The sequence below is a fragment of the Peromyscus eremicus genome, chromosome 2, assembly GCF_949786415.1.
Source record: "Peromyscus eremicus chromosome 2, PerEre_H2_v1, whole genome shotgun sequence".
NCBI lineage: Eukaryota > Metazoa > Chordata > Mammalia > Rodentia > Cricetidae > Peromyscus > Peromyscus eremicus.
Window position 1 is genome coordinate 129,650,671 of NC_081417.1, and position 70,052 is coordinate 129,720,722.

At 45.4% G+C, this 70,052-nt stretch overlaps 4 protein-coding genes across 5 annotated transcripts in view; 3 read left to right on the forward strand and 1 right to left on the reverse strand.

Annotated features, from left to right (window-relative positions):
* Positions 1-4,006: 4,006 nt before the first annotated feature.
* On the forward strand, positions 4,007-43,368 carry Zswim5 (zinc finger SWIM-type containing 5). Its single transcript, XM_059254812.1, has 13 exons — positions 4,007-4,361; positions 11,508-11,656; positions 15,464-15,614; positions 18,330-18,509; positions 27,153-27,329; positions 29,902-30,048; positions 30,520-30,657; positions 33,376-33,636; positions 34,028-34,163; positions 35,134-35,291; positions 40,494-40,657; positions 41,307-41,388; positions 42,107-43,368. Exons 1-13 carry the CDS (start codon positions 4,232-4,234, stop codon positions 42,967-42,969), a joined length of 2,736 nt encoding a protein of 911 aa, XP_059110795.1. The 5' UTR covers positions 4,007-4,231; the 3' UTR covers positions 42,970-43,368.
* Positions 43,369-45,861: 2,493 nt separating this feature from the next.
* Positions 45,862-49,505, reverse strand: Urod (uroporphyrinogen decarboxylase). The gene is made up of 10 exons (XM_059254814.1): positions 49,336-49,505; positions 48,608-48,720; positions 48,416-48,495; positions 48,276-48,338; positions 47,832-48,029; positions 47,567-47,728; positions 46,639-46,776; positions 46,386-46,486; positions 46,224-46,290; positions 45,862-46,097 (listed from the first exon to the last, which is right to left on the reverse strand). The coding sequence occupies exons 1-10, from the start codon at positions 49,353-49,355 to the stop codon at positions 45,936-45,938; spliced, it is 1,104 nt and encodes a 367-aa protein (XP_059110797.1). The 5' UTR covers positions 49,356-49,505; the 3' UTR covers positions 45,862-45,935.
* A 928-nt stretch (positions 49,506-50,433) lies between these two features.
* Positions 50,434-59,259, forward strand: Hectd3 (HECT domain E3 ubiquitin protein ligase 3). Its single transcript, XM_059254813.1, has 21 exons — positions 50,434-50,866; positions 51,064-51,224; positions 51,472-51,564; positions 51,643-51,778; positions 51,997-52,112; positions 52,201-52,314; positions 52,450-52,532; positions 52,862-53,027; positions 53,408-53,489; positions 54,484-54,666; positions 54,807-54,859; positions 55,028-55,092; positions 55,227-55,330; positions 55,583-55,702; positions 55,805-55,894; positions 57,189-57,395; positions 57,598-57,727; positions 57,823-57,897; positions 58,026-58,107; positions 58,202-58,273; positions 58,398-59,259. Exons 1-21 carry the CDS (start codon positions 50,498-50,500, stop codon positions 58,480-58,482), a joined length of 2,586 nt encoding a protein of 861 aa, XP_059110796.1. The 5' UTR covers positions 50,434-50,497; the 3' UTR covers positions 58,483-59,259.
* Positions 59,260-66,834: 7,575 nt separating this feature from the next.
* Eif2b3 (eukaryotic translation initiation factor 2B subunit gamma) overlaps positions 66,835-70,052 on the forward strand; it is an 83,888-nt gene continuing 80,670 nt past the window's right edge. The window contains exon 1 of one of the 2 annotated variants that reach the window (XM_059254816.1): positions 66,835-66,894. The gene's annotated coding sequence lies outside the window, so the exon portion shown is untranslated. Of the gene's footprint in view, positions 66,947-70,052 lie in introns of both variants that reach the window. The other variant, XM_059254817.1, reaches the window with a different exon arrangement.

Below are 70,052 nucleotides of genomic sequence, written 5' to 3' on the forward strand. Positions count from 1 at the left end.
GCACATGTCATGAAAGCTGAGGACCTGAGTTCAATGCCCAAAGCCCATAAAGGTGGAAGGAGAGAACTGACTCCAAAGAGCTCTGCTCTGATCACACAGGACTATGATGTCTCCTCCAATCACACACACACACACACACACACACACACACACACACACACAATAAAAATTAAAAACAAAAGAAAATGCCCAGCATGTGTTCATGTTCAGAAAGTGTTACTGTTTAAAAATTCTTTATTGATCAATAAATGGTAGTGTGGTGGTATTGTGTTCCCCAAAATATTGTGCACCCTAATAAATTTATCTGGGGTCAGAGAACAGACAGCCACTAGATACAGAGGCTAGAAAATTGTGGCACTCATGCCTTTAATCCTAGCATTCCAGAGACAGAAATCCCTCTGGATCTCTGTGAGTTCAAGGTCACATTGGAAACAGCCAGGCATGGTGGCACATGCGTTTAATCCTAAGAAGTGAGCCTTTAATCCCAGGGAGTGATGGCAGAAAGGCAAGATATATAAGGCGTGAAGACCAGGAACAAGAAGCATTTGGCTGGTTAAGCATTTTGACCTGGTTAAGCATTCAGGATTTTGAGCAGCAATTCAGCTGAGACCCATTCTGGATGAGGACTGAGAAGCCTCCAGTCTGAGAAAACAAGACCAGCTAAGGATCCAGCAAGGTGAGGTAGCTGTGGCTTGTTCTGTTTCTCTGATCTACCAGCATTGACCCCAATAACTGGCCTCAGGTTTGATTTTATTAATAAGAACTGTTAAGATTCCTGCTACATGGTAGGGTGCATTAAAGCTCTGGGTTCAGTCCCTAGTACTGGCAGTTAAAGAGGGGGTTACTAAGCAATTGGCTGTATTTGGAAAGTACACTGATTTGAAAGGATCACTATAAATCTATTATTCCTAATTTTTAAAGCCCAAGATATTTCAGAAATTATGGTCATTTACGTTTTTGTTCTCATGGCCATAATCATGCAAATTACATAACTGTTATGGGCAATCAATGAAATGATTATTTCTTAGGTCTTTATTATTTGATTCTGGATAAAATCTTGTAAGCTAGAATATAAGCTCCACAGGCATAAATGCTAAAGCTTTTTCATTTAATGATTCAACAACTTGAGGTACCAAGAGGTTTAATGCAAAATGATATTTGAGCTAAGCAGTATAGAATATAGAATTTTCCTTATTTGAAAAAAAGAAATTTCACCACATTTATACAATATAATCTATTATTATTATATTATGGTATATATTTATATGTCCAAATGGAAAATTGTCTTTAGTACTTTCTATTTAAATCAAGGTTGAGTTCAGTCTATTTCGTGGACTCTCCAGCTTTTTTATTTTTTGAGGCAGAATTTCTTTGTGTAGCCTTAGCTGTCCTGGAATCAGGCTGGCCCCAAACTCAGAGACGTACTTGCCTCAGCCTCCCAAGTGCTAGGATTAAAGGCATGCGCCACTACCACCCAGCTTCTTCAGCTTTTTTAATGATGAGAACAATGTTGAGGGACATTTTCAGACCATTTCTACCACTTCTTGTACTGTCATTATAATAGGCAGGAGAACCACACCTGTTGTAAGTCACAAGCCATGCATGGGTTTTTAACAAATCATGTTTGGTACATATTTGAGCACAGCAAATTCTAGCAAGGACTTCTTCCAGACACTTGGTTATTCATTCCCTGTGAGGACATTTTGATGGTTTTTAGTTTTTGTTTTTTGAGACAAAGTCTTGCTATGTCTGTGTAGCCCAAGCAAGCCCCAAACTCATGGTCCTCCTATTGTGACTGCAAGTGCTGCAGTCACAGGAATGTGCCGTCACCATGTGCAATTACAAGAATGCCCCACTACCATGTGCAGTCACAAGAATGTACCGTTGCCGTGTGCAGTTACAGGAATGTGCTGTCACCATGGGTTTGTTGGTTTGCTGGTTCTTGCCCAAGTGATACTTGGTTTATGTTGAAGGTAAAGAAAGTGTAACATGCTTTTGAGTTGGTATCCCTGCTCAGAGGCCATAGCATGAAGGTATCTTGAAAAGACCAGTGATTTTCCAAGAAATTGAGATATCAGAGCCATCATGATATGTAATGTAGAAGGGACTATGGTATGATTTTATTCTTTTTTGTTGTTGTTGTTTTTGTTTCTGTTTTTCAAGACAAGGTTTTTCTGTGTAGTTTTGGTGCCTGTCCTGGATCTCGCTCTGTAGAACAGGCTGGTCTCAAACTCAGAGATCTGCCTGGCTCTGCCTTTCGACTGCTGGGATTAAAGGCATGCGTGTGTGCGTGCGTGCGTGCATGCATGCATGTGCCACTGCTGCCCAGCTGATTTTATTCTTACATTTCTAAACAAGATAGAGCTGGCTAGAGAAGGAGTCTAAAATCACAGATTGGAATAGAAATTTGAAGTAAAACATTTCTTTTTTATGGCAAAACTTGCTTGTGATTTGGGGGAAAATATACTACTTATAAAACTAAACAGGAACTCCTTGAAAGTATTTGGTGCTTTATTCAGGGTCCACTCAATACTAAAGTATTTGAGAGGTTTTTTTTTTCAATTGGTTGTGGGGGTTTGTTTTGTTTTGTTTGAGACAGGATCTCTCCATGTAACCTGGCTGTCCTGAAACTCTCTATGTACACCAGGCTGACCTTGAACTCACAGAGATCTACCTATCTCTGCCTCCCTCCAAAAAATTGTTTTTCAAACTTGTATATGGCGTGATAGAGATACAATAGGAGCAGCAGTCTACTTATGTATTCTCTTAAAAACAAGTCTCACATGCCCACCATTCCTGATTACTTTGCATTGAAAAGACAGGCCTGTTATAGGAAAGAATTAGGGATGTTGGCCTTTGTGGCCTCTGGAGCCACTAGTGGGGTAAGTGTTACATGTTGTTTTTAACTGCCTCTTCTCGATCTATTCATCATTCTTCAAGATCCATAACTGGTAAAAGACACTATTTTTAAAGCTTATAGTTCTTGGGCATTGGAGTACTTAGTAAGTAGGGTGGTTTTATGATATACGTAGGGTTGTTTTGATTTAGTTTTGCCAGCATGTGCCATTGAGAATGTGAGTGAAGAGTCGTCACAGGGAGACTAGAAAACTTGGTGAAGTCGTTGGTTTCCCCAGGTTTTGGGGGCAATGTTTGCTGTTGTTTCTGTTACTTCTTTCATTAAGAGACTACTGTGTTCCAACTGAAGAGACAGCTCAGTTGATAAAGGTCTTGGTGCACAAGCATGAGACTGGGAGTAGTGGGACATCTTGTGTCCCACCACCCAGAGAGGTGAAGGCAGCAGGGTCAGGATTCCAGGGGTGTCCTTGACTACATAGCAAGTTGGAGCTGTCCTAGGCTACACAACACCTTGTTTCAAAAAATAAATAAAGCATTCTTACTGCATTAAACAGTTACTGGTGTTATGTGCCTTGTAAATAGGGATGTAGTACCATATGGTATTCTTGCACCAAGTTCTCCTGTATCTTAGGTTTCTTGCTTTTTGGATGTTACCATATGGTCACCATTTTGGAATTGTATGTTTTTAAGGATGAAATGTCCTTAATCATACTTATTCTTCCTCATGGAATTATTTTTTCCATCTCATGTCTAGCACTCACTTTCCTCTAGATTGTACTAGTGTTGTTTGTGGACTTGTCTTTATCATCACTTAGAGTTCAAAATCTACAAGAATTCTTTTAAGGGTTTCTTTATTAACCATTTGAGACTGTAATGAAAACTATGAACTATCCTTTCAGAAAAAAAATGTACAAAAAGGATATTAAAATTTTTTTACATTAGTTCAAAAGATTCACTCCAACATAAAGGAATCTTGTTTTTCTGGACTGTGCATTCCTTCAGTGCAGTACTTGACTTCACTCACTGAGCTTGGGTTATCCAGGCAGATCTCACTCCCTGTAGAGGAGATGCTCACTGAATTGTGAATTGACTAACCCCTTAAGTTTCCTGCTACTCCCTAAACAGGATGTTTTCCTTTGTTTTTTTAGGCTTCCATCTGAGCGGCACAGTAACTGAACCAGCCACTGCTTCTGAACCAGCAGTGACTTACAAAGTTGCAATCAGTTTTGATCGCTGCAAAATCACTTCCGTGACCTGTGGTTGTGGGAATAAAGACATATTCTACTGTGCTCATGTGGTAGCACTGTCACTCTACAGGATTCGTAAACCAGACCAAGTCAAATTGCGTCTTCCTATCTCAGAAACCCTTTTCCAGATGAATAGGGACCAGCTACAGAAGTTTATTCAATATTTAATCACAGCACACCATACCGAAGTTCTTCCTACTGCACAGAAGCTGGCAGACGAGATTCTCTCTTCCAACTCAGAGATCAACCAAGTGAATGGTAATTATGTAACATTTTCTTGATTTAAAAAACATTACCTCCTTAGTGCATGAGCTGGCTGTTTGGAACCTGGGGCTTATTCAGGGACACTTCTCAGCGTGGGAGAAGGGGACTGGACCTGCCTGGACTGAATCTACCAGGTTGAGCTGAATCCCCAAGGGAGTCTGCCCTGGAGGAAATGGGAATGGGGGGTGGACTAGGGGGAAGGCAGGGGTGGAGCGGGAGGGGGGAGGACAGGGGAATCCATGGCTGATATGTAAAATTAAATTAAATTATAAAATTAAAAAATGTTTAAAAATTACCTTTTTCACAACCACTGTTAAAAGCAACACTTTTTGTTGGGCATGGTGGTACACACCTTTAATCCCAGCACTTGGGAGGCCGAGGCAGGGGGGATCTCTGTGAGTTCAAGACCAGCCTGGTCTACGAAGTGAGTTCCAGGACAGCCAGGGACACACAGAGAAATCCTGTCTGGAAAAAAACCAAAACCAACCAACCAACCAAAGCAACCCTTTTTCCTCTACTTTGTTGCCTCATTGTATTTTAAGAGGTTGGAATTTTTCTACAGTTGTAGTAATTTAACCTTAATCAGTTCATTCTGTCTAAACAGCTATGATTAACTTAGTTTCTTTTTTTTTTTCTTTTTTTGGTTTTTGCCTTTTGCTTTTTTGAGACAGGGTTTCTCTGTGGAGTTTTTTGGTGCCTATCCTGGATCTCGCTCTGTAGACCAAGCTGGCCTTGAACTCAGAGATCTGCCTGGCTCTGCTTCCCAAGTGCTGGGATTAAAGGCATGCGCCACCACCGCACTAACTCTTAGTTTCTTAAAGCAATTCATTTCTACTCTATAGATGTTTGGCCTGAGGAGTTGGTAGAATTCTGCTTTTGACTTGGTTAGTAGTTACACAGTTTTAATCACTGTGTAATAATTCATCAATCTTTACTATAGATTGTATAATTTTCATAATTTATGTTGTATTAAATATTTAAGATCTAGGGATGTAGGTCAGTGTTAGAGTGCTGGCCTGGCATGTGCAAGGACCTGAGTCCAGTCCCTAAAGCTGGAATAAAAATAGAATTTAGTTATTTTTTTAAAAATAGAATTTAATTAATTAAAAAATAAAAACTCGGGCTGGAGAGATGGCTCGGTGGTTAAGAGTATGGGCTGCTCTTCCAGAGGTCCTGAGTTCAATTACCTACAACCTCATGATGGCTCACAACCATCTACAGTGAGATCTGATGCCCTCTTCTTGTGTGCAGGCATACATGCAGATAGAGCACCCATATACATAAAAACAAACACACACAAAAATCAATACTGTATGTACACACACTTAAATATGTGCCTGTGTATACAGAACAAAAGACTAAGAGAGTCATTGTAATATTAATAGTGATAGTCTATAACTGATAGAATTACAGGTGTTTATTTTTTATGCCTTGGTATAATTTCTATAGTAAGTATATACTACTTTTATAATTCAAAAAGATGTTTAAGAACAAAAGGACTTGGTACAGTGGCCTTACCTACAATCCCAGTGCTTGGGAAGTGGAAGCAAAAGGATCAAGGAGTCAAGGTCGTCCTCACTTCACAGCAAGTTCAAAGCTAACTTTAGCTACATGAGCCCCGACTCATGGGACAGAGACAGAGACAGACAGAAAGAAGGAAAGAAAGAAAATTGTTCCTCAGACCTAAAAGCTCCCTTAGGACATGTGTCCTTTAAAGCCTCATGAGAAAAAGCCAGTTCCCTAAATGCTTCAGAGTGGACTTGCCTAATGGTAATAGTAGACCATCAGAGGATCTTACATTAGAGATGGCGTGATATTTCTTATTTAACTAATTTTGCCCTTTAACTGTGGCTTGATTAGTAATTATTTATAAAAGATACCCCTTCCATTTTATCTTCTCCTATCACCCCGAGGAAGAACCCAGACTATCTCACTAAAGTGTCATTTACTTTGACATGCTACCAGTACCAGGTAAGTCACCTCATTCTCATTCTTTTTATGAGAAGGCTCAAATATCCAAACCAATAAACTTTTATAAGAACATTTTAATTTAATGTAACTTAATTTTAAATCAATCAGTTTGGACTGAGAGTTAGTGGACAGCTAATGACTCCAGGTATTGCTTACCTAGTTGAAATGGTTCTGCTCACTTACTTTTAAATACTTGCCCTCCTCTATCTGACCTTTGAATGTGAGCATTTCTTATTTAATCTTTTTTTCTCATTTTATGGGCTCTCTGTAGACAATTTCAGCTATCCCCTTGACTTCAGCTGTCATCTGTTTATCATGATTCACAGATTCATTTTTCCAGTCCAGCACTTGTGAGTTTTGTGTATATCCACCTGACTTATATCACAGAGACATCCTAAGATCAGTGGATCTAAATGTGAATTTATAGTCTACATTCTCTTACCTTTTTAATTTTGGTTGATACCAGGGGTTGGACTGAAGGCCTTCCATGTGTTAGGCAAGTGTTCTACCACTGAGCTGCACACTGGCTAGAGTTAACTTCCTCAGACTTGCTCATTCTTCTGCTCACCATCTTAACGATTAGCACTATGCTCTAGACACTACAAACCTGTATTTATCTCTAACATCTTTTCTTTCTACATGTATTCCACTGCAAAGTCTGTTCATCTTAAATATTTCATGATTTTAATTTCTATAGCACCATCACTCTAAATTAAACCATTATGACCTTTCACCTAGATAGCTACATTGTTCCCCTTTATTCTGTCCTCCGTAGGGCCAGCCCAAGTGATTTTTCTATAACTACAGATATTGTCACACCATTTCTTTTTGTTTTGTTTTGTTTGTTTTTGAGATAGGATCTTACTATGTAGCTCTGGCTGTCCTAGAACTCACTATGTAGACCATGCTGCTGGTCTTGAACTCAGAGAGCTCTGCCTGCCTCTGCCTCCCAAATACTGGGTTTAAAGGCATATGCCACTACACCTGCCCACACCATTTCCTTCTTTTTTGGGGCGGGGGTTGGGTTTTGTTTTTTTGAGACAGGGTTTCTCTGTGTAGCCCTAGCTGTCCTGGAACTCACTCTGTTGACCAGGCTGACCTCAAACTCACAGAGATCCTCCTGCCTCTGTCTCCCGAGTGCTGGGATTAAAGACCTGCATCACCACTGCCCGGCTCTATTTCTTATTTAAAATCCTTCATTTGTCTCTTACTGTTATTAGGAAAAAGTCCACATTTCTTTGGTCAACAAAACAGTGCATGAACTGGCTATTGCTTACATTTTTACATGAGATTCCCTTGAGAGAATGTCGTCTTCTCTTCTATTACAGTTGTATTCAGTTACAGTGTAGTTTATGACTTCATGCTTTCTTTGAACAAAAGTACACTCATATTTCCCTTACTCTGTGCCAGGCAGACTCCCATTCACTCCTCCAGGGTCTTTTTTTTTTTTTTAAGCCTCCTGTGGCCTCTCTTTCCACATGAAACTGTGTGTGTGTAAAGAACTGGGGAAGTAGTTCTTGCTAGTATGTACAAGGCTCTGGGTTCAGTCTCCAGCATAACAGGAAAAATATGCATATGATTATTTGTTTATCCCCCTTCTCTCCAACTATTCCAAAGCCTCCAAGAGGACAGGAACTATATCAGTTTTGTTTATCACTAAATATTCAGTATTTGACACTAATTCTGCTACACATTAGGCTCTCGGTATATATTGCTTGCTCTGTTTCAGTTTGTTTTTCAACTAAGACCTCACTATATTGCTCAAGCCAGCCAGAACTCTTCAACAAAGAGATCCTCCTTCCCTAGCCTCAAAAGTTGCTAGGATTAGAGGCACGTGTCACTGCACCTGGCTAAATGTTTAATAAATGAAACTGTTGTGGTTAAAGAGATGGCTCAGTGGTTAAGAGCATTTTCTGCACTTCAAAGGACCCAGGTTCAATTTCCAGGACCCACATGGCAGCTCACAACTATCTATAATTGTAGTCCCATGAAATCTGATGCTTTCTTCTTATATGCAGACATACATATAGACAATACACCCATGTACATAAATAAATAAATCTTTAAAAACAAATGAAACTGTCTTATTAAATATTTTGTGGTTCTGGGCATAATGCTACACACCCAAGTAATTCCAGTACTTAGGAGGCCAAGGAAGGAGGATCCAGAGTTCAAAGCCAACCTTGTCAAAGAATTGAAGCCAGCCTTATGAACATAGGACTACCTCTCTCTGTCTCTGTCTCTCTGTCTCTCTATCTCTGTCTCTCTCTCTCTCTTTCTCTCTCTCTCTCTCTCTCTCTCTCTCTCTCTCACACACACACACACACACACACACACACGTGGGGCCTCTTGGCTCTTTTTCAGATGACTGTATAGTCTTAACACTGATTTTCTATTGTATCTTACCTAAATGTTGCCTCACTCTTTTCTTTTCCTTTCTTTCCTTTTTTTTGTTATAACTACCCAGCAGCAAACTAGAAAACATTTTGGGTGAAATTTGACTTTTAAACACTTTGAAGATTCTACAGTGACCTAATCCTATGCTAGCAGGATATTCTGTAGGACGCATACTAGGTAATTTTTAATGTGTCAGATTTCTTCCACAACTGCTATGACCGTGTGGATCCAGAGTGCTCTCTGCTTTTCTTCATACCTCCTCCCGTCCTGAGAGATGATATCATTCCATACTTGCAGCCAGCTGATTAAGGCCAACTTTCTTCTTAGGACAGGTTCCTAATTCTGCTTTTTCATCCCCTAATCGAATCACCTAGGATGATAATTGATCCAACTGCCTCTGCCTTCAGCTGCTAGAGCACTGTTGTTCTTTCCTCAGTCCTTAGGCCCAGAGTATCCAGAAACCCAGTCCTCGGCTTAACCTAATTTATCTCAGCTCCTTCTTCCTGAGCTACCGATTAGGTTCTAAAACATCCCAAAAGATGTCCAAAATAACTGTCTTAACAGTTACCAGCACTGTGCTCATAAAGGATTCATCTGAATTTGGCTAGGGATTGAAATGTGAGCAAGGAGCCAACAGACTTTCAGGAAAGAGGTCCATGTGAATAACTTCAGCTGTGTTTTAAGCAGTTTTGCTGAGGTAAGCCCAGATATGAAGGAAACATGAATATAAGTTTATAAAATCATGTCACCATGTCTACAGCTCTGCTATGCTTTAGGAAATAGTTTTATGGTGAAATACAATATAACACATATACATTTATTTGTTAAGATGTCTCATATAACCCAGGCTGTCCTTAAATTCACTATGTAATCAAAGATGGATTTGAATTCCTGATCCTCTGCTTCTACCTCCTGAGTGCTGAAGATTAGAGATTATGTACCACCCTGCCCAGCTAAAAAGAGTTTTATGTTCTAATAAAATATTTTTAGTTTTAAAAATAATATGTATATTAATACAGATTTGAACTTCACAGAGGAGCAAAACAAAATAATATCACTTTCCTGGGGGGGGGGATGTTATGATTTTTATTCCTGTATTTTGAAGATACAGAGGAGAAATAAACTAAGTTTCCCCTACCATACAGCACAGAATGCCTCTGTGACCAACTGTGTGGGGATTTTTTTTCTCTGCACATCAACCACCTAGTTCCACAACAGACACCAGCATGTCCTCTAATACAGTTCATTTCTGATACTGACTACCTGGGGGTGGTGAAAGGCCCACATGGTGAAGCTCAGTCTCGGGATTGTCACTTCTGTCCTACTTCAGATGCCAGTCATATGGCCCAGGTTGTTACAGCTTTTAACTAGCTGGCAGACTGACTGACCATAAACCAAAGTTCCGGCACTCCTCTCCCGATGTCCAGGCCATTTGCTGGGGCAGATCACCGAATCAGGGAAACATTTTACTTACATTTGCAGGTTCATTACAACATTGCCAAAGGTACAACCGAAAACTACATAGGGCAAAGCATATCTTACAAGAGGCTTCCGTACTTTCTCCAAGTATGCTGCTCTTGAGAACCCTCCCCCGTGTCCTATTATTTAGAAGCTCTACAAATTCTACGCTGTTGGGTTTTTCTGGAAATGTCATCACATAGATATGATTGTTTAAATCACTGGCCATTGGTGAGCAATTTAACCTTCAGGACTCCATTTCTCCTCAGTAGAGACTGACACATGGGACTAAATGTCCCAACTCTCTGCCTGGGTGAGCAGAGCCAATCCTGAAGCTGTCTAGCTTGTCTTGACTGTCATCAACTCATTAGCACACAGAAAGGCACCACTTTGAAAATTCCAAGGACTTTAAAGTTGTATGCCATGCCTCGAGAAATGGCTCAGCAGTTAAGAGTACTTGTTGCTCTTACAGAGGACCTGGGTTTGAATCCCAGAATCCCCATGGCGGCTAACAACCAGTTGTAACTAATTCCAGAAGATTTGATGCCCTCTTCTGGCCTCTGCAAGCACTGCACACATGTGATGCACAGACATACATGCAAACAAAACATCCATACACATAAAATGAAAATCTTTTTTTTTTAAAGATTTATTTATTTATTATGTATACGGAAGAGGGCGCCAGATCTCATTACAGATGGTTGTCAGCCACCATGTGGGTCCTGGGAATTGAACTCAGGACCTCTGGAAGAGCAGTCAATGCTCTTAACCTCTGAGCCATCTCTCCAGCCCAAAATGAAAATCTTTTTTAAAAAAAATAGTGGTATGCTATGAAATAAAGGACAGAGACCACATGTAATGTATATTTAACAAAAGCAGGCGTGTATCTCTCTTTCTCTCTCTTTTTTTTTGGGGGGGGGCCTTTATTGCTTTTCTTTTTTCCTTTTTTGGTTTTTCAAGACAAGGTTTCACTGTGTAGTCCTAGCTGTCTTGGAACTTGCTCTATAGACCAGGTATCCAATCCACCTGCCTCTGCCTCCCAAGTTCTGGGACTAAAGGCATGTGCCACCACCGCACCCCACCCCCTCACCCCCACAGCATTTGTGTATTTCATTTTAGGCTTTTCAGTAGTCATAGACCTTAGAAGTCTACAACTCTGACTTCTGTGAACCTGAAACTGGCATGTATCTTACATTTCTGAAGTCCCACAGTTGCCAAAGCACTATTACATCTGTATGATCACAGTGTGCCACACGGCTGAGTGTGTGACATGGGAATCCAGAGCATTGATCACACTGTTCCCATTCCTCACAGGTGCCCCTGACCCCACAGCTGGGGCCAGCATTGACGATGAGAACTGCTGGCACTTGGATGAAGAGCAGGTGAAGGAACAAGTGAAGCTTTTCCTCTCCCAGGGCGGTTACTATGGCTCTGGAAAGCAGCTCAATTCAATGTTTTCCAAGGTAAGAAATTAAAAAAGGGGGTTCTTTCTTTTAAACATTAAGTAAACCTGGCTCACCACACATCTGCCTTCTGGTGTACCTAGCTGCACCTGGCTGTACTGAGTGCTTAAAACATAGCAGGAGAGGATAAGCAGAGTCTCATGATCAGGCTAGGTCATGGAGCCTACCGACCTCCCTTCTGTACTCTAAATGAGCCAACACTGCTGGAGAACTTTAGCAAGGAACTGTCTTCTCTCTGCTAGGAACCCAGAACTGCCTGATGAAGCTTCAGAGACTAGAGTTTCAACACTGTTCGAGAAGAGACTATTTTGAAACTTGAGGCACTCATGCCAGGCAGGCTGGATTGGTTTTGGTTTTTTCTCTCTTTTCATTAGCACTTTTACTGGGATATAATATACATATATATTATATATATATTATACATATAATATACACACACACACACACATACATATATAATCCTTGCAGTTGTGGCTGGAGATGCAGGTCAATGGTAGAACACTTGCCCAGCATGTACAAGTTCAGTGGGTATTTATGGAGTGTTTTGTGGGGGGGGGGGGGTTGCTATATTCACAGATAGAATAGAGCCATCACTACAATTAATATTCTCATCACCCTGGGAAGAAACTTCATGCTTTGCACCTATTGGTCATAAGTGAGCTGCTTCAGAAACAAACCGAGATATTTGTCTTTCCATGACATCAAACTTATGGAAAAATAATTCACAAGTGATGTCAGTTTTGTTGGTTTTGATTTACCAACTAGTCCTGATTTCACATTACAATTGCAGGGTTTAATTTAAAGTTTATTTTGAGGGATCTTATGATGTGATGTAGTGCTCAAAGGATGACTATGTGGAATTAGTTCTGTTTCGCCCTTGTCCTGGGCTCCAGAGATTGAACTCAGTCACCAGGCTTAAGGGCCAAGTATCTTTATGTGCTAAGCCATCTGGGTTGCCTCACAATTTATTTTATTCCAACCTTAATTACTAATATCAATCCTAAGATCACATACATCGTCCCAGTTTTATACACATCACACACTATATCTATCATCTGTCTACTTATCTATCATCTACCTACCTATTATATCTGTATGTATGTGTGCTTGTGCTAGGAGAAGCAGATGCTTTTTTGGAGGGGGGCGGGCTACAAAAAGATTGCGCTACAGAGGTCAGTGAGGTCTCTGAAGTCAAGAGCAGACACATGCCGAGGGTCACTCAAGGGGTTAGATAAATATCAACCTAAGGGGATGGGAAGGTGGCTCATTGGTAAGCTGCAGTCAAGCCCCTGCAATGCTAGTAAAATGGGAGGTGAGTCTGGAGTTCATTGGCTAGTGGGCTTAGTCTACTTAGTCTCTCATTGGCCTGGAACTCTATCTCAAACAAAAGATGAAGTGCACCTGAGGAACAACACCCAAGGTCATCCTCTAATTTACACACACACACACACACACACACACACACACACACACACACACACACACGGCATGTACACATACGTGAAGATAGTGACTTGACTTGAGGGCTCAGTCACAGAACTGTTCTGAGTTGCAGGGCAGGTTCCAAATACAGAGCTTCTTCAAGATGTGGGCGGGGCCAGATCGGAGAGCAGCAGTGTAGGCAGGCAGGGTCAAGCAGAGGGACCGTGCTGAGCTGAAGCCCTGAAGACAGCCAGAGTTACTCACCTACTGATTGCTTAGTGTCCGTTGGTCTGCTGATGAGTTGATGGGTGTTCCATACCTCATTGTTAGGTGCCCCTTTTATTTACTTATTTTTTAATCATCTATTTCTTTTACATCCCAGCTGCAGCCTCCCCCCATCCTCCCTTCCCATCCCCAGTCCCTTCCTCTTCCATCTCCATCCAGGAAAGGGCAGGTTTCCTATGACTATCAAAAAACATAGCACATCAAGTTTCAGTAAGACAAAGCACCTCCCCATGTTCTAAGGCTGGGCAAGGTGACCCAGTATGAGGAGTAGGCTCCCAAAAGCCAGTAGAAGAATTAGAGACAGCCCCTGTTCCCGCTGTTAGGAGCCCCATAAGAGGACCAAGCTACACAACTGTAACATATATGCAAAGGGCCTAGGTCAGTCTCATGTAGACTCCCTGGTTGTTGGCTCAGTCTCTTCGAGCCCTTATGAGCCCAGGTTAGTTGATTGTGTGAGCCTTCCCATGTGACCCCTCTGGTTCCTACACTCCTTTCTCCTTCTCCTTCCCAGGATTCCCAAACTCTGCCTAATGTTTGGCTGTGAGTCCTGCCTCCGTCAGTTGCTGGATGATGCCTCTCTGATGACAGTTGGACCAGGCACCAATCTGGTCACAGTATGGCCAGTTATCCACTACTTATCCACTATTGCTAAGAGTCTAAGCTGAGGTCCTCCCTGTGGACTCCTTGGAGATTCCCCTGCACTAGGCTTCTGGCCAACCCCAAAATGCCCTATCCCCCTCAACAGTCCCCCTCCATGCCCTCCCCAACCTGATCCCTCATGTTCCCATCCCCACTTGCCCTCAGTCCACTCATGAAATCTCTTCTCTTTCCCCTTCCCAGGAGATCTGTGTGTCCCACCCTTGAACTCTCCTTGTTACCTAGCCTCTCTGGGTCTGTGGATTGTAGCATAATTACCCTTTATTTTACAGCTAATAACCACATATGAGTGAGTACATACCATGTTTGTCTTTATCATTCTGGGTTACCTTACTCAGGATGATTTTTTCTAGTTCGATCCATTTGCCTTCAAATTTTCCTGGTGTCCTTGTTTTTAACAGCTGAGTAATACTCCATTGTGTAAATGTGCCACATTTTCTTTATCCATTCCTTGGTAGAGGGGGTGTACCCCCTTTTATATGACCCAGATAAGGAGATTGCATCATCTGTTGGTCTGTGTTCAATAAGTTCAAAAGCCTGCTTTTCTTTTTTTTTTTTAAATATGGTTTGTATGCAGTCCATGTGTTCTTGATTTGGTTTGATAAGTTCATGGTCATAATACTTTTTTATGAGTAAATTGTCTATCAGTACATGCCCCTGGCTTGTGCTGGGCAGATGGTAGTTGTTTACCTGCATGAACAAGAAGTGGAGCTCCTCTGCATCAGCTTTAAACTCAGCAAAGACCACACTGCTGTTTTACAAATGGAGTTAGTCAGGGCAAGGCACAGCCTAAAGGTAATGTTTGATTCAGTGCAGAGTAACTGGAGCAGCTCATCTCACACTAACACTCTTACCCTCCATATCTACTTCCCCACCCCCAGCTCTCAGGGACCTCATCTGCTTTCTGTGTGTATAATTTTCTCTATTCTGGACTTTCAAATAATAAAAATATACATGGGGGTGACTTCTTTCCCTTCTAAACCTGCTGTTTTAAAGGTTCATCTTTATGGTTAAGTAAGAGTCCATTTTATTTAGCTTCTGTCTGTCAGTAGACACTTGAATTGCTTTCACCTTTTTGCTACTCTAAAAAAAAGTTGCTGTTAGCATCCTTGTACAAGTTCTACATAAACAATTCTCCAAGGTTGCTGCCTCTTTTTATAGTTCCACCAACAGTACATGGGTTCTGATTTCTTTACATCCAGGCCAATACTGTTATTGTCTTTTTATTCCAGCCATCCTAGTGTGTTTAAAGAGGCATCTCATTATATATAACAGGCTTTCTTGATACATGTAGGAATTTTGCTTACAGAGTTGAGAGGCTTTCTTTCTGTCTCTTAAGTACACTACACAAGTACATCATCTTCTCAACCTGTTCTCCATCTTTCACCTCCTCCTTTTCTGTGCTCTGCAGTTACCAATTACTTGCCCCTCCTTATATGGCAGGTTCGAGAGATGCTTCGGATGAGAGATTCCAATGGAGCCAGGATGCTGACACTTATAACTGAGCAATTTATGGCTGATCCCCGCCTCACACTCTGGAGGCAGCAAGGAACAAGCATGACAGACAAGTGCAGGCAGCTCTGGGATGAGCTGGGTAAGTCCCTATTCCTCATAAGTCATAGACCGACATTAGAGAGCATTTGTCGTTGGTGTATGTGTGGATCTTGCTTATTCTAGCTCTGAAGCATTTTAGGTTCAACAGAAGCGTCCTAATCTCACTTTGCTGCGTCTACAGCACTGTGCTTGCCTGTTAAGACTCCATTTCATGGTACCTCCACAGAAGCCACTGCTGAAAGAAAACCTCTTCACTTGACTTCAGTTGCATGGCACTAACCTAGCTCTCTAAATCCTTAGCTCAGGTTCTGGGGACATAGCTCAGCTAGCAGAATGCTTCCCTAGCATGTACCAAACCCAAAGTTCAGTCATCACTGCATACAAGCAGGTGTGCTGGCACACACCTGTAATCTCAGCACTTGGAAGGTGGAGAAAGGAGAAACGGGCGTTCAAGATCATCCTGTTACTTAGTGAATTCCACCACCACCACAAAAACCCCTTAGCCTCACTTGTTTGTTGCTTGCCCCGAGACTCCTCTCTGGTGTCATGCCTAGCCAGACCGCTCAGTGTGAGGAGATCTCCAGTGCTTAAGCTTCGGCCTCCTATGCTGCTCTTTTTTCTCTTTTCTTTCTCTTTTTCTGTACTTGTTGAAGAGCTTCATGGCAAGCCAGGCATAGTGGCACCCCTTTAATCCCTGCACTCAAGAGGCAGAAGCAAGCTGGTCTCTGTAGTTTAAGGCCATCCTGGTCTACATAGAAAGTTCCAGGCTAGCCAGGACTGTATGGTCAGACCTTGTCTCAAAAAGTAAAAAATAAATAAGTATAAACATATATAATTTTAGATTTTTTTAAAATAAGAGTTGAACCAATATAGACAAACTTTCATTTTCAGTTAGTATCTGAAACTGAGGCTAGGTGGTCTTTAAAACATATCTAGGGCTGGAGAGATGGCTCGGGGGTTAAGAGCACTGGCTGTTCTTCCAGAGGTCCTGAATTCAACTCCCAGCAACCACATGGTAGCTCACAACCATCTGTAATGAGATCTGATGCCCTCTCCTGGTGTGCAGGCATACATGCACACAGAACACTGTATATGTGATAAATAAATCTAAAAAATTCTATTTGGAAAACAACATCCTATTTTACTTTAAGAAGCTATGAAATCTGGGGCTGGAATCATATGGCTCAGTGGTTAAGAACATGTATTATTTTTGCAAGGACCCAAGTTCAATTCCCAGCACCCATGTTGGGCAGCTCATAACTGCCTATAACTCCAGCTCCAAAGGGATCCCTCTAACCTCAGCAACAAGCACATATACATATACATGTATGCATAAATAATAATATTTTTTTAGAAAAAGGCTGTGAAATTCCCATTCATGATTGAGTTAAGAAGCATTATATAACTGGATATGGTAGCTGTAATTCCAGCATTTTGGAAAGTAAGTCAGGGGGAGGTGAGTTCAAGGCCAACTAACCTGAATAATTTAATTTAGCAAGACCCTATGGGGGGAAACCACTTCATTTCTGCTACTTGCTAACTGGAGATTGAGAAAGTGTCTGGCACAGCCACATAGCCAATCCTGAAAAACCACCTGTTTTCCGTGGAAAGGAGAGTGATGTGTTCAAAGAAACAGTACCCATTTGGTCACCCGTATGTGGTGTTCACTGTTTTGGTCACCACAGTGACCAAAACACCTGAAAAAAGATCACAAATTTGATCAGCAGTTACAAAATCCAAGTCCAAAGTAAATCATTTTTCTTTGAGAAAAATAACTAAGATTTGTTCTGTAATAATAGATTAGACTAGGTCCTTTGCAAACTTTATTTCATGTAATTCTCCTACTATATTAATAAGATAGGTATTTTTAAGTTCTCTGTTTAATAATTGAGGGACTTAGAGGTCAAAAATCTAACTACCCAAAATATGAAACTTTTCTGAGCACCTCCCTTCCAACCTTGACCCTATCTTAAGTGTCTTTTGCTATTCACTATTATGCCATGAATATGCTCTGTGTGTGTGAGTGCGTGTGCATGCACATATGCACAAGTGTATATGACATACATGCAGAGGTCAGAGAGAGGACAACCTGTTGGTCCTTAAGCACCTTCCACTTATTTGAGATAGGGTCTCATTGGTCTGGAACTTTGTCACACAGGCCAGTCTAGCTGAGCCTGCAGGCTTCCAGAGAGCCTCCTAGCTCCACCATGGCAATACTTGGATTTCAGGCACATGCCACCGCATCCAGCTTTTATGTGGGCCCTGGAGATCTGAACTTGGATCCTTACACTTGGAAGGCAAGCACTTGAACCACTGATCTCCTCAGCCCTATGTCCTGAACATATCTAAATTTAACACATTGTATCACGTGGTATTATGCTCATTTATCCATCTATCCTACCAGACAGCTCCTACAGACAGAAAAGAGGTCTTATTCACCTGTTGTTAAGTTACTTTCACATTGCTGTGGTCACACAATTATAAGGAAACTTAAGATTCATTTGGCTTATGGTTTCTCAGGCTTTAGTCCCTCAGCCAATTCTGAAAATCTTAGCAATTATGTTCATATTTATATATAATGTCTATATATGTATGTATGTATGTATGTATGTATATTCCACATGTATGAAAGAGAAGGAAGCTGATGGGTTGTTTTTGCTTTAGGGGCATTTGGATTGTTTGGGTGCTGAGGCCTGAAGCACAGGCATACATGTTATTCCCACATACTAAGAATGTGGACTGCTCTGTTTTTCAGGGGCTTTATGGGTGTGCATAATTTTAAATCCACACTGCAAACTAGAAGAAAAATCCTGTTGGCTACAGCAGCTGCAGAAGTGGAATGACCTGGATATCTGTCCTCTGGAAGATGGCAATTATGGGCATGAACTCCCCAACATTACCAATGCACTTTCCCAGAGTGCCAGCCACAGCCCAGGTGAGCCAAGTACCTTTCTGTTTAGAACTTCAGGAGGTGAGAGGACAAAACACCAGAACAATGGTAGTCAGGCAACCTTCTTTTGTTTCTTTTTTTCCTGTCAAAATTATCATCTTAAATAAGAAAAGCTTTTCTTTTAATTCACCTCAACATGCTAAATTTTAGGTAAGCATATGTGTTTGACATTGAGGATGCTGTCTTTTTCCACATCAAGGGAGTCTACAGTGCCCAGCATGAAGTCCTAGTTCTCTCTGCCCAATTTCTCTCAACGTTCAGATTCTCTGGGTTTGTGTAGCTAGAAAACCTGCTTTAAAGGAGAGACAGAAGCCTACCAAAAAGTAAACAAAACCTAAGGTGAGGTGTTGTGTCTCAGTCCTGTATTCCCTGCATCCTGAATGTAGAGGCAAGCAGACAGATCTTTTTGTGTAGTATCCTTATCAAATCCTGGCTGCACTCACAAGGCAGAGGCAGGCTGATCTCTGAGTTTGAGGCCAGCCTGGTCTACAGAGTAAATCCAGGACAACCAGTTTGTTAGGGTCCTGAGAGGGACATGTGGACTCCTTGTAAGCACAGCCAAGGGGAGGTCCTAGAGCAGTTAGGTCATTTTAGATATGATTCGCTTAAGCAAGTGGCAATCATATTAGTATGTTCTAATTGACCAGGGCTAGTCAGAAGCTGATTAAGGCTACAGCTTTTTCATTTCTGGGCAGGCCTGGACAAGTCCCAGGCCTTGTCCTTATTTGGTTATTACCTTGAGCTTGCTGACTGTGGCTCAGGCCTGGCCTGCATGTACTAGGCCTCTTTGTCCTTGCTGTTGGGGGTGTTGGAGGCTGATTGTCCTTTGTTTGTGGCTCTTTCAGAAACTGCTTGTTCAGTCTCAGGAAACTGAAAATGAGGCCTAATCTCTTAGAGAAGACTGAGCAGCCTTTTATGGCATCTGCTCAGTCCTCTCACCAGGGATACTCAGAGAAACCCTGTCTCCAAAAAAACAAAACAAAAAAAACCAAATATATCACCCCCAAGTTATTGACAAGACTCCTACTCCACTGTAAGGCAGATCTAGTACAGTAATACCATACCCTCTGCCTTTTGAACAGCTCACTGGTCTACAGATTCATCAACATTCATGTCATTCCTTCTGACTCAGGCCTTTTGATGTTGACCATTGTCCTTTAGTTCATCGAGTCTTTATTGGTAGGTCATTTTGTCAGACATTGATCGTACACTTGTTCTCTTTTTTTTTTTTTTATTTGAAGTAATAGTTATCGGCATTTTCAGCCTCGAAGAAGAAATCACTTAAATAATTGTTTTTGTTTGGTCATCTTCTATTGTGCCATAATTAGTTGCCAGTATACTTAAGATAACTAAGTTAACGAGCCATGAAGAGACTATAATTTTGTCACTTCACTCAGCTATCTATTCTGGCACTCATCTGGCCTACACAACACAGGAAGTCATCACTTTAGTATAGACTTTAGATGGCATGGAGGATCAACTATATACATAAACACACACCCCACTCTGGAATTTCTCATTTTGTGTTGGTTCTTATTGTTACCTTATTCTTTTCCACACACAGCCCAGTCTTTGTTGTTGCTGAATTGTTGCTATGTTTTGTTTGAGAAGTTCTCATTATAGGAGGCCTGGATAGACAACTCAGCACAGGCTCCTCTTCCCAGAGGTCCTAAGTTCAATTCCCAGCAACCACGTGGTGGCTCACAACCATCTGTAATGGGATTTGATGCCCTCTGCAGATAGAGCACTCATATACATAAAATACAGAAATAAACCGGGCGGTGGTTTCGCACGCCTTTAATCCCAGCACTCGGGAGGCAGAGACAGGTGGATCTCTGTGAGTTCGAGGTCAGCCTGTTCTACAGAGGGGGTTCCAGAACAGCCAAGGCTACACAGAGAAACCCTGTCTCCGGGTGGAAAAAAAAGGTCAGAGTTACTTACTATCTCTGTCCATCTATTCTGCCTCTTTGTGTTTGTATTTCGAAGTCCAAAAAGTTCTCGTTCGTGTTCTCTCTCTCTCTCTCTCTCTCTCTCTCTCTCTCTCTCTCTCTCTCTCTCTCTTCCCTCCTTCCCTCCCTCCCTCCCTCCTTTCTTTCTTTTCCTCCTCTCTCTCTGTTTTTTGAAACAGGGTTTCTCTATGTAGCCCTAGCTGTTCTGGAACTCACTCTGTAGACCAGGCGGGCCATGATCTGACTGCCTCTGCCTCCTGAGTGCTGGGATTAGTGAACTACCACAACCCAGCCCAAACCCTTCTCTTATTCCCTAGATCGTATTCCTTTTCTTATCTAAGATACTGCTTTAGTGATTATCTCCCATCTCTTCTGCATCCAGATGTTTCCCTACTCCATGAATTATTCCTATGAGTTATAAAATACAAGCCCACTGTGTCACTGGCCCTTAAACAAAGCAAAGCAAGAACACGCTTGGGACTCCACATACCTTTCTGGCTGCCTTTCTCTGAGCTATAAGAATTAAGAAAAGTAATTCAGAGCTGAGTATAGGGTACATGCTTATAATCTCAGCACTGAGGAGGTAGGAGCAGCGGATCATGAATTCGAGGCCAGGTTAGACTACCTAAGCTAGACCCTGCCTCAAAATTATTTTTTTAAAGAGTTTTTTCTTTGTTTTTTTGAGACAAGGTTTCTCTATATAACAGCTCTGGCTGTCCTGGATCTCACTCTGTAGACTGTAGCTAGAGTTTTCCTGACTGGCCCACAGTCAGGACAAATCTCTGACACCCGCCAGTCCCACAGCCACTCAGACCCAACCAAGTAAACACAGAGACTTATATTGCTTACAAACTGTATGGCCGTGGCAGGCTTCTTGCTAACTGTTCTTATATCTTGAATTAATCCATTTCTATAAATCTATACCTTGCCACGTGTCTCGTGGCTTACCGGGATCTTCACATGCGGCTTGTCATAGAGGTGGCTGGCAGTGTCTCCCTCATTCAGCTTCCTGTTCTTTCAATTCTCCTCTCTGTTAGTCCCGCCTATACTTCCTGCCTGGCCACTGGCCAATCAGTGATTTATTTATTGACCAATCAGCAACACATTTGACATACAGACCATCCCACAGCAGTAGACCAGGCTGGCCTTGAAGTCACAGAGATCCGCCTGCTTCTACCTCCTGAGTGCTGGGACTAAAGGTATGTGCCACCACTGCCTGGCAAAAAAAAAAAAGTATTTTGTTGTTGTTGTTTGGTTTTTCGAGACAGGGTTTCTCTGTGTAGCTTTGGAGCCTGTCCTGAATCTCACTCTGTAAACCAGGCTGGCCTCGAACAAGTATTTTTTAAATTAAAAGAAAAATTATTTGAAAGACTCATATATTTACCATATATGCCAAAAATCATATATATTCACTTCTGCTCTCTGATTCTCCTTTGAGTACACCCTAGTCATGTTGTTTTTGGTATTTTACTCCTTTGGGAGGCTGCCACCCAGCTCCCAAATAAATCACACACAGAGGCTTATTCTTAATTATAATGCCCAGCTTTAGCTTGGCTTAGTTTCTAGCCAGCTTTTTTTTTTTAACTTAAATTGTCCCATCTACCTTTTGCCTCTGGACTTTTCCTGTTCTCGTACTTCTGTAAATCTTGCTCTTACTCCATTGCTGGTTGTGTAGCTGGGTGGCTGGCCCCTGGAGCCCTCCTCCTTCTCTGGCTGCTAGATCCTTTTTCTTCTTCCTCTTTCCAGATTTCTCCCTCTGTATATTCTCTCTCCCTGCCAGCCCCACCTATCCTTTCTCCTGCCTTGCTATTGGCCAGTTCTTGATTAGACCATCAGGTGTTTTACACAGACACAGTAACGCAGCTTCACAGAGTTAAACAAATGCAACATAAACAAAAGTAACACACCTTAAAATAATTCCCCAACATAGTGAGGTCTTCAGCCCGACCTGTACTGAGACAGCTCTGTACTGGTCCCTAGTATCATCTACGGCCAGATTGGATGGTTGATTCTCAGTTGTAATCTTAATTGATGTTTGACCTTTTAGCAGTGTTCAACATTGATCATTTTCTGCTTGAAACATCCTTGTCATCTGATTGCCAGTTACTCTCTGTGAGTTCTCATTACCACTCCATTGCCCTCTTACTGTCTCTTCCCTGACTTTCCAACTTCAACATGCTTTAAGTGCCTACACTGTCGTTAGACCATCCTCCTCCTCTTCTGCCTTGGTGAGTGCACTATTTTAGTAAATATCTGTTCATTCCCAAGTGTGTGTCTCCTGCTCAGACTTTTCCTCTTAGCCCTAGTCTTGCATATTTATTTACTTTCGAGGCTCCTGCTTGTATCTTACTCTCTTCTGCTTCCTTTCCTTTTTTCTTGTTCTTTTTTGTTGTTGTTGTTTTTGTGTTGTTTTGTTTTTGTTTTTTTAGATAGGCAGGTGCAGGCTGTCCTCAAGCTTGCTAATCCTGACTCTGCCTCCCAAGTACTAGAATTACAGGTGTGTACCGCCATTGCTCAGTTTGGACTCATTCTTGATTCTTCTTTCTCTCTCATCCACATCTTACTTGTAAGTGTGGTGGTTTGAATAGATATGGCCCCCATAGATTCGTGTGATTGAATATTTGGCCCATAGAGAGTGGCACATTAGGAGGTGTGGCCTTGTTGGAGTGGGTGTGTCCTTGTTGGAGGAAGTGTGTCACTGTGGCTTTTAGGTCTCTTATGCTCAAACTACACCCAGGACATCGTCTCTCTCTGCTGCCTGTAGATCAAGATGTAGAACTCTTAGCTCTTTTCCAACACCATGTCTGCCTGCATGCCACTATGTTCCTGTAATGAGGCTAATGGACTAAACCTGTGAAACTGTAAGCCAGGTCCAGTTAAGTGTTTTCCTTTATAAGACTTGCCATGGAGCTGGGCAGTGGTGGCACATACCTGTAAACCCAGCAATCAGGAAGCAGAGGCGGGTGGATTTCTGTGAATCTGAGGCCAGCCTGGTCTACAGAGCGAGTTCCAGGACAGGCACCAAAACCACACAGAGAAAACCTGTCTCAGAAAAAAAAAAAAAAAAAAAAAAGACTTGCCAAGGTCATGGTGTCTCTTCACAGCAATAAAACCCTAACTAAGACAATGGGCAAGTCTTATTTGCCTTTATCTCAGAACATAACCAGTATCCAAGTACTTATCATCTCTACTGTTTATTACTTGGACCTCCTACCATTATCTCCGATAAACTGTTACAAGTGGCTGCCTAACAGCTTGCTCATTCCATCCAACTAGTCTAGGCTCCTTGATGTTTTCAAAGGTTCCCCAAATACATTCCTACCTCGGGACTTAGTGCTTGCTCTTCTTCCCACCTGGAATGCTCTCTTAATTGTCACTATGGCTGGCCTCTTAGTTCCTACAGATCCCGGCATTCAAATGCTCTCCCCCACCCCCACCCCTCCCTCTCTGAGACAGTCTTACTGCATTCCTGGCTCAAGTGATCTCCTTCAGTGGCTGGGACTATAGGCATATACCACCTCACAAAGCTGTTCAAAAATTATCTTTTGTGGGGCCTGTTTTAGTTTTGGGTTTTTATTTTCTTTTGTTTTCTGGGGGAGTTTTTTGTCTTTTTTTGTTTTGTTTTGTTTTTGTTTTTCGAGACAGGGTTTCTCTGTATAGCTTTGCGCCTTTCCTGGATCTCGCTCTGTAGACCAGGCTGGCCTCGAACTCACAAAGATCCGCCTGCCTCTGCCTCCCAAGTGCTGGGATTAAAGGCGTGCGCCACCACCGCCCGGCTTGTTTGTCTTTTTGAGACGAGGTCTTGCTGTATGCTTAGCTGGCCTGGAATTCACTATTGTAGTCCAGGCTGGTATGTGCTACCACACCAGCTTTTGTTTTGATTTTTAGGTGGGTTTGTATATCCCAGGCTGATCTAGCATCTTTGTGCAGCCGAGCGAGAGTGGCCTTGAGTTTCTGACCCTCCTCTTCCACCTCCCAGTTGCTGAGGTTACAGGCATATACCACAATGCTAGTGTTTCATGTGGTGCTAGGCAAGCATTCCACCAACTGAGCTACATCCCCAGCCTCTCAAATGTTGTTTTATTAGAGACTACTCTATATAAAACAGTAACCTTAACCTAATATCATCTTGCCTTTCTCTCTAACTCTGCTTTTGTTTTTTTCATAGTATTTATAAATGTATATGTCTGATATACTGTATATTTAACTCTCTCCCCATTTCAATGTAAAGGTTAATAGAAACAGACTTTACCAATCCTGCCTATAACAGTATCTGCTGTGTGTGAAGTATTAGATGATGTAATGAATTGCAAAGCAATGAGAGCTGTCCCCACTGTGTGCTGAGCAGACCAGAGCAAATACTCAGTCAGGGTGAAAGACTCTAGCCAATAGGAGACTGTGTACTCTTTCCTAATGCTTTCTCTTTTGTCCAGCACCTCAATTAGATGAGTCATGTGTGCTCTGAAACATTAGATTAAAGCAAACCTATTAATTCAATAAATTGTATTATTAATAAATAATTTATTATTACAAATTAACTGCATTTGTATGTGTATGTGTGCATTTGTGCATGTGAATGTAGTATCTGTGGAAGCAAGAGAGTATCAGGGCCCTGGAATTGGAGTTACAGACAGTTGTGAGCTGCCCAAGCTCTAAGTCTCCTAAACTGGATGTCTTAGCTGGTCTCCAGTCTTGTAGTCTGAAGAAGTAGGTTCTAATACCAATGAAGTTGTGCCTCGGCAGCAGGATAGATGAAGTTGCCATGGAGAGTAAGGACAAGTAGGCAGAATAGCAAGCTTTCTTCTCCTATGTCCTTTATGTGGGCTGCCACCAGAAAGTTTGGCCCAGAGTTAGAGTGGGTCTTCCAACTCAGTAATCCAATCAAAAAACAATCCCTCACAGGTGTGTCCAACTGCTTGGGTTTTAGTTGATTTCAGAACTAGTCAAGTTGACAACCAAGGTGAGCCGTCACATCGTTACACAAGCATCTAATTTAGGTTTCTCTGAAAGTGTCATGTAGTTCAATTCTTGACCCCAAATATTTTCAGCTGTCATTAATCAGGCAAAGTAGCAATTGAATTATAGCTTATGGGTTTTTTTCTTAAAGCATATTGGATAATTTTATTATTTCATGTTTATTTGTGTTTTGATCTTTCATATTGTTCACTCATGTTCCATTTTTTTTTTAATTTAGTTTATGGGGCTGGAGAGATGGCTCAGCAAGTAAGAGCACTTGCTGCTCTGACAGAGGACCTGGGTTCAGTTCCCAGCCCCCACACTAGGCGGCTCACAACTGCTTACGTCTCCAGTTTCAGGGAGTCTGATGTCCTTTGCTGATCTAAATGTGTGGTGCGCATACACTCAAGCACACACACACACACACACACACACACACACACACACACATTAAACAACAAAGAAACAAACGTCTTTATAAAATTGAGTTTGTAAAGTCAGGCATGCCTATAATCCCTGCACTTGGGAGGTAGAAGCAGGAGGCGATAGAGGCAGGAGGATCAAATTCATGGCCAACCTTGGCTACATAGCAAGTTTAAACCCTATCTCGGCCTCCCCACACATCCCCCAAAATAGTTGAGCTTGTGGAAGAGTTTACAGTCTATTTGAGAAGATACAACTCATCTATGTGGAGAACAGCAAAGACTGAAATGGCTGAGCAAAAATTCTAGGCAGTGAACATTTGAATTCCAGAATAAAGAGGCAGGCTGCCCCCCACACACACACACACACACATGCACGCACGGGACTTTAACTCTCTGGGCCTCCGTTACTCATTTGCAGAGTGTGGGAACGACTGCACTATGAGTGTGGACAAGATGAAACAAGCAAAGTACAGAAGTTGTGTTGAGAACAGGTTAGCTTTGGGGCAGACTCAGTATTCTTAGAAGAGAATATAAACTAGGAGAGATACAGACAGACAAACACATACAGCCACAGAGACTGTTAGATTTGAGCTTACTTTGTAGTGTTGATTTCCCCGTAGCCCTCTTGGTCAGCCTTCAATCAGAAGGTTTTGTCAGCATCAGCTTTCCTTGTGGAGAACCAACCACACGTTGACAGCACAGTGACAAAGGTCCCCAAACGCAGACTGCTTTACATCTTTCTCAGCCTTTATCATTTTTATGTGTAAATTTTTATTTGTGTTTGATTCATAGGGAACCTGAGGCAGGGGGTGTTGTTTGTTTGTTAAAACAGAGTATTATATCACCCAAGCTAGCCTCAAACTTGTGAGCTTCCTGTGTTGAGCTCCTGAGTAGTTTTTTCAGCTTCTGATATGAATATCACAGAAGCCCTTGGTATGATGAGGGTCACGCTACAAATGAAACAAGTTATGATTAGTTAGGGTATTCTCTAGGTGCCTCTTTCTTTCTGACTGCTGTGGAAAACAGGTTCTATCCTAACGGTTGAGTTGCAGAGCACAAATGTCCCTTCAAGCTTCATGTGGCTCTAGATCCCAGTAGAGGACTGTTCAAAGAGGAGGGAATCGGTAGACCTCTATATAAGGTTTTTTTGATAGAAGATGTAGATGTAAGGCTTATTTAAGGAGACAGCATGAGTACCCAGACAGAATGTCCAGACTGCTCTTCTGGCCAACCTCCCACCTAAACAAGACCGGGTGTTAGAGCTTCAGATTATTCAGCCTTTCTTTTTCCTCCCCCAGACTCTTTATCCAGACCAAGACGAACAGTCTTCACTAGAGCTATTGAAGGCCGTGAGTTACACTGGCAGGACAGTCACCTACAGCGAATAATCAGCAGTGACATCTATGCAGCTCCTGCCTGCCAGCGGGAAAATGAGCGACTGCTCTTCAATTCCCACGGCCAGCCACTGTGGCTTGGTAAGTCTAGCCCTCTTGTGCTCCAAGAATTTCAGGGCCCAATCCTACCTGTACCAGGCCCACATGAGCCAGCAGTATAGGTCCCAGCAACACTAGCTACAGCTTAGAGTCTGTATAGCTCCTTTGGAGTGTTTGCTGCCAACCCGGGTCATTTATTTGACGCCAGCTTCATTTGTGTGTGTGCTTAACTGAGGTATAGCAATCTCGGGTGGGAATTTGTATCCTTTCCCTAAGCTGTAGGAAGAAGATAAAGCAGTTGATACATATTGAAGAGTAATAACGAAGCCCCTAGACATCAGTTCACACACTTTCAGTCATCTGTTACTAAGCAACTTTATATTCTGCTCTGAACTTACATGTTTTGATTGAAAAGCACTACAGGAACTGAGGCAGTAGCTTGGTCAGTAAGCACCCGAGTTTGATCCCCAGGGCCCATGTAAAATAATCCAGGCATGATAGTGTGTTCTTGCAATCCCAGGACTGGGGAGGCGGAGACAGCAGATCCCTGGAGCTTGCCAGCCAGCCTAGCCTAGTGTAAGTGGCTAGTTACAGGCCAGTGAGAGACCCTGTCTTTAAAAAAAAAAAAAAAAAAAAAAAAAAAAAAGAGCCAGCAAAACAGCTTTGTGGGTAAAAATGTTTGCTGCACAAGCTGGATGACCTGAGTTTGACTGCTGGAACCTATAGTAGAAGGAGAGAACCCACTCCTAAAATTTGTCCTTTGATCTCCACATTTAGTCTGTGGCATACACATGTCTGCACTCACACTCATAGACACACAGCGATAATAAATAACATGTAAAAATTTTTAAGAGGTAGATAATATCTCAGGAGTAATGCCCAAGGTTGTCCTCTGGACTCCACACATATGAGCACACATGTGCACACACATGAGCACACACAAATAAAAATAACGCTGTCTGAAACTAGCTACCCTGTGCTAGTAAGGAGGCTGCAGTCTCTGGTCATCACCAGGCTGTCGTCCTTTTCTCTGTCTCATCTTCCTAGCATCCTTCATAACAAGATAGAAGTGCTTTGTCTAGTTTAAACTTCTGCAACAGTCTTCTGGCTTACAGTCAGTTTGTCCTTAACTTTATTAGAGAACACTCATTCTAAAATACAGCTTAGAAGCCTGGTGTGGTGATACATACCTTAACCTCAGAATCTGGGAGGCAGAGGCAGGTGGATCTCTGTGAGTTCAATGCCAGTATGGTCTATGTAGCAAGTTCTAGACCAGCTACGGTTACACAGTGAGACTGTTTCCAAAAACTCAGGTAATTAACTAAGTAAAGCAAGCAGGCTAAGGGGTTCATTATAGCACAGAAATAAATGATGTACAGATGGGAATTGGGAACTACTTCAATGTCCAATTTGATTAACAGTAGATGGACATAGTCATTGTATGTATTTATCTTGAATGTTATGCAAGCATATTTAATGTCATGGAAAAGTATTTACAATATACTATTAAGTTGCAAAACAATAATTATAACATCCCAAATTTGGTTTAAAAATTGAAAAATCTGGATAAATATACATGAAATTGTAAAGAGAAGTTATTTTTATTTTGTATTTTACTTATTTATATCTTTAAATCTTCTGCATTATTTTATATGTGTGTGTTTATGTTTATACATTCAGATGTGTGGATGTGCATGTAAATGACAGAAGTAGACAGCAGGTATCTTCCTTAATCTCTTTTTTTTTTTTTTTTTTTTTTTTTTTTTTTGGTTTTTCGAGACAGGGTTTCTCTGTGTAGCTTTGCACCTTTCCTGGAACTCACTTGGTAGCCCAGGCTGGCCTCGAACTCACAGAGATCCGCCTGGCTCTGCCTCCCGAGTGCTGGGATTAAAGGTGTGCGCAACCACCGCCCGGCCCTTAATCTCTTTCTACCTTATATTTTGAGAGAGTCTGTCCCTAAACCTGCTCAGCTAGACTGTCTAGCCAACAAGCCCAGTGATCTTCCTGCTTCCACTTCCCAGTCCCAGTTATTTCTATAATTTTTAATTTTGCCTCTAGCAGAAATGATAAAGTAAAATGAAAGGCTTGTTAAGATCATTCCCCTATTTTAAGAAGTTAATAATGCTGGACATGATGGTGCATACGTTTAATCCCAGCACTTGGGAAGCAGAGGCGGGTAGATCTCTGAGTTCAAGGCCAGAATGGTCTGCAGAGTTCGTTACAGTACAACCAGGGCCACACAGAGAAACCTTGACTCAAGAAAAGAAAAAAGAAAAGAAAAGAAAACAAAGAAGTTGATAGTTATTGGCATGGTGGCACACTCAGGAGGCAGAAGCCAGCAGATCTCTGTGTTCTACCTTTCTAGGCTACATATATATCTCTAGCCATGTATATAAATTTTATATTCTTGAAGACAAAGGTACAGTCCCTGTTAAGCATTGTTAAGTTGAATCTGAGAAACTGGACTGAACACAGACTCCTTTTGTCTGTCAGACATGGACTTTTCCTGATTTGAACTCAAGCAAAATCTTTTCTTCCTGCCTGTTAGAGCATGTGCCTACAGCCTGTGCTTGAACTTTGAACTCAACCAAATCATTTTCTTCCTGCCTGGTAGAGCATGTGCCTACAGCCTGCGCTCGTGTTGATGCGCTGCGATCTCATGGGTATCCAAAAGAGGCTCTCAGACTCACGGTGGCCATCATTAATACTCTGAGGTTACAGCAGCAGCGGCAGCTAGAGATCTACAAACACCAGAAGAAAGGTATAGTGATTAGGAGTCCTCTAACATCTTGGGGTCTGAGGTAATAAGGATCCTCAGGAGATAAGAAGACCCAGAACCTAATTTTCATTCAGGACCACAGGCTTGAGGATTCTAAGTAATTCTACCTGCTGAGTGGGTATGCTATGCCTGTGACTCTCAGCTTGCTGTTTGTAAAATAGGAACAATGATGTCTGCCTTTCGCAGGGCAGGTGGAAGACCTGTTAAGACCCCGAGAAGATGCGTTTGAAACTGTAAAGCTGTTTCTGTATATGCACTGCCAGCAGACAGTGCACATTAGAGCTGGCTGGTGAGCTTGGGGTCAGGCCAGTCAAACAAAGACACGATAATAAGGGGAGCTTTTCTTTGACTTTTCCGTCAAGGCCTGAATGATACTGATTAGGAAACCAAATCAGAAGAAAAGTGCAATTCCCATCTCTATCTGTCTAAAACTTGGAACCTGCTTATTTCCAGAATTGTTGCAGAGAGGAACCACAACAATCACGAACCTGGAGGGCTGGGTGGGCCATCCCCTGGATCCCATTGGCTGCCTGTTTCTCACTTTGACCGAGGCCTGCCGCCTGAATGATGACAGCTACATGGAAATGTCAGGTACAGGGGTCAGCCTGAGACGAGCCAGGAGTGCCCACGGCAGCTTTCTCTCTGGTAAACTCTGTGGTCTGGCCATGCATGTCCTGATTCCCTGCTTTACCTTACTAGCTTCTTCGGGGAATAAGAAGGGTTAGAGGAATTTCAGGAGTGAGAGGCTAAAAGTTCAGAGCAGTCCTGAAATGGGATAGACCATCCAGCAAGAGTGTGTGTCTCAAGCTGTTCATGGCAGTGCCCATCTGTATGTAGCCACAGCTACTCACGAGGCTAACACAGGAAGATCATTTGAGCCCAGAGTTTCAGAGGTAGCCTGGACCATCTCATTAAAAAAAAAAAAAAAAAAAAGCCGGGCGGTGGTGGCACACGCCTTTAATCCCAGCACTCGGGCCTTTAATCCCAGCACTCGGGAGGCAGAGCCAGGTGGATCTCTGTAAGTTCGAGGCCGGCCTGGGCTACCAAGTGAGTTCCAGGAAAGGCGCAAAGCTACACAGAGAAACCCTGTCTCGAAAAACCAAAAAAAAAATAAAAAATAAAAAAAAATCCCAGGTATAATTGATCAGACCACTGAAGCAAGAGGATTGCAACAGAAAAGGCCAGCCTGGACCACACAGTGTAAGACCCCGCCTCAAAAAACAATCAAGTATCTATCTTTAAAATCATATAATACCGTTCGCAGGATCTTGTTCTAGTTTCCCCTTGGCGCCCCAATCCTTGTGATCTCTGTTGAGAGAGTTAGATAGGACTGAGCGTGATGATGATGCACGCCTTTAATCCCAGCACTCAGGAAGCAAAGGCAGGAGGGTCTCTGAGTTTGAGGCTAAAGCTGTCTACACATAGCAAGTTCCAGGCCAGGCAAGGGTACCTAGTGAGACGCTGTCTCAAAAGCAAACAAATTTTAAAAAAAATTAGACAAGACACATAGAGTGTAGTGTGGAAGATCATTGGACTGTATCACAAGTAAAGAGGTACACTCTCAAAGGGAGGGTGGATAGTGGCTAACGGGGCCATTGTACAGCAGAACACCCTCAGAGGAGTGACCAATGACTAAAGAGGCCTACAGTTTTAGGTAGGCTTTATACCACTTCTAAAACTGCTGTAACAGACATCTTCTTGAGGGCACCTTCCTATCCTGGTGTTAAAGAAGGCAATGATAACTCTTTAATCTTTGCCAGAAAGCCTTCAGCTAAATAGTAATTTTTCTCCTGCAAAATAAAATGTCATTTCCCTACCCAGGGCCAGAGATAAGAGTCAGATCACCCCCTCCTACCTCTGATTTCTTTATTTCTTTTTTAAAGAGGCATCAGATGCCTCTGAAGCTAGTGTACAAGCACTTGACAGGGGTGCTAGGATCTGAAGCCACCTCCTCAGGAAGAGCAGTAAAAGCGCTTAACTGCTGGGCCATCTCTCCAGCCACAGATCCAGTTCTTTTGACTAGTGATCAAAATGCTGAAGTTTCACACCCTCATTTTATAGCTGCTGATTATGAAGGACTCAGTCCCCAGTGACCTTTAAGCTGCTAACATCTAACTAGCTACCTGGAAATACTCTGATTTTCTTTTAACACTCTCCCTCATGGTAGCTTTGTACCAGTTTCCAAATGTGGAGAAGAATAGCCTAACTATCACAATAGCTAGGCTAGATACACTGTTGCTTCTTCTTTCCTTTGTGCTATCACTATGTTTAATTTTTGCATTTACTTTAGTATTAGTCCACTGCATTACAGTGTCTACAAATATCTCTTACCACACTATCAGCTGCTTGCAAGGAGAAATTATGACTGATCTTCGTGTGACCCTAGCATTACCTGCTACTTACTTGTCTTCCAAAGCTACTTAATAGAAAAAGGGGGGGAAAGAAAATCAGGATCGTTTTTGTTTATTTGTTTTGTTTTTGAGATTATACTTATATCATTTCTCCCTTCTTGTTCTTCCCTCCAAACTCTCCTATATACTCCTTTTTATTCCCCCATGCTGGTTTTGAACTCATGCACTCAAGCCATCCTCTCACCACAGTATCCTGAGAAGCTAAAACTACAGGCATATGCCATCGTACCCAACTAAGACGCTGGCTCTTAAACCAAGGCTTGCTTCCTGAAATTCTGAGTGGAGCATATAAAATCACAATAAACAAGATTCAAGTGTTACCAAAGTAAAAGTTAAAACTGGATGGAGTCAGGTGTGTCTCTGGGTAGAGATGTAAGAGTTAACCCAAGCCCCATTAGGGAAGGCCCTGATTGTCCGCCTGATCTCCTGCGTAGGGAGTCCACATCTTCCATTGTGTAGAGGAAGGGAGTCGCCTTCCTCTACACAGTGACATTTGTAGCTGGAAAACCTGAAGTTGCACTTGGTTCGTTTACCGCTGGCATACAGTGCGCTTCTGGTATCAGGCCCTAGAGAAACATACAACAGTGAGATGGTCTCACTCCTTTAAGATGCCCACACTGGGGTAACAGAAACAGACACAAAAACAATTACGAGATTATATACTGCACTGGCAAAAGATAAGACTTTATGGTTCTCTGACTGGCCTAGCCAATTTGTGTGTTGTGTAGGAATCTTTGTGATTCTTCAGTCTTTTTCCAGCGTATTTTTCTTACTGCCTTGAGGTTCTGAATTAGCTTTGTGATAAATATTAAGCAACTGATATCCCAAAAGGGGACAGGTAGAGGCACAGAAGAACCATTAGACCTGTCCTAAGAACAGGTATGCCTGTTGTCCTCAGATATGAATGAAAGCAGACTACCTGTGTACCAGCACGTACCTGTGGCTTCAGGCTGCCCAAACAGCAATGAGTCGTACCTGTCATTGGCCCTGGAAGTTGCTCTGATGGGCATGGGTCAACAGAGGGTAATGCCTGAAGGCCTCTATGCCCAGGACAAGGTGTGCCGTAACGAGGAGCAACTCCTAAGCCAACTCCAGGAACTGCAGCTGGATGACGAGCTAGTACAGACATTACGGAAACAGTGTGTCTTGCTGCTGGAAGGTAAGAAGAGAGGGGGCTACAGTAACAAGATCTTTGGCAGTGACCCTGGGCCCCCTTCTCTCACATAGCACAGTCATACAAATATTATGACATTAAAGAGTAATGAAGGTTCCTTTGTTTAGCAAACAAACTGATAGGTCCCTGAGCTCCTGAGTCTAAGCTGTACTAAGCATACAAAAATAAATAAATAAATAAACTGGCTGCTAGCGGCACACACCTTTAATCCCGGCACTCAGGAGGCAGAAGCAGGTGTATCTCTCAGTTTGAGGCCAGCCTGGTTTACAGAGCGAGTTTCAGGATAGCCAGGGCTACACAGAGAAACTCTGTCTTGAAAAACCAAAAATAAATAAACAAATAAATAATAGTTGGCTGGCTCATCTTCTTCCTTCAGGAGGCCCCTTCAGCGGTCTAGGAGAAGTTATCCACCGGGAGAGTGTTCCTATGCATACCTTTGCCAAGTATTTGTTCTCAGCCCTGCTGCCTCACGATCCAGACCTGTCCTATAAGTTAGCCTTACGAGCCATGAGGTGGGTAGCCCATGTCCAGTCTGTTTGTCTCCACCAAGGCAGACATCTTCAGTGCCCTCTCTCTTCGCTTATCCTACTCCCCTTTCCTCTGTGTCTATTCCCCGACACCAAGCCTCCCTTACAGCAGCGTAGGTATTTCCATAGGATTTAGGATCTGGGATTCTTTATTAATGAAATAGTTGCCCCCCCCCACCATGCTCATGATAGGTTGTCTGAACAGGCCCCTGAGGTATAATAGGTATGGTGCTTCCCCGTTTGGGAGCCACTTGGGCAACCTGAGAAGGGATTTATATCCTTCCATGACTCCATTCAGTCATGAGTCCAGGTGCAGGTCTCCAGAGGAGTGTGAGAGAAGCAGAGATAAATACGTATACCCCAAGGCCAGAAACAATGCTCTATGAGAATCTTGTTTTCAAGTTAGAATAGGGTCCTCGGTTTACAAGTATAGATCTCCGAAATGTAGCAGACCACACAGAGGAAGAACTTTAGTTAGGCCATAAGACTGAAAGAACTCCTTACCTAAAAAGAAATTCTCTGGTATGTGTTTATTTTTTAATAGGTTTTTTATTTTAATTTTTATGTGCATTGAATCCCTTAGAATTAGAGTTACTTACAGTTGTGAGCTGCCATATGGGTGCTGGGAATTGAACCTGGGTCCTTTGGAAGAGCAGCCAGTGTTCTTAACCGCTACACCATCTCTCCAGCCCCCTGGTATGTGTTACTTATGTTCTTCAAGATAATCCTATGCACTCTACGTGCCAGTCAAATCTCTTACAGTGGGATCTGTTCAGCTTGAAGTTTCCAAGTGCCCAGGCACCCATCTGATATATACTGTAGGTTTAAAACCCTTCAAAGCTCTCAGCCTGTCTTTCCCTGACCACTTCCTCCCCAGCAAAAAGCAAGCTCCCCTAAAGGGGCTCACAATGGCCAGAACCTAAATGAAGCTGATGGCACTTCCTGGGTCTTCTAGGTTACCTGTTCTAGAAAACTCATCTTCTGCAGGCGACACTTCCCACTCTCATCACATGGTGTCTGTGGTGCCCAGCCGTTACCCTCGCTGGTTCACACTTGGACATTTGGAATCACAGCAGTGTGAACTGGCCTCTACCATGCTGACTGCTGCCAAAGGTAAGTACAGGGAGACATTAGACTCCAGAATCCCCATTGTGCCTGCCCACTCAGTCTTCTGGAAAAGAGAAGCCATGTGTTCTGTGTCGATAAGAGCAATGAAGATCCTCGTGCTGACTACTTATTAGAAAGAACACCTGAGGGCTGGAAAGATAGTTCAATGGTTAAGAGTGCTGACTGCTCTTCCAGAGGTCCTGAGTTCAATTCTCAGCAACCACATGGAGGCTCACAACCATCTGTAATGAGATCCGGTGTCCTCTTCTGGCCTGCAGGGATACATGCAGGCAGAATACTGTATGTGTATATAAATAAATAAATCTTTAAAAAAAAAAAAGAAAGAAAAGAAAGAGCACCTCGGTTCAGACTAGAATTTTGCCCTCTCGAAACCCTGAATATATAGAATCAAATGATTTTTAAATTTTTAAAAAATTTTTCATATTATGTGTCTGTGTACATGAGTGCCAGTGTCCAATGAAGTCAGAAGTTTCTGATCTCAGAGCTGGAGTTATAGGTGGTTGTAAGCCCCCTGACATGGGTATTTGGGAACTGAACTCGGGTCCCCTGCAAGAACAATATGCTATGCTCTCTTAATCAAAACCCATTTCTCCAGCACCATAATCAAATGATTTTTGTTTGTTTATTATTATTTTATTTGTTTGTTTTTTTCAAAACAGGGTTTCTCTGTGTAGCCCTGGCTGTCCTGGAACTCACTCTGTAGACCAGGCTGGCCTTGAACTCACAGAGATCCAACTGCTACTGCCTCCCTAATGCTAGGATTAAAGGCATGTGCCACCATCACCTGGCATATTTTTGTTTTTTTCAAAATAATTCTCTCTAATAGCCCTGGCTGTCCTTGAACTCACTACGTAGACCAGGCTGGTCTCAAACTCACAGATATCTACCTGTCTCTACTCCCCAAGTGCTAGGATTAAAGGTGTACACCACCATGCCTGGCTTCAGAATCAAGTGATTTAAAAAAAAAATATTTATTTATTATTTATACAAAGTTCTGCCTGTATGTATGCCTACAGGCCAGAATAGGGCACCTGATCTCATTATAGATGGTTGAGAGCCACCATGTGGTTGCTCTGGAAGAACAGCCAGCATCCTTAACCTCTGAGCCATCTCTTCAGCTTCTCTGAGCTATCTCTCCAGCCCCTCAAATGGTTTTTAAGTTAACTTTTTTTTTTTTTTTTGGTTTTTCAAGACAGGGTTTCTCTGTGTAGTTTTAGTAGTTTTAGTGCCTGTCCTGGATCTGTAGACCAGGCTGGCCTCGAACTCACAGAGATCCTCCTGGCTCTGCCTCCTGAGTGCTGGGATTAAAGGCATGTGTCACCACCGCCCGGCCTTAAGTTAACTTCTAAATGTACTCTTCCAGCTAATAAAGTCAGTTTATTTTTTCCAATGTCAGTTTCAAAATCTATAAAATGGAGATCATTGTCGTGATCTCTCAGCTCCAGGACCACTGGAAGATGTAAGAAAGACTAAGATAGAACTATAAATCTCCACACAGAGTCAGAGCCACTTGGTCTAAAGTTAGAGTCCAGAATGACTGACCCCTGTGAGCTCATGTAGTCATGTTAGCTCTGCGGATTGGTCCCAAAGAGGAGTGAAGAGAGGATCTAGACAAGGGGCTGTGACAAAAGCCAGCTGCCATGGACCTGAGGGGTTTGTGCCAGGAAACTGGGCATTTATTTTAATATGAATTTTTTTTAATATGAAATATCTTTGGTGGGAATGCCTTTGGAGGCCAGAATAGGAATCAGATCCCAGGAAGCTATCATTACAAGCTTTGCAAGGTGCCTAATACGAGCGCTGGTATGCAGTGCCTAATATGAGCGCTGGTGTGCGGTGCCTAATACGAGCGCTGGTGTGCGGTGCCTAATATGAGCGCTGGTGTGCAGACTTGGGTCCTCATGCTAGAGCAGCAAGTGCTCTTAACTGACAAGCTGGCTCTTCAGGCCCGTGAACTTCCCCTCTGTGGATGTTTTGGAAGAAAAACTCAGAGAAATGATGGATCTGCAGCATGGAAGTTTGTTTCTCCAGCCATCTAAAGTTGTGGCCAAATAAGATTTATTTTGTGACTATCAATGTAATACTGTGGTGGTAACTGCAGAACTCTGTCAGCAAGACAGGGAGAGCTGTCCCAGACTGGCATAGAAAGTGTTAATATCTGCAAGGTCAAAGTCCCTCAGATCAAGTACAGTCTTGATTGTATAATTATGTTTCCAACCCAGTGTACATTTTTACATATATCACCTAGACACTAGGTGAATTACTCGAGTACTGTGTGATTGGAAGTGGGTATTACTTGGATTCTGCTCAATATCATTTTATTCTGGCTTTTTAAAAAACCTGATACTCATCTCAAGTACCTGCCATGGATGGATTTTGGGAGAACCTGGCAAACTCAAGTGTAGTTATGTGAAGTGAATGTAGCAGACTTTCTCTCCAGGAATTGAGTCCAAAATAGGTATAGATAATAAGAGAATCAGGAGGAAATGGATTCAGAGTGGTTGAAAATGCCCATGAGTTTACTAGCAACTGGGCTCTTGGATTAAAAATTACTGACCTCGTTGAATCTAGATAGGGAAAATCTATCCAGAACTCCTCGGTGCCAGTAGTGGTAACGGGGATATATGGTATTGAAAATGAGTCTTTCTTCCATGGTTGGAAGTTAACCAGCATTATCAACAACAACGACAGACTGAAGGATGACGGGGTTGCACTGCCTACAAAGAGTGCAGACCCTGTGTGAAGCAGCCACGGGAACCTTAAAAATATGACTGCTGTACTCTAGGCTGTGTAAAAATTTAAGACTGCAATGTGATTAACCCTGAGCCTTAATTTTCATCCATAGACACAGGTCACAGTTCTTTGTTTTTGTCTGAGCCCTGGCTCTCCTGGAACTTGCTCTGTAGACCAGGCTGGCCTGAAACTCACAGAGATCCTCTTGCCTCTACCTCCCAAGTGCTAGGATTAAGATGTGTACCACTACAACTGGCATTCACAGTTCACTTCTTAATCTGTTACGTGAGCTCACAAAATCAAAGTATATATAGCCTTAGTTCGATGTTTTAAATAGCCCTTAAACAAACAAAATTTACTGTAGAAATAGTAAATGAAAAAACAAGCCATATACAGAGAAAGTACTAAAAAAACATACCTAGTGAAGGACTTATATCTCATGCCCAGTGGAGGTACTCGTCTTTAATCCCAGCACTCTGGAGGTAGAGGCAGGTGGATCTCTGTGAGTTTAAGGCCAGCCTGGTCTACAGAGTGAGTTCCAGGACAGCCAGGGCTACACAGAGAAACTCTGTCTCAAAAAACCTAAAAGGAAAAAAAAAAAGACTTATATCCCAAATATACAACGAATTCTTTTTTGTTTGCTTATTTCTGTTTTTGTTTTTCAAGACAGAATTTCTCTGTGTAACAGCCATGGCTTTCCTGGAACTCACTCTATAGACCAGGCTGGCCTCGAACTCACAAAGATCCACCTGTCTCTGCCTCCCAAGTGTTGGGGGTTAAAGGTGTGCACCATCACCTTCTGGCACAGAGAATTCTTAAACTCATCAGGAAGCTGGTGATATAACCTAGTTGGTAGAGTACATGCCTAGCATGCTTGAAAGCCCTGGGTTTGATCCCCAGCACTGCATAAACCAGGTATAGCAGTGTACTTCTGTAACCACAGCACTCAAGAGGTGAAGGAAGAAGGATCAGGAGTTCAAGGTCAGACTCTGCTACTTAAGTTCAAGACCAACCTAAAATACATGAGACTCTGTCTCAAAAAAAAAAAAAATTGACAGTCCAATTTAAAAAATGGACTAAAGCCAGGAGTAGTAGCACACACCTTTAATGCCAGCACTCAGGAAGCAGAGGCAGGTGGATCTCTGAGTTTGAGCCAGCCTGGTCTACAGAGTGAGTTCTGCAACAGCCAGAACTACATAGTGAGACCCTGTCTCAAAAATAATATAAATAAAATAAATAAAAATTGACTAAAGATCTGAAAAGACATCTTGCCAAAGATAATCTACAGATAGCAAACTGGCATATGAAATGATATTCAGGGTCATGTATCATAGGAAAATGTAAATTTAGTCAATGAGATACCACTATACACTGTTAGAATGGCTACAGACCAACATGTTGGCAACAGTGTGGAACAACAGAAACTCATGGCTTAGGGAATGTAAAATAGCACAGCCACTTTGGAAGAGATTTGGCAGGGTTTTGGTTTTTGGGTTTTGGTTTTTTGTTTTTTGTTTTTTAACAAAGCTAAATGTAGTCTTAACATATGTTCCAGCAGTCATGTTCCTAGTCAAAAACATATACATACCAAAACCTGCACAGGAACATTTATATATCTATTCATCCTTGCCCCCAAAGCAACCACAGTGTTTTTCAGAAGGTTTGAAAACATAAACAAATTGTGATATATCCATACAATGGAATGTTATCTAGCAATAAAACAAAATAAACCTCACATACAGGAACTTCAGTTGTATATTCCGTATTACAAGAAGTTCAATCTGAAAATGCTACATGCTGTGTGATTTCAACTGTATGACATTACAGTTACCAGGGTCCAAAACATATGGGGAAAGGTTTGATGAGCACAGGAGTTTTTAGGGCAGTGAAAGTATCCAGTATGACATTGTCATTATGTACTCATGTGACCTGTGTAACACAGAGACAATGTACTTTAAAGTATAGACTTCATTTACTATTTCAGTTGGGTCACCAAATACTATATGGGAGAAGTGATAGGCTGGAGAGGTGGCTCAGTAGAAGAGCACTGGCTGCTCTTCCAGAGGACCTGGGTTCAATTCTCAGCACCCACATGGCAGCTCACAATTTCCTGTAACTCCAGTTGCAAGGAACTGGAGGCCCCCTTCTGACCTCTGTGGGTACCAGGAACACACACAGTACACAGATCTATATATGCAGGTAAAACACCAATATACACAGAATAAAATAACTTTTAAAAAAAAGATGGGCAAGGTGAATTCATATGGGTCTCTAGGAACAGAAAGATCCACCAGAGTTTAGAAGAGGCACTTGACCAACCAGAAGAGATGGTAATATTCAGAAGCACTGAGCAAATTATCATAATTGAACTAGTGTCTGTTGTGAACAACTTACTAGGGAAACTCTAGGAAAACTCTCAAATGAACCCTGCCCCTCCCTTTCCTATCACTATAGGGGATACTCTGAGGCTACGAACTATTCTAGAAGCAATACAGAAGCACATCCATTCTTCCTCACTCATCTTCAAACTGGCTCAAGATGCGTTCAAGATTGCTACTCCCACGGACAGCAGCACAGACAGCACTCTGCTCAATGTGGCCCTGGAGCTGGGGTTACAGGTATGGGTATGAGACCACTGTGCCAGCTTTAGGTTTCCAAGGGGACTGAACATAGCCATGTCTGGTTCTTTCTGTCTTCCACAATACAAGTTCTAGGTAGACAGAAGGTAAGGATTCTGTAAAATTGGCCTCCATTTTAAAGTTAAGGGCAGAAGTAAAATAGTTTTAGGCATATAAGGTCCCCATTTTCTCTACCTCTCCCTTCCTCCAAGTCAGTCAAGGTATGATAAGAGTCTTATCTGTTGTTAGTCATGGAGAAGCCTCATGTCTAGTGAGTGGGGTGGGGAGAAAGTAAACCTATCCACACACAAAGAAAAGACCACTGTTTAAATTATGAAAAATATTTGTTATTGGGCTGGGAATGTATCTCATTTGGTAGAGTGCTTACCTTCATGCAACAAGATCCTGGGTTCGACCCTAATATTGCATAAACTGGGCATGGTGGGGTACATCTCTAAGGTCAGTAATAGGGAGGTAGAGACAGGTGATTAGAAGTTCAAGGTCATGTAGAGTAGAAGGCCAGCCTGGGCTACATGAGACCCTGTCTCAGGCAAACAAAAAAATGTCCTTTGCATGAAAGAATGAAGTAGAAGGGAGGAGAGGCTCCCAGTTGTCAGGCTCGGCCCCTGGAAATGGCTCTCGTGTCTAGGTAATGCGGATGACCTTGTCAACCCTTAACTGGAGGCGCCGAGAGATGGTTCGATGGTTGGTTACTTGTGCTACAGAAGTGGGTGAGTCTCCCACCTCCCTCCTCCTCCTGGGGAGTTTGTAGGCCCAACTTTTGGGACAGGAGAGTGAATCCTTAGAGCTGTCACATTTCTATTCCCGGCAGCCTGAGAAAGGGTGTGCTGCCAGGGGAAGATGGTCTCAGTTCAGCCAGCCTGAGCCCTCATTGCTCGGGCCATATCCTGATAGCAGCAGCACTTTGACCCTCTGTGATTAGAGAAATGTCTGAGAGTACATTTTCAGCCACCAGGCCCCATGTGCTCCCTTGGGAGGGAGGGAGCCCAGTGATTTGGTCCCAGGCTCTGTCTATGCTTCTGGAAAACCACAGACAACTTGGAGGCTTGAGACCCATTCTAGAACCCAAAGCCCCAGCACAAGACTCTCCCCAGATGCCCTACTTTAGCTAGAACCCCAGGGAAGCCTAGGGCCCTGCCTTAAGGCAGGCAAACCTGGGACTCTGTAGCTTATCTTTATGAAGAGCTAAGGGTACAGCAGAGACCTTCAGCTCTCTGGCCTAGGAAGGAAGGGGTGGGAAGAGACCCCAGACAGGGTCTGGCCATCTGGGATGCTCCCCTTGCCCTGGTTTGCCTCGGATCCTCTCAAGGCTGCTGAGGAGGAGGGAGAACTCGTCTCTGCAGGCCAAGTTCAGACCCCAAATGGTAATCTGGGCAGACTTGGATTGAGACCGAGTAGGCACTGCTGAGCTCAGGCTCTCCCTGACAGGTGTTCGGGCCCTGGTGAGCATCTTGCAGAGCTGGTACACACTCTTCACCCCCACCGAGGCTACAAGTATTGTGGCTGCCACAGCTGTATCCCACACCACTATCCTGCGCCTCAGTCTCGACTACCCACAGCGGGAGGAACTGGCTAGCTGTGCTCGCACACTGGCCCTGCAATGTGCTATGAAGGATCCGCAGAGCTGTGCCTTGTCAGCTCTTACACTCTGTGAGAAAGACCACATTGCCTTTGAGGCAGCCTACCAGATTGCCATTGATGCTGCTGCTGGTGGCATGACTCATTCACAGCTCTTCACTATTGCCCGCTACATGGAGCTCCGTGGCTACCCGCTGCGTGCCTTCAAGCTGGCCTCACTGGCCATGAGCCATCTTAACCTAGCCTACAACCAGGACACCCATCCAGCCATCAATGATGTGCTCTGGGCTTGTGCCCTTAGCCACTCTCTGGGCAAGAATGAACTGGCAGCTCTCATCCCCCTGGTGGTGAAGAGCGTGCACTGTGCCACAGTGCTTTCCGATATCCTGCGTAGGTGCACAGTGACTGCACCAGGCTTGGCGGGTATCCCAGGCCGTCGCAGCTCTGGAAAGCTCATGTCAACGGACAAAGCTCCACTGCGCCAGCTACTGGATGCCACCATCAATGCCTATATCAACACCACACACTCCCGTCTGACACACATCAGTCCCCGCCATTACGGAGAGTTTATTGAGTTTCTGAGCAAGGCTCGAGAGACCTTCCTACTGCCCCAGGATGGTCACTTGCAATTTGCCCAATTCATTGACAACCTCAAACAGATTTACAAAGGCAAGAAGAAGCTGATGCTGCTGGTTCGGGAGCGCTTTGGCTGAGGAAATGGATAGCTTGCTGCCAGGGCGGCCTGGGCTCCCAGATCAGGACATGGACTCTGAAACATCTGTCTACCCTGAGAGGACTCTGAGCACTTGTGGCTGAGCCAAAAGTACCACAGACCTAAGGATGGGGAGAGTCCAACTTTAACCAGTATTCCTGCCTTGGCAAGCTTGTCACGCCAGCCCCACTGTTCCTGGAGGAGCTGGGCCCTGCAGACCGATCAGATGTCCCCACAACATGTCACCTCACGCCCCTATATCCTGCGTGTCCTGGCCATTGGCCTCTCTCCCTTGGCAAACACAGAACACTGTTCCGTCTCAGGGATTGCTTAACCAGAGAAACAGAAGCATTTATGGTACTGTAAATACTATAGTATATGTGTTGTCAAGCATTGTAAAGCTGTAACTATTTATAATTCTGACTCTGATTTGATGAGCACTTAAAGTAGCTGTGGGTGGGAGGATAGGCTTGTTTTCTGAGGAGACTCACAACCATTTCTCAGGTTTCCCATACAGAGTATATGCTGTTGGCAGTGGGTAAGTGGGGGCAGCAGGGAGGAAAATGGACAGTTAAAATCCAAGTCTTGTCTGTGCGGAAACTGTGGCCTGCAGATAGGACAACTAGACTAATGGTCATTGAGGGCAGAGGTCAAGCCTGGGCTTAGACATTTGTCTCACAAAGCTGTGACAACAGTGAAGCTCCTGCTCTGCCTCACACACTCCAGGAGCCTGAGGAACACCTGAATAACAAGTGCAGGGAGAAGACCAAGGTCTAGGAAGCCACTGAGCTTATACGACACATCTGCTCTGGTCATCTTTCTGTTAGAGAATCTGTTTTCATCTCCAGTTTGTAAGTGTGTATATCTGTATGGATAAGAACATGTGTCTGTGTACAAAGTTACACATGTGCATGCCTGTGTCAGTTCTGTGTGTGTAAATTATGTGACACGTGCTAGACTGTGGGTTTGTTTGCTGTTTCATTTTGTGTGTGTATGATAATGCATATCTAAGTGTTAAGTGTACTCATGTCTACATGTTTAGTGTATGTGTGTCTAGGCACACACAGGTAGTACCTGTGTATAAAGATGTTTGTGTCTGACTGTATGCCTGCTGACCATGGTATGTCTTTATGTGAGTGGTCTCTACATGTAGTCTGCCAGTGTCTTCATTGAGTGTGCCTTCTCTCTGCCAGTTCTCTCTTGCCCATTCCTTAGTCTGTTGCTAGCCGGACACTGTTACCCATCTCTGTGCCTCCTCTATTTACCTTCTTTCAGCAAACAAGTCTCTAAGCACTAGTGTCCCTCTGCATTAAGATTGGCCACGTTCACTCCACGGTTCTTTTCTTACACAAACGTGTTTTCTTCCTCTGACTCTCTACCTCAACCTTCCTCTGCCTGCTTTCATCGTGGTCCCACTGGTAGCTGATTTGGAGGCTGAGGCTGGTATTCCTTTAGCGTTGCCCTCCCTGATGTCTAGTTCTAGTGGGTGACCCCCATCAGCCCATGTTGAGCTCCACAGTGTATCACGTTCCTATACTTCATGACCCCTGGGCTTAGCCTGAAATTACAGGAGGTAGCAAGGGCATTCAGAAGAATCAGTTGGATACAGGTGTCTTGAGTGTTTACTGTTTTGTGTCTTAGTTCCCTAGTTGGGTGGGGTTTGATAGGGAAGGGTGGTATAGCTAGAATAAGAACTAAGGACCTTTCTGTCTGACTTTATTTTTCTTTGGAAAACTACTTGTCATCTTTTTTATTCCAAACTGACCAGTAAGTTGTATTTGCTGTTTGTGGCTACGAATGTGTTACTGTTCAGCCAAGGGCCCTACACTGTCTCAGCCCAATGGGTTGGCAACAAAGGGAAAAGCCACTCCCATTTCTGTATCATGATTGCCCTTTTTTAGCAAGTATGTGAACTCAGTGCTTTTCTATGAATAAATCATGGATCACAGAAAAGATCATTTTTCTAAAAGCAGAAATTGTGTTCTATCAGTAAATGAGGCCCTTCTCTCCTTTGATGGGATAGGGATCTGGTTGGGCCTAGAGATATACAATAATGGACAGATGAAAAATTCATTACATCACACCCATCTCTATAGTTCTGACCTCAGAACCTTGTTCTAGGAACGAAACAGTCATGTCCTACTGTCAAATGATAAGCAGGATTCCAGGATTCTGAGAAAATCAGTGAGCATGCTCAGAAAATAATGCACAGTAAGCTGAAGTGGCAGCGGATCCTTTGGCTTCAGAGGCCTTCATGCTTTGTTGATGGAGTAGCCTAAGGCGCCAGTCCTGAGCAACTTGGCTCTGGATCTTATACTCTCCCTACTGTGGTATCAAAACTGAAGTCTCCTTAGCTCCTGTTTACCTAGATTCCATCTTCCTCTCCTGAACTCCAGAGTGGTTTAGCCACTTCTGTGCCCTTTTTGATCTGTCTTCTCCTTCCTTCAGAGACACAAAGCCCTGTGCCCTATGGACCCTGACCCTTTGTCTATAAACGCCAAAGCCCCAACTACCTGGAAAGGTATACCTAATATCATATCACGCTCAGGCTTGGATGGCTGATGATAGCACAATGGTAGTGTGAGCCTGGTGTTAATGGTGTAGGGCATGTTTACTGATACCTGAGCCCTGAAACTTGTGGAAGAAGATGCAGAGGAGGCATAAGGAAAAGGAACAAAGGAGCCTGGCCTGATATGGTACACACCTTTAGTCCCAGCACTTGAGAGACAGAGGTAGGTGGATCTCTGAGTTCCAAGGCCAACCTGGGCTACATAGTTCCAAGCCTGTGTGTGTGTGTGTGTGTGTGTGTGTGTGTGTGTGTGTAAGAGGGAGAGGAGGGGGGGGGGGGACAACTGAGGATAAAAACATAAACCTTTACAAACAAAGGAACATGTTACACTCCAACTCTGGAAGTTTATTCTTCTGGAAACAACCTGTGTTGGTGGTACTTGAGGGGAAGGCATATACTTAATTCTGTCGAAGTAGACGTGAATGTTTGTGTACAGCATCCACAAAGGCTCCTACATGTTCTGGGTCCATGTCAGGGTAAAGTCCGTGCCCTAGGTTGGCAATATAGCGTTGTGGCCCAAATTCATCCAGCATGTGCTGCACTAGTCGACCAATCTCTTCCTAGAGGACCAAGATAGAGGAGACGGGGAGCAGGTATAATAAAACCACACACACACACGTGATCACCCAACCTTTGCACAAAGCATAGAGAAAACCTTGTACACACATGCTGGGCCCGGTTATTACCTCAGATGCATACAAGGCACAGGGATCCAGGTTCCCCTGCAGGGTCACCATCTTGCCCACGCGCTCCCTGTAAGCACATACATCACCACATTCTCATCACTTCACATTTGGGGATTGTACCCCCTCTACTCAACCTCTAGTGCCTACTGCGCCATCACTCACCGGGCTTTCTTTGGTGCCACTGTCCAGTCAAGCCCAACTACCTCATAGCCAGCCTGGGCCAGCTCTTCCAGGGCAAAATGTCCATCCTTAGCAAAGATGATCTGGAGAAAAAGCAGATCTCTGACTCAGCCTTGCTGTGCCCAGTAGCCTTTCTTGGCTGTTCTTCTGCTGCCCTCCAGTGGTGACTTCAGTCCACGCAGGACTTAGCCCTGAAAGTGCTACAGGCCTTCACTCAGCCTGTCCCAGTCCTCACCATGGGCACTGGCGCCAGACCTTCCTTCTGCAGCCCAGCCTTTACCCGCTTGGCCACATCCCGGATGTAGGGCAGGGCAAACTTGCCGAAGAGCTCCGAGCCGAGATGTCCTGCGTGGGACTCAAAGAGCTGCAATGCCTGTAGATAGGCGATAAGAAAAAGGAAGGCCTAACACACAAAGAAGTGCCTCAGGCCCACATACAGATTATGCCTTAATTCTCCTCAGGTGACTTTAAACCCTGACCTACTCCCTGAGGCTAGGAGCTCAATTCTATTCAAAAAGTTTTGCCTTCAAAAAAGAAGCCAGGAAGTGGTGGCCCATGCCTTTAATCCCATCACTCAGGAAGCAAATGCAGGTAGATCAATGAGTTCAAGGCCAGCCTGGTCTACAGAGTGAGATCCAGGATGAGACCCTGTCTCAAAAAAAAAACAAGAAAGAAAACAGCCGGGCAGTGGTAGCACACACCTTTCATCCCAGCACTTGGGAGGCAAAGGCAAAAGCAGAAGCAGTTTTGCCTACTCCAGATCCTGGCAGCAGCTTCAATTTCCAAAAACTCAGACCTTTAAGCCCTGCTGACAGTTTCAGAAAGGGCTTAGAATCCAAGCGGTTCTTAACCTGTAGGTCACGACGCCTTTAAGGACAAATGACGCATTTCTTTCACAGGGGTCACATATAAGATATTTACATTATAGTTCATAACACTAGAAAACTTACAGCTATGAAGTAGCAACAAAAGAATTTTATGGTTGGGGGTCACCATAACATGAACTGTACTAAAGCATAAGCATTAGGAAGGTTGAAAACCACTTAGATACTCCAACCAGATCACTGGAGGGAAACTAAGATCCCTGCTTTCTCCACTTTAGAAAGCCATTGCTTTGGGTCCTGACGGACCAAGCTGCAGCCTGTTTGTCTCTAAAGACTCACCTGAGCACCAGCAGCCACCTGTCCTATTAGATATGGGACCAGAGCATCCGTGAGTATGCCAAGCAGCTTGTGACTGGCCTGTGGTCTTTGGTAGAGCCATCGCTTGGCCTGAGCCATGGTGCTTGAACTGCCACCCTCAATCATGTATGTCATCAGGGTCCACTGCAGAAGGATACAAAGATGTCACAGCACAGAATCCTTTGTCTATACCAGACCTGCCAGAATGACCTCTTCATGCTCCAGTTCATGCCCTGTGCAGAATTACCGGAGCACCAGCGAAGCCAATTAACGGCACACGTCCAGCCAGCTGCTGTCGGGTAAGAGTGATGGCTTGGAACACATAGTCCAACTCTGAGGCCACTGTTGCTGGATCCCGGAGACGCTCAAGGTCCCGCTCTTCTCTTAATGGCTCTGGGAATGTGGGTCCTTTGCCAGGTACCATGGTCACCTCCATGCCCAGTGCCTTAAGGGGAATAAAATACCTGGCTTCACAATCTGGAACTGCAGAGGGAAGGGTTCTATTCAACCCATGTGATAAGGAAAGAGAAGAATAAAACCCCTGGCAAACTCCATTTCTTAGTGTTTTCCTCTACCCAGTTATGTACTTATCTTGAAACCTGACAAGACAGAGGATTTCCAAGGAGTGTTTTCCTTTCCTTTTTGTTTTTTGTTTTTTTTAAGCCCACATTCCAGGATCAGGATTGAGTACCTGGGGTACAACAAGGATGTCAGAGAAGATGATGGCAGCATCCAGAGGGAATCTTCTTAGTGGCTGTAGGGAATAACAAATAGGTTAACAGGGAGACACACTGAGGGCATAAATCCCACGCTCGTTTGTGGGGCTCTCACCTGCAGAGTCAGTTCACAACAAGCCTCAGGAGAGCGACAGGTGCTGAAGAAGTCCTGGGTAGACCTAGTTTCCCTAAACTCTGCAAGAGGAGAGGAAGAACAGGACTCAACCCAGGAGGTCTTCTAAAGTTATCATTGGCCCCTGAACTTCACCTTCTAGAGTTTTATCTAGACCATAGCTTTGTCCCTGACCTGGTAAGTATCGGCCTGCTTGTCGCATGCACCAAACGGGAGTGTAGTCTGTTTCCTCTCCCCAAGCTGCTTTCAGGAACGTGTCATTCTTCAGCTCCGGAAAATTCTGGAGTCTGGCGATCGGGTGGAGAGGAGAGGTAGGAGTAAGTGTCATTACGCTAGACTGGGGTTTGGGGAAGGCGTGTTCAGTCAGGCACCGCTATCTGCCGCCTCCAGGTCGCTTGCAAACCATGGCTCCCCACCCATTCCGCCTCCTCTCTATCAAGTGGCGCACAAGACTCTAGGAGGGGGCCCCACTGGGGCCTCTCTCATACACGTTTGTCCAGCTTTCCCAAACTGGAGGGACTAGGGGGGTGGAATGAAAATCCAGTAAGAAGAGTTTGGGGGAAAGAAGTTAATCTCAGGGACCGGGCCGCGAGTGGCAGGGTGATCCCTGAAACGAGAGAGAGGATCAGAGTTGATGGTCCCAGGTGCTAGTCAGACGTTCTAAGTCACCTCTGAAAGTCGAGGGACGCAGTCCCGCGAGGTAGTCCCTGGAATGGAGATTAGGGAAGGGGGCAGAGAGCGGGGAAGGTTCTATTCCATGATTGGAAGATTTGGAATCACAGCGATTTGCGTTCGTACTGGGAGATCTCCAGAAAAATAAGAGTTTAAGGACATATCCCTGAATTGGAAGGCTCAGATCAGAAAGCAAGGTAGCCACAGCGCGTGCAGTTGTGTTGACTCACCTCAACCTGTTCGCCTCCATGGTAAACAGTAACTGAGCAGTCTCCGGTCACCGCTTTAATCTGAATCTCCGCCCACACAGCCCAGGCTCCGCCCCTTCCTGAAGAGAACCTGGGACGTCGCCATATTGAGAGCCACGTGACCGTTCCGTCACTGACAGCTGTGGGGCTGCCCTCCCTGCTGCCCGTAGGACCCCAACAATTTTTCACCGTAAAGTCTAGTGTTACGGCGCAGTAACAAACGACCCAAAGAAATGACTTCTCAATACGTCTTAAGGTGGCATGAGAAAATTGTTCCCATCTGTGGCCTGGAAATCCCGAACTTAGCCCAAGTCTCGCTTTCACTCCCATCCATGAGTCTAACAATGTCTAACAATGTTTTCTGGCAAAGGAATGATACAAAAGGCTGTATAAAGGTGCTCTTAACTGCTGAGCCATCTCTCCAGCCCCCGGTGATCACTTTTAGGTGGACAACGAATATTAGTCTCCCGGGATTAGAAGCAACAAATAGCATCTATCCAGAATGATTGAACACTCCTATCAGTGACCGGGGAAGGGGTCATTCTACCAAACATTTAGTCACACCGCCCCTAGGATAGATAGTTTAACAAATTTAAAGATGTTTCTCAAGCAGGGCATGATGGCTCAGCCTTTAATCCCTGCTCTTGGGAGACAGAGGCGGATCTCTGTGAGTTCAAGGCCAGCCTGGTCTGCATAATGGGTTCCGGGGCAGTCAGGGCTACACAGAGAAAGACTGTCTAGAAAAACAGGGGGTCGGGGGCGGGGGGAGGGGGGATCGTAGTTGCAGTGATCAAGGGAAGACAGAATAGTGGCTTGAACAAGGGTAGCAGCACTAGCTTGAATAAAGCCAGTGAGAGGATCGCGAGGTCGAAACTAGCCTGTGCTGCATAGTGAGACCCTACCTCAGGAGTCTACTTTTGAGTCTGGTTGGGTTAGCCGGGGCCGGGGTCACAAAATAGGGAATATCGTTGAGTGTCAGAGTACACCTGACCATACGGTGGCAATAGGCTGTGCACTTAATCCAAAACATACGGCCAAGTAGGGTGGAGGGCGGAGCAGGGCGTGGTGGGAAGCTGAGCTTGCGGTCCCCCTGCTGCTGCCGGGCAAGGTTTCCCCGGACGGGTTTCACCTCCGCGGCTTCACCATGGCTGGCCCTGGCCCCGGAGCGGCGCTCGAGTCCCCCCGACAGCTCCTGGGTCGCGTGCGCTTCCTGGCCGAGGCGGCGCGGAGCCTCCGGGCCGGGCTGCCGCTGCCCGCGGCGCTGGCTTTCGTGCCGCGAGAGGTGCTCTACAAGCTCTACAAGGACCCAGCGGGACCGTCGCGCGTGCTGCTGCCCGTGTGGGAGGCAGAGGGCCTGGGGCTGCGTGTAGGTGCGGCGGGCCCTGCCCCCGGCACCGGCTCGGGACCGCTGCGCGCCGCCCGCGACAGCATTGAGCTCCGGCGTGGCGCTTGTGTGCGCACCACCGGCGAGGAGCTGTGCAACGGCCACGGCCTCTGGGTGAAGTTGACCAAGGTGCGCCCCGGTGGGCCGGGACCCAGCCAAAGACCCCCCTGGATCCGGCCAAAGCCGTGGTTGTTCCGCCCTCTTTTCCCATAGTGAGCTGGCATTGCTTTCGGTGCTCTTTGCCCTGGGCTGGACTGGGCGAGCCGCTGGGCTGCTCCCTGACATCTGTCCCCTGACGGCTGTCCCCATCTGGCATGTCCCTGCAGGAGCAGCTGGCCGAACACCTGAGTGACTGCGGGCTGGACGAAGGCTGGCTTCTGGTTTGTCGCCCGGCGGAGGGCGGGGCCCGCCTTGTACCCATCGACACTCCAGACCACCTGCAGCGGCAGCAGCAGCTCTTCGGGGTAGACTACCGGCCGGTGCTCAGGTCCTGCAATGGAAAGAATGCGACTTGGTGTCCAACAGGGCAAGGGGTTTGGAAGCGCGACCCAAATCCAGACCTTGAGTTGTGTGAGATTTTGGGGTGGCAAGAACAGGCATTGATGAGACCTGGAAGGGGTGGGATAAGGTTTCTGGAGGCTTGGAGGTAGAACTCTAGAGAAGACTCTAGACGTTGGAGGTGGTGTCCTGTTGCCCATACCTCCCTCCTCATTTACCCGACTCTGTGCCCACAGATGGGAACAGGTGGTGGACCTGACATACTCACATCGCCTAGGGTCCAGGCCTCAGCCAGCAGAGGCCTACACGGAAGCGATACAAAGACTACTGTGAGTTATCTGGAGTGGGGTGGAAGAGGAGGGAGCAGGGCCTGAACCCAGCCTAATCAGGGGTTTGGGGTTGCTTAGCTATGTGCCCCCAACATGGACATTTGAGTGCGACGAGGACCTGATCCACTTCTTATATGACCACCTGGGCAAAGAAGATGAGAACCTGGGTAGTGTGAAGCAGTATGTGGAAAGCATAGATGTTTCCTCCTACACGGTGGGTGCTGAGACTCCCCCTGTGGCTACATACAGTCACATTCCTCAATGCGAGGTCCAGAACTCCCATTGCCAAACCGGGGCCAAACCATCGTCCCCACAAGCCACACTTCGTCCCTCTCCTCTTGGAACCCAGACACCCTTCCCTACCCCACACCCACCCCAACTCAAACACTTGCCCAGTGCAGATGTGACTCCACCTTTCTGCCCCTACCCTAGGAGGAGTTCAACGTGTCCTGCCTGACGGATAGCAATGCAGACACCTACTGGGAGAGCGATGGGTCCCAGTGCCAACACTGGGTACGGCTTACCATGAAGAAAGGCACAATTGTCAAGTGAGTGGGCTCTGGGCCGGACAGGGTGGGTGAGCCGTGTGCTCTGGGTGCCTAGAGACTCACTCAGACACATACTCTGAACCTTCAGGAAGCTGCTACTCACAGTGGATACCACAGATGACAACTTCATGCCTAAGAGGGTAGTGGTCTATGGGGGTGAAGGGGACAACCTGAAGAAGCTGAGTGACGTGAGCATTGACGAGTGAGCAAGCTGCCCCGGGGTGGGAAGTGGGGTGTGATCTTAGCAATGGGGCCAAGCTCAGCTTGAATAGAACCCCAGTAGTCCCTGAGGGCCTAAGGCAGCATGTATCTGAACTGCTTTATACCTGTCTCCTAGGACCCTGATTGGGGATGTCTGTGTCTTGGAGGACATGACTGTCCACCTTCCAATCATCGAGATCCGAATCGTTGAGTGTCGAGGTAGGGCTTAAGGCTATAAGGAATCCGAGGATGTGGTTGGGGGCAAGCTGCCAGTATGGAGAGAAGGGAATTGGCTTGGAGTTAGGGTAAAGCTATGGGGCCAGAGATAGGTATAAGCCAACCTTAAAGCCATAGGGATAGTTAAGCTCATCTAGAAAAGGAACTTGTGTTAGGATCCACAGGCATCCCAACAGCATAGAGGCGATAGAATCTAGAAGCCTCCAGTGGCTAACTGACAAAATGCCAGCCTTTAAGGAGCCATTCCCAAGTCTGAGAGCCAAGAAAGCTGCAGTCACAGGAAATGACCATACTCTGACCCCTTCCCTCAGATGACGGGATTGATGTTCGTCTTCGAGGGGTCAAGATCAAGTCCTCTAGACAGCGGGAGCTAGGCTTGAATGCAGACCTGTTCCAGCCAGCCAGTCTGGTGCGATATCCACGCCTAGAAGGCACTGACCCGGAAGTACTATACCGAAGAGCTGTCCTTCTGCAGAGGTAGTTACCGTGCTGGCCCTGCATGCCTCTCTTTTCCCTAAGCCTTGGGAATCTACATGAAGGAGGCCCCAAAGTCTGGTAAAATAAACTAGTCTGCTTTGAGGGCCAGAGCGTCTCCTGATCATCGCTCTGTCCCTATGGATTAAAGACTGGGCTCTTACATCCATGCTAAATTCTTTCTGTTTGTTTGTTTTGTTTTGTTTCTGAGACAGGGTTTCTCTGTGTAGCCTTGGCCATCCTGGAACTCACTTTGTAGACCAGGCTGGCCTTGAACTCACAGAGATCTGCCTGTCTCTGCCTTCTAAGTGCTGGGATTAAAGGGGTGCACCACCACTGCACAGCATCCACGCTAAACTCTTTATCTTTACCCATTACCACAGATTCATCAAGATCCTGGACAGTGTCCTGCACCACCTGGTACCTGCATGGGACCACACACTGGGCACCTTCAGTGAGATTAAAGTGAGTCTGAACCCTGCAGTACTAACCTGGGCACTGGGTTCCTCCTTTCCATTCATCTGGTTTTCACTCTTTAGCAGAAAGTTCCTGGAACCCCTAGGGCTAGACCCTTTCTGCTTCTGGAAACCAAGAACAAAGCCAGACACAAGTGATGAAAAGTTAGGGCTTGGGGGGCTAGTTCCCCCACAGGTGTGTGAAATAGGCAAGAGGAGGGAGGGAAGGAACCGCACAGGTGGGCAGCTATACAAAAGGTACCCACTGGGCGCTGCGGCAGCGCCACAGGACTTAAAACATACAGCTAGGTGTGAGTGTGACGTGGATGAGACTGGAAGGGGGCTGACGGGAAGCATAGTCTGTGTCTCAAGAGCCTCGTGTACCAGGGTGTGAAGTAGGGACTTAGCTATGTCAGTGGAACTATTAGAAAGCTTGTAAGAAGCCTGTGGTAGTGGTGTACGCCTTTAATCCCAGCACTCAGGAGGCAGAGGCAGGAGGATCTCTGTGAATTTAAGGCCAATCTGGTCAATAGATTGAGTTTCAGGACAGCCAAGACTATACAGAGAAACCCTGTCCTGAAAAACAAACAAAAATAAAAATAAAAAGAAAGAAAGCAGCCGGGCGGTGGTGGCGCACGCCTTTAATCCCAGCACTCGGGAGGCAGAGCCAGGAGGATCTCTGTGAGTTCGAGGCCAGTCTGGGCTACCAAGTGAGTTCCAGGAAAGGCGCAAAGCTACACAGAGAAACCCTGTCTCGAAAAACCAAAAAAAAAAAAAAAAAAAGAAAGCAAGAAACAAACATAGCTCGTAAGGTAATACTAGATTTGTTGTTGTTTTACAGAGTCCCACTTTGTGGTTAGTTTAAGGAAGAAACTATAGGCAAGCACAGAACGAACTAGACTTGACTGGGATGGTAAAATTGGGTCTAGCCATAGAGGAAAGTCCCAGGGCTAGACAAAAGCTGCCTGTCCGCTGAGGCTGCCTTGGCCACCTTTCCTCACCAGCAAGTGAAACAGTTCCTACTGCTGTCACGCCAGCGGCCCAGCTTGGTAGCACAGTGCCTTCGTGATTCGGAAAGCAGCAAGCCCAGCTTCATGCCGCGGCTGTACATCAACCGCCGCCTTGCCATGGAACACCGTGCCTGCCCTTCTCGGGACCCCGCCTGCAAGAATGCAGTCTTCACCCAGGTCTGGCCCACCTGGATTAGACTGAGGGAGGGTCAGTAAAGGGCCTAGGGCTTTAGTCCAAGAGGGACTTGAGCAAGGTCTTTGGGCAGGAATAGGGACAGCTTTTTAACATATACCTCCCATTTTCTCATGTCCTCCAGGTTTATGAAGGCCTCAAGCCTTCTGACAAGTATGAAAAGCCCTTGGACTACAGGTACGGCATGAGGGTTAGGGACTTGCCCAGGGCCTATACATCCACACACTGCACCTCACAACTCTCACTATTCCCACTCTATAGTCTTTTCCTAGCTGGTATCTGGGCCAGTTAATGTGCCTGAGCTCAGCCCTAGCATAGCAGAGATCCACCCATCCCTATTTCCAGGTGGCCCATGCGCTATGACCAGTGGTGGGAATGTAAATTCATCGCAGAAGGCATCATTGACCAAGGTGAGGCCATGACATGGGCCCCAATTGTTATCCTTTTAGAGTGTTAGCACCTTCTGGGGTTACCAGCTAATAGACACAGGAAGCCTGCTTGTTACCCTTTATGAAAGCCCAGCGGAAAGCTTCTGTCATTTCAGGTGGTGGCTTCCGTGACAGCCTGGCAGATATGTCAGAAGAGCTGTGCCCCAGCTCAGCGGACACCCCTGTGCCTCTGCCCTTCTTCGTGCGCACGGCGAACCAGGTGATTGTCTCCCCACCCACCACCAAATTTCCGCCACCTCTGCAAATCTCTTGAGAACCAGACGGAGCTGGAGGGGGCAGTGGAGGGACTGAATTACCTGGGCAGCCTCTGCACAGAGGAGAGGAGCATCCTTCTACATTAGGAGGGATGGTGGAGGGGGAGCAGTAGACTTCCGGTGAAGTCTTTAGGGTACCTGTGGTAGGAAAATAGGGTCTACCGCATATCCTGCTGATAGCTCTATCTCTGGGGCAGGGCAATGGCACTGGTGAGGCCCGGGACATGTACGTGCCTAATCCGTCTTGCCGAGACTTTGCCAAGTATGAGTGGATCGGACAGCTGATGGGGGCTGCCCTTCGGGGTAAGGAGTTCCTGGTGAGTAACACCATCATCACCTGTCAGCTAAGCCCAGGCCTGGAAAGAAGGGCCTGCAGACCTGAGAGGCTCAGTGAGAAGACAGATGTGTTTGTCATGCAGGTATTGGCCCTGCCTGGGTTCGTGTGGAAGCAGCTGTCTGGTGAGGAGGTGAGCTGGAGCAAAGACTTCCCAGCTGTGGACTCCGTGCTGGTGAGCAGGACCCGGACCCGTGTTTCCTCTGCCCAGACCCACTGTTCCCAAGTACATGTGTTCCCTCTCTAGTCCCATCGACTCCCATGGATTCAGCTGCTGTCTTTGCTCTGATAACTCCTAAAATCCTTATCTCCAGCTCGAACTTCTCTCCTCAGCCTGGGGCCATATGTGTATCTATCTCAAGATGGCCCATCTGACTCTTGCACTCTGCACTCTTCACCTTATCCCCAGTCCACCACCTCTTGGGCTCCAGGCTCAGAACTGCACCCCCAGCCCCCTTTGCCCATGCTAAAGTCAGCAGGGTCTTTTTGTGTTTATTCTGACTTTTGCCTTTTTTTTTTTAGCATATTTGTGCGTGTGTGTGTGTGTGTGTGTGTGTGTATGTGTGTGTGTGTGTGTGTATGTGTGTAGGTAGGTAGGTAGGTAGGTGCACCATGGTACATATGTAGAGGTCAGAGGACAACTTTTGGGAATTGGCTCTCCTTTTCCACCATGAGATCCTGGGAGTTGAACTCAGGTCATGAGACTTGTGGCAGGTGCTTTTATGCATGGAACCATCTTGCCGGCCCTATTTTTTCCTCTTTGCAGTAGGGTCTCATGTAGTAGAGGATATGCAGTTGAGGAGGATGGCCTTGAACTTCTCATCTTCCTGCTCCACCTCCTAAATGCTGGATTGCAGGCATGTGCCAGCCACCATGCCTGGCTTAGGGTCACCCTAACTCTTCTCCCCACCACATCCTGTCCAGTCTCTCCCTGGCATTAGTGTGCTAATTCTCCCATCACTGCTGTCCCCACGGTTTGGGCCACCTTTTCTGCTGTCCCAGCTGTGTATTGTGAAAGCTAATGCTCCGTCTCTGTTCTTGTCCATCTCATTCCACACTGCCAGAGTCAGTCATTTCACTTCCTCGGTTAAACCACGTGATGACCGCTTTGGGCTTAGGGCAGTAGGAACTCTGTAAAGGCCTTACCTGACTCCTGTGTCTCAGCCACTGACTCACACTCAGGCTCTAAGCAAAACATTCTTTAGGTCTTTTGAGTTTTCAGCTTTGTCCGAGATGTTCTCTCTCCCGACTTCCCTTGTGGCCAAGCCAATTCCCAGCTGTCCTTTGGGTCAGGCCAGGTGCCATTTCCTGCAGGGTGCCAACCCTAACCTCAAGGCTGGCTGGGTATTGTCTCAATGTTTCCACGGCCCTTTACTGGTCTCTGCACTCTACATTACCCACAGGAAGACAGAGACTGTCTCCCCAGTGAAGAGCTGACACCCCCGCCTCTCTCTCTCCCCAACCCTCAGGTGAAGCTCCTGGAAGTGATGGAAGGGATGGACAAGGAGACATTTGAGTTCAAGTTCGGGAAGGAGCTAACATTTACCACCGTACTGAGTGATCAGCAGGTGGTGGAGCTGATTCCTGGGGGCACAGGCATCGTGGTGGGATACGAGGACCGCTCTCGCTTCATCCAGCTGGTGCAGAAGGCTCGACTAGAGGAAAGCAAGGAGCAGGTAGCAAACCGGAGCTCTGGACCTTCCCAGCCCCTTCCCTGCACAGCCGGGGAGCCCACCGATAGGCCACCACTACCAGTCCCCATTCTAGCTCTCACCATAGCTGTGCCCCTCATTCCTGCTGACCAGTGAGTAGAGATGTCCCCTGTGTGTGCTGAAAGGAGCGTCCTCTTTCCCAGCCGGGCTTTCCCCTCCTCCCTAGGTGGCAGCCATGCAGGCAGGTCTGCTGAAGGTGGTACCACAGGCTGTGCTGGACCTGCTGACCTGGCAAGAGCTGGAAAAGAAGGTGTGTGGGGATCCGGAGGTCACTGTGGATGCCCTGCGCAAGCTCAGTGAGTTCTGGGGATGGGGCAGTGAAGCCAGAGGGCGAGACTTAAGGACTAGCAGAATGAGACCTAAGAATGGATTCTTGCCTTGGCCCCTGCAGCTCGGTTTGAGGACTTTGAACCATCTGACACGCGAGTGCAGTACTTCTGGGAGGCTCTGAACAATTTCACCAATGGTCAGTAGAGGGCAGAGTGCCACTTGCATTGCCTTGGGACCCGCTTGTGGGCTGGAGGGGCGGGTTAGAAGTTGTAGAAGCTCCGGTCGCCATCAGTGCAAGCCTTAATTCTCTTCTCCTCCACCCAGAGGACCGCAGCCGCTTCCTGCGCTTTGTCACAGGCCGCAGCCGCCTCCCAGCTCGGATCTACATCTACCCAGACAAACTGGGGTGAGTGTGAGCACAGAGAAGGGCCTGAGGTGCCTTCCACATACACACATCCTGCTACAGCTCCTCCTAACTTTTTGCCTCTCCAAACTCCCAGCTATGAGACCACAGATGCTCTGCCTGAGTCTTCCACCTGCTCCAGCACGCTCTTCCTCCCGCACTATGCCAGGTGAGTTTTCCTAGGTTCATGTTCGGGGGGTGACGTCCTCGTGTGGAAGGGTGGCGGGCAGCAAAGTGCACCCCTGGGCGCAGCAGAGCTGCCCTGCCTGTCCACCTTCCCTCCCCTCCTTTAGTGCCAAGGTATGCGAGGAGAAGCTCCGCTATGCCGCCTACAACTGTGTGGCCATCGACACGGACATGAGCCCCTGGGAGGAGTGACGCTGTGCCTACGCCCTCACCCAGGCCAACCCAGTTCGAGTCTCAACGGAAGGGACGGTTCCGAACACCTCAGCACAGTGGACCCTGCGCTGTGTACAGCTGCCGTGGGAGCCACGAGTAGACACTAGTGGTCCAGCCCCCGCAGACCCACAAGCCCTACTCCTCCGGGGGCTTGCTCTGTGAGAGGCATCTTCCCACAAGCCCCGCTGCATAAGCTGCCAGGCCTGAGCTACTTGAAGGGGGCCTCCAGCTCCCCAACCCGAGGACTTTGATCCCATCTTTGGTTTCCCCCATTTCCCCTTCTTTTCTAGCTTCAGCCATGGCTCAAAATGTTTAAAAATTGATAGGATGGTACTTCAAGCAAGGAGCCAAGGACACAGAGTGGTCATCTTCCTTGGTCACGTATCCCCAAGAATGAACCCCAGTTGCGTACCCCAACCCTTGCATTCTAGTCTTCTTCCTCCCATAGCAGAGGTGTGTGAGCTTTGTCCTTCCAGCGGCTTAGAATGTACGTCCACTCGACGTTGAGTCTTTCCTCATCCCCTCTGTGTGATGCCAGCCCAACTCCTTGTCTGCTCCTCCACCCCCGAGATCTCACACAGTTGTGGATCCTCATGTCCTCTCAGAACTTTTAGTAGTTCCCTTTTACCGTACTCTAAAATATTTAAAGCCTAGATGTTAAACCGGGGCTGTGCACACCCTGAGAGCCTCCATGACACTCCTTTAGAAGGTCTTGCACATGGGAAAATTGAATAAATTAATGAGTTCATTTCTTTAGGATGTGCTTTTGTGATGTGATCCCTACTAAACCCATGGTGCTACTATGTCCTGGGAGGAACTCTGATGCCCTTCTGGTAGCAGGGGACATGTGCCTAATGGTAGTGGTGGGGCTTCCCAGTAACACGTTACATCTGGAGTACAGGCTAGGAATGAGAGCTCAGAGCAGAGGACAGAAGTCCGACACATGTAGCTAGAGTTTTCCTGCCTGACCCACAGTCAGGACAAATCTCTCTCATCTGCCAGTCCCACAGCCCCTCAGACCCGACCAAGTAAACACAGAGACTTATATTGGTTACAAACTGTATGGCCGTGGCAGGCTTCTTGCTAACTGTTCTTACACCTTAAATTAATCCATTTCCATTAATCTATACCTTGCCACATGGCTCGTGGCTTACTGGCATCTTCACATTTTGTTTCTCATCATGGTGGCTGGCAGTGTCTCTCTCTCTCAGCCTTCCACTTCCCAGCTTTACTCTCCTCCTTGTCCCGCCTACACTTCCTGTCTAGCCAATGGCCAATCAGTGTTTTATTTATTGACTAATTAGCAACACATTTGCCATACAGAACATCCCACAGCAGACACATCTTGAGGTGAATGTGGTGGTTTAGAGCTTGGAAGCCCACGACCAGAAGCAAGCGAGCAGAAAGATGGTACATGGAGGGTAGAGCTGGGACAGCTGACTTTGACAGACTTGGAGCACCTGTCTGCCCCAGGTGCCTCATAACTAAGGCACGGAGACTCTTCCCCAAGTACTTGCACCCTCAAGCACAGTCCACTGGACAGCTGTCTTGGTGTCCTGGTACAATGTATGGCCATTAGTTGCCTATCAAAGCAGAGCAAACTTTCCTAACATGTCCTCTAGAGCTCACGCTGCCACTAAGAAAGTGCTTTTACTACCCTCTCCACATGGCTGTGTGACTGCCCAGACCTCTCTCCCAAACTTTGGAACTCACACCCAACTGAGCCTCCTGGGCAGCCCTGTCCTGCCCATGCTTTGGGTGGCCCACAGGAGACATACATGAGCACCCTCCTCCCTACCCCGCTCCCCCCACAGGGAGCCGAAGCAGCAGGAATCCCAGGAGCTGCAGGTCCACTAAGCTCTATTCTCAGCATCTCCCCCTGGCTCTGCTGGTGGAAGGCGTGCCTCCCCACTCTGTCTCCCCTGTAAGTGCTGTGGGGTGCAGTTTGTGTCTGCCCGGACAGCTGTCCTTAGTAGCTCTCTAACACTAGCAGCCTGCTTTGCATTCATTTAGAAATAAAGCATGGTCCTGCCAGTGGTGGGGCACGCCTTTAATTCCAGCACTCGGGAGGCAGAGATAGGTGGATCTTTGTGAGTTCGAGGCCAGCCTGGTCTACAGAGTGAGTTCCAGGACAGCCAAGGCTACACAGAGAAACCCTGTCTTGGGAAAAGATAAAAAAGAAAGAAATGGAGCACGGAGCACAGGTGTCAGGCATCAAGTCTTAAGCGCCATGGCTAAATGGGTTGTTTTTGCACCACAGCACACTTAACGGGACACTGCTGCATCTTCCCAGTGTGTAACAGTGTGCAGCATGCATCCTCTCCGCGATGAATCACCATACTTCCTTCTAAGTATGGACCCACTGAAACATCTGTCTCTTTCTTTAAAGCTTTATTTTATCGTTAAAATTGTGTGTACACATGTATGTCTGTATGGAGTGTGTGTACATGAATGTAGGCCCCCAAGGAGGCCATAGGAGGGCGCTGGATCCCCTACAGCTGAAGTTACAGGCATTTGTGAGCCGTCTGGTATAGATCCTAGGTACTAACCTCAGGTCCTCTGGAAGAGCATCGAGTGCTCTTAACTCTCTGCAGCCCCTGGAACATCGGATTCTTTATATGTTCCATCTAATTAAATATCTCTGAGAAACACTTCCTCCAACCCCCACTTTTGTTTTGTTTCTGAGACAGGGTCTTGCTGTGTAACCTTGGCTGGCCTGGTCTGAAACTCCTTATGTAGACCAGGCTGGCCATCAGCCTGCAGCAGCCTCTACCACCCACATGCCGAGAGTTCAGGCAGGCACCCGCCCCCACACTCAGTCTAAAACCCTTTAATGTGAAGGTTTTTTGCCATGGCCTGCTCTGGGACAGCCTGTGTATTGCAACTGCTTTCCTCATGAATGGAGGTAAGAGCACCCTCATGAAGCTGCCGTGGCGACAAATGTGTGGTCTGTGACAACAGGGTCAGCACACACGGTCAGCTGTTTACAAACCTTCAGTTTTCATCTCACTTCTAGTGTTACCATTTTCCTCTGTGCTGCACTTCCTTGGCCAGTTTGTTCTCTCTCTCTCTCTCTCTCTCTCTCTCTCTCTCTCTCTCTCTCTCTCTCTCTCTCTCTCGCACACACCTTTAGTCCCAGCACTCAGGAAGCAGAGGCAGAGGAACCTCTTGAGTTCAAGGCCAGCCTGGTCTACAGAGTGAGTTCCAGGGCAGCCAGGGAAACACAGAGAAACCCTGTATCAGAAAGAGAGAGAGAGAGAGAGAGAGAGAGAGAGAGAGAGAGAGAGAGAGAGAGAGAGAGAGTGTATTATTTTTAGTAATATAAACTGCTCCCTTTTTCTTCTAAATTTATTGGATAGGAAGTCATGGAGACTGAGCTGAAGGTGCTTGCCATCAAGCCCAAGGACCTAAGTTCAATCCCTAATGTCCATAATGTGGAAGGAGAGAACCAGTTCCTGCATGTTGCACTTGCCCCCTCCCCATGTGCACTGTGCACGTGTATATACATACATTCACACAAATAAATACATGCTAAAAAACAGTTTTTTGGAAAAAGAACAGTTGTAGAGGGACTGGAGATGGAGTTTAGGGGAACAAGACTTGACAAACATAAGCAAGACCTAGACAGATGTTGAAGTATAAAAGATTTAAATGAAACAAGTCTCAAGTTTAAATATCCTCTGATGGGCCAGGGATGTAGCTCAATGCAAAGTGCTTGACCAAGTGTGAGCCCTGGGTTTCCCCTGTACTGAGGTCGGGGAGAGGGCTTCTATAAAACTCTTAAGTTCTGAGCTGGGAAGATAAATCTGTCAGTAAATTAGTGAGACCTGACCCCAGAGCCCACGTGAAAAGGCTGGATGTAGTGTTCACATTTGGTATCCCAGCACTGGCGAGGCAGAGACCAGATCTCGGAGGCTTGCTAACCAGCCTCGCCTGATTGATGAGCTCTAGGCTAAATGAGGAACCCTGTCTCAAGGGAAAGAGCTCCTAAGGAACTACACCTAAGGTCTACCTCGTGAGTGCCACACGTGGATAACACAAACACCTCACAGCACCTCAGCGGTCAGTGTGGTCTTCTTGCCCAACTTACTCCCCCAAAATGTCACCTCTTAATAAACTCGCTTTAGTCATCATTGTTTAAACTCTTTATAATTTAGACTGCTGGCCTTGTTAGAATGTCAAGTCTACAGAGGCTGGATCCTTGTCTTTTGTTCAGATATATCACAAGAGCCTAAAATTGTCCTTGGGAAGGCGACTGATGTGGTGAATAATTCCAAGTAAGCATCAACTATAGACACTGAGTAACTAGTTGTTAAATGAATAAACAAAATATGACCTCAAAACCCTATTTCCAATTAAAAAGGGAGGAACCAAAAGTCTGAAAAGTTGTTTATGATAAAAGTGGGGAAACCACCAAATTAATCAAATTACTTCTTTAAAAACTGACCCATCGGGGCTGGAGAGATGGCTCAGCTGTTAAAGGCTAGACTTACAACCAAAAATAAAAACCGACCCATCAGCTTAGAACACCAATGTCTTGACTTCAAAGTCACCAATGGTGGGAGTTCTCTGTGCTTGAAGAAGTCCTAATTAGTGGGGGTTGCTGCCAAGCATTCATTTTATAACAGTAAACAATTCGGCATCATTCTCTCTGTGACTTATCATTAGTCCCTCGGTGATCACTAAGCTTATGCGCAAAAATTGAGTTGGAAGTACTTTAGTTCGCGCAATTAGCAGCCAAAGTAGATTTTTTTCTCATTTTTATCTTTCACTCAGTGCTCTAACAATAACAATTCCCCACCACAGTGACAAGCCCACAGCCAAATGGAATAGATGAGTATTATGATGTGGCCAACAAATTCCCAAAGAGAGATCTCTAGCAGACTGTGGGAAGAATATCTGTGAGCCAAGGCCCAACTTTGGAAGATTTCTTTTGTTTCTCACACTGCAGAGGACTTGCCCTTCTGAGCCTACCTCATCCACCTTAAGAAAGAAATGAGATGTAATCACTTGTGAACAGAAAAGCATTATAAGGAACAACTCATTTCTAATAAGCATTTACAAAGTACCTCCTGTATACTTGATATATACTAATATGCACAAGCCTAGTCACTCAAGAATAACATGAACCGAATTAGAAGGCATCTTCAGGAGAGGAGTTAGCAGTTAGGCTTTTGGCCTAGTTTCCCTATCATTAAATGGGATGTTAAAGGAAAATTTAAACTAATTAAATTATTCACTTAGCACATCTTAGGTCCCGGGAAGAAAGGAACAAATAAAATACAGCCTTTCTCCTCAAAGAATTTGATTAAAAAAGACCTGAAAAGGCCTGGAGAGATGGCTCAGCAGTTAAGAGCACTGGCTGCTCTTCCAGAGGACTCAGGGTCAATTCCCAGCACCCACATGGTGGCTCACAATCACCTGTAACTCCAGTTCTAGGGGACTCAGTGCCCTCTTCTGGCCTTTATGGACACCAGGCATGCATGTGGTACACAGACATATATGTAGGCAAAACACTCATACATGAAAAATGGGTTTTTGAGACAGGGTTTCTCTGTGTAGTACTGAGTGTCTTGGAACTTGCTCTGTAGACCAGGCTGGCCTTGAACTCAGGGACCTGTCTGTCTCTGCCTCCTGGGTGCTGTGATCAAGGGCATGCTCCACCATGCCTGGCTATAAGAAATATTTAGAGAAGAAGAAGAAGGCTGTAGTATTTTATGGTGAGTATCCTAAGTACTAGATGTCCTAGGAGCCTGGAGGAAGAAATCCACAATGCAACAGGGTTTTGTTGTGTTCTGACAAGCTCTCACACTGTAGCCCAGGCTAGCCTGAAACCCATCATGGAACCCAGACTGGCCTAGTACTCATGGCCTTCCTGCCGCAGTCTCCTAAGTGCTGGGACTACAGGTATCAGCCACCACTCAGCAGCAATTTTAATACCTCCCAGGAAGCTTTTTAGGGATGAATTAGGACAAAACGACTTTTGAAAGAATACCAAGACATCTTTTCCCTTTTTCATCACACTGATGTTTGCATTGATGGTGCAAATATAATGGTGGGTGATTATTTAGCGTGAATCAAAGTAGTGGCCCCAAACTATCCTAGTGATCACCGTATTCCTCGCAGCCCAAAACTTGGCAGTAGAAATGAAATAAGGGGCTGGAGAGACAGCACAGTGGGTGAGGACACTTAATGTTCTTGCAGAGGACCTGGTTTTGGTTCCCAGCATCCATATGGTGGCTCACAACCATTTCTAACTCTAGTACCAGGGGCTTCTATGACCTCTTCTGGTCTCCTCCAGCACCAGGCAAGCACTCGGTAAACATACATACATGCAGGCAAAACATTCATACACATAAAACTAAAAATTTTGTTTGTTTGTTTGTTTTTTGAGACAGGGTTTCTCTATTAGCCCTGGCTGTCCTGTAAAACAAAAACAAAAAAATTGTATTTATTCTTCTAGTTTCTCCTCCCTCTACTCCTCTCAGTCCCTCCCATTCACCTCCCTTCTCCCCCAGATCCTCTTCCTCCTCTGTTTCCCTTCAGAAAAGAGCAGGCATCCCAGGGACATCACCAGAACGTGGCATTACGGGTTACAATAAGACTAGGTACAAACCCTCATATCAAGGCTGGATGAGGCAACCCAGCAGAAGGAAAAGGGTCCCAAGAGCAGGCAAGAGTCAGTGACATCCCCCACTCTCACTGTTGAGTCCCACAAGCACACCAAGCTACACAACCATAACACATATGCAGAGGACTTAGCTCAGACCCATACAGACTTCATGATTGTCACTTCAGCCTCTGGGAGCCCCTATGAGCCCTGCTTAGTTGATTCTGAGGGCCATGAGGGGTGTCCTCAACTCCTCTGGCTCCTACAACCCTTCTTCCCCCTCTTCTGTAGGGTTCCCCAAAACTAAAAATTTTCAAATAAATATTTTATATTAATTTGTTAATTTTATTAAATCTGGGCCCTTAAGTACATGCCTTTTTACTATTCCATGTGGTGGAATAGGTGTGTGTGTATGTGTGTGTGTGTGTGTGTGTGTGTGTGTGTGTGTGTGACTTCTGGGCATACAAAAAAACAGGATAGTTAGCTCCAAGAAAAGCACCTACATGATTGCTTGGGTTGCAGCTGAAATGACTGTTTTGCCCCCACAAGGTATTAGATTTACTTGAAATGAAAAAGTGACTAACAATTTACAAAAATAAAGCCAGTCACTTCCAGAAACGCCACTAATAGGATTGTTGCCAGTGACAGTATTTGAGCCTCCTTCGAGAGAAAGAATTTCAAAAACCTTGCATCTCTCCTTGTAAACTTGCCAGCTTTCCAATAGTTAAGGATGGTTTTGATCAGACTGGCGGTAATGTTAACACATGTGATTTTTAAATATTGTGAAAATAAGTCAGCTTTGGGAAAATTTGCATTACTCAGGGAACTAATATTTTACAAACTGTTAGTATATCAAGTTGGAAAATCATGTGGGTAAATCAGAGGTCTGGTGACAACTAGGCAGGAGGTCACAAGTTGCAGACCACTCTGGGCAACTTAAATTCTATTTCAAAGTAAAACATACAGGACGGCCAGGTGTGGTAGCTCGCGCTTTTAATCCCAGCACTCTCAAGTAAATATATAAATAACTGCAAAGGGGCTGGCAAGATGGCTCAGCAGGCAAAGGTACTTGCTTGCTGCCAAGCCTGGCAACCTGAACTTGAACCCTGGAACCCACACAATTGAAGGAGAGAACCCTGACTCCCCAAGTTGACCTCTGACCTCTTCCACACAAGTGCCATGGTGAGTGGCTGGGAATGTAGCTCAGTGGCAGTGTTCGGCTACCAAGCATGAGGCCCTGGGTTTAAATCCCAGCACCACATTAAAGAAAAAATTAACTCTTTGGCCAGGCGGTGGTGGCAGCACTCCAGAGGCAGAGGCAGGCGATCTCTGTGAGTTCGAGGCCAGTCTGGTCTACAGCGTGAGTTCCAGGACAGCCAGGGATACAAAGAGAAACCCTGTCTCGAAAAACCAAAAACCAGACCAAAACAACAACAACAAAAACCCAAAACCCACTGACGAACCAGAATTTGTAGCATCTTGGGACGGGGATACAGAATGGCAACTCCCAAACGAAAGAGACTGGACGGGACACTCAGTGAGTACTGGCCATTTATGAATGAACGAAGGGGCAGTAATACAGAGACCCCAGGCTTGCTCCGGTCAAGAGCAGGAGCGTCTTTGCTCTCCGCCATCTATCACTCGGCGCTCGTCCCTCCTTCCTGAGTCGGCCCAGCGCGTCACATCGACCTGCTCGGCCACCGCGCGCCTGCGCCATTGGCCTGTCAGGCAGAGGCGGCGTGGGGAGCGCCGGGAGCGGCCGCGGCGTGCGGGGAGCTGAGGTAAAGCCGGGGCTTGTACGGAGCCAGGCGGTGCACGAGCTGGCTGAGCAGGGTGAGCGGCGCGCGGGTGCTGGAGAGCCCGGTTCCTGTGAGGCAGGCGAGCTCGCCGCCTAGGGCCCGCGCGGGCAGACGGGGTACCGAGTCCCTGCTGGACCCGGCCAGGGAGCCATGTGTCCCAACTGGGAGACTAGAGAATCCAAGCCAACCACCTCGTGCAACAGATGGAAAAACTGAGTTTCGGGGCGGGAAGGTTCTGCTCGAAGTCACACGAAGTGAGCATCGGATCGCCTCGGTGCCGTGCTGACATCTTTCCCGTCTTGTTTATCCATCCCGCATTTGTTTGGGCTCAGGGCAGGGACTGCAGGGGATACTGTAAGGCCCCTACTCGCAGCGCTCAAAGGTTTGGCAGACCAATTACGATGCAGCGGTCGATTTTACCATTTAGGACTGGAGAAGGCAGCTTGTGCGATGTGGAAGGCATGCTTGAGATGCTGTAAACGCCTCCTGTAAAACTTGGAGGCTGTTGAGACTTACCGTCTTGGTATCCGGAGTCCTGACGGTAATATTGAGACATTGGAGTCAGCTTAGTATTATGATTAGTTAGGTGAACAATTATTCTTGTTTCTTAGGCTGCATTTTTTAAACCCAGAGATTGAGAACTCTAGATTCTAGCCACCTGGGTTCTACATGCCTTTCTTGTTTTGTACACATTTGAGCTTCAACTCTAATGGACTGTTGTGAGGTCCACAGACGCTCATTCCACAAATAGTACCTGGCATCTGACTGGGAGTATTCTATCAACACACAGTCCCCAACTTCCGGAACTCAGTCCCCAACTTCAAAGAACTCACTCTTTTTTTTTTTTTCCCCCTCTGTGGAACAGCTCTGGCTGTCCTGAAACTCACTCTGAAGACCAGGCTGGATTTCACAGAAATCCACCTGCCTCTGCCTCCCAAGCGCTGGGGCCAAAGGCGTGCGCCACAGCCCGGCCAAGGAACTCACTCTTAACAGGGATTTAAATGATGCCTGCAATGAAGCCTGTAAAGGCTGATGCAGTCTGTACATAGTATAGTGGGAACAACTAGGGAAAGAAGTCCCATCCCTGGGGTGGGAAGAGTTAGTTGTGGCTTCGTACAGGTGAATCTCTTGCCGAGTCTTACAGTTTTACTAGTTGATTGCTAGGCCCAGGAGAAAGAAAGCCAACCGAGGGAGCAGGAGTAGCAGTGAGCCTGCAGTTCTGGCTGCTAAGGTGGTGAGACAGGAGGATCACTCGAACCAGGCACACTTGATAATCAGGTAGCGGTACTAGATTCGAAAGCATCAATGTGCTGACCTCTAGAGGAGTCTGGAACCACATGTCGAATGTGCTGATCTGGACTGGGGTCACATCTGGGAAAGGCCATCACGCTCTAGCTGTGGCAGCATAGTACTACCTATCCATTTAAAAAGGGCCTATAGAGGGCTGGAGAGATGGCTCAGTGGTTAAAAGCACTGGCTGCTCTTACAGAGGACGCAGGTTCATTTCCCAGCACCCAGATGGTGGCTCACAACCATCTGTAACTCCAGTGCCAGGTTATCTGACTCCATATATTCAGGCAAAACAAACATAAGATAAAATAAATCTTTTTTAAAAAGAGACTATATAGACCCAGAGTTATAGAACAGTGTGGTTCAGTTGGTATATTGGGTTTTCCATGATCTAGCCTCTGTCCCACAATATGAAACATGTATATAGTGCTTGTGATGGGATGGACATTACTTTGTATGTTTTATGTAGAATTTTTTGTTGTTGTTGTTCTTTTAATTCCTGTGCTGGGGATCTAACCTAACACCTCATACATACTAGACAAGTGAGCCCTCATTTAATCTCAACAGCTTAGTGAAATCAAAATCATAATTACCTCTATTCTAAAACAAACAAACAAGGCCAAAGCGTAGAAATTAGCTAGTTCACATATGCTAGAATTCACACTTAGTCTGGTTCCTGCATCTATGGACCTTACACCCTGTTCTAAGAAGCAAGGAGACTGAGACTTTTGTTGAGCCCTTGGTCATATCACTTGTGAGAGGGAGAACTCAGACTCAGGCCTTTTGACTCTGGAGGGTCTGTTCCTCTTTTCATAATATCAAATGTGATGGGAATTCTGTCGTGCCAAAGTTAAGTTCCAGTCTGAGGCAGTGCTTCTTGAAATTGAAATGACTTTACTTTTAAGTTGCTCAAGAGCCTTTACTTTGTGGCCTGTGCATACTGAATATTAAATTCTGTGGTTTAGATATTCATATGTGTAGTCTAGGACTGAATATTATTGTGATAAATGTAAATAAAACATTTGCCAATTTGATGTTAGATTTTTTTTTTCCTGAACACTGTATTTTGTGCGTTTTTAAAACTTAATTGATTCCTTGTGGATTTCACATCATGCATCCCGATCCCACTCATATCCCTGTGTATTTTATACTTTTAATAAAATGATTGCGTAATTTGTAAGTAAAAAAATATCTCCAGGTGTTAATCAGTAGGGATTCATGACCTTTCAAGGTTAAATAGTTTATTTTCTTACCTTTTTTTTTTTTTGTCTTCAAAACACAATTTTTCTATATAGCCTTGTCTGTGCTGGAACTCGCTCTGTAGACCAGGCTGTCCTCAAATTCGGAGATCCACCTGCCTCTGCCTCTCGAGTGCTGGAATTAAAGGCGTGTGCCGCCACCAACCCCAACCCCCCTCCCCCTCATCCCGGCTTTATTTTCTTATCTTGACTTTGGAAAAGAGAATTAACAATTTGGATTGTTTCTCCAAGAATAAGCTCCATTGTCAGCCTTCGTTTGTGTTTAGGGAGTTCTCTGTAACTGAGCTTATGAGAAGACTAGAGTAGATGACTGAATTACTGGGAGAGTCTTCAGTCGGCTTTATACTTTCGGATGTCCAAATGTTTTCAAGGAATAAGAGTCCATATTTTAGAAATCCACTTGGTAACTCTTAACTTCTTCAGAATCAGACCCATCTTTACTTTCCTGTAAAGCAGTGGTTCTCAACCTGCCTGAGGCTGGGACCCTTTTAATACAGTTTCTCATGCTGTGGTGACCCCCAACCATAAAATTATTTTCGTTGCTACTTCATAACTGTAATTTAGCTACTGTTATGAATCATAATGTAAATA

What these genes read in the sequence shown, in the direction of transcription:
- Zswim5 (XM_059254812.1), top strand. Translation starts at nt 4,232, where the DNA reads ATGAATAGGGACCAGCTACAGAAGTTTATTCAATATTTAATCACAGCA. An exon ending in GAGTGCCAGCCACAGCCCAG is followed by an intron (nt 18,510 to 27,152) that starts GTGAGCCAAGTA and finishes TTCCTCCCCCAG; the next exon opens with ACTCTTTATCCAGACCAAGA. An exon ending in CAGCTACATGGAAATGTCAG is followed by an intron (nt 30,658 to 33,375) that starts GTACAGGGGTCA and finishes TGTTGTCCTCAG; the next exon opens with ATATGAATGAAAGCAGACTA.
- Hectd3 (XM_059254813.1), top strand. Translation starts at nt 50,498, where the DNA reads ATGGCTGGCCCTGGCCCCGGAGCGGCGCTCGAGTCCCCCCGACAGCTC. An exon ending in AGAATGCAGTCTTCACCCAG is followed by an intron (nt 54,667 to 54,806) that starts GTCTGGCCCACC and finishes CATGTCCTCCAG; the next exon opens with GTTTATGAAGGCCTCAAGCC. An exon ending in TAGAGGAAAGCAAGGAGCAG is followed by an intron (nt 57,396 to 57,597) that starts GTAGCAAACCGG and finishes CCTCCTCCCTAG; the next exon opens with GTGGCAGCCATGCAGGCAGG.
- Urod (XM_059254814.1), bottom strand. Translation starts at nt 49,355, where the DNA reads ATGGAGGCGAACAGGTTGAG. An exon ending in AGCAGGCCGATACTTACCAG is followed by an intron (nt 48,496 to 48,607) that starts GTCAGGGACAAA and finishes CTCCTCTTGCAG; the next exon opens with AGTTTAGGGAAACTAGGTCT. An exon ending in GTGCCTTGTATGCATCTGAG is followed by an intron (nt 46,098 to 46,223) that starts GTAATAACCGGG and finishes TTGGTCCTCTAG; the next exon opens with GAAGAGATTGGTCGACTAGT.